The sequence below is a fragment of the Astatotilapia calliptera genome, chromosome 4 (genome assembly GCF_964374335.1).
Source record: "Astatotilapia calliptera chromosome 4, fAstCal68.1, whole genome shotgun sequence".
In the NCBI taxonomy this organism is placed as follows: domain Eukaryota; kingdom Metazoa; phylum Chordata; class Actinopteri; order Cichliformes; family Cichlidae; genus Astatotilapia; species Astatotilapia calliptera.
In genome coordinates, this window is record NC_137425.1 from 25,029,735 (window position 1) to 25,101,823 (window position 72,089).

At 40.6% G+C, this 72,089-nt stretch overlaps 1 protein-coding gene across 1 annotated transcript; it reads right to left on the reverse strand.

Moving 5' to 3' along the window:
* Positions 1-434: 434 nt before the first annotated feature.
* On the reverse strand, positions 435-31,127 carry arhgdig (Rho GDP dissociation inhibitor (GDI) gamma). Its single transcript, XM_026165641.2, has 6 exons — positions 30,771-31,127; positions 15,216-15,389; positions 14,473-14,556; positions 6,379-6,455; positions 1,746-1,809; positions 435-1,060 (listed from the first exon to the last, which is right to left on the reverse strand). The coding sequence occupies exons 1-6, from the start codon at positions 30,841-30,843 to the stop codon at positions 864-866; spliced, it is 669 nt and encodes a 222-aa protein (XP_026021426.1). The 5' UTR covers positions 30,844-31,127; the 3' UTR covers positions 435-863.
* Between the last annotated feature and the right edge of the window lie 40,962 nt (positions 31,128-72,089).

The window sequence follows — 72,089 nt, forward strand, 5'->3', positions numbered from 1 at the left end:
GAAATCTCTCCTGCTGGTTCTGCGGGAGGTTTCTTCCTGTTAAAAGTGAGTTTCTTCTTCCCCACTGTGGCCAAGTGCTTGCTCATAGGGGTTGTTTAATTGGTGTGATTTTCTTTCTAATATTGTAGTGTCTTTACCTTACACTATAAAGCACTTAGAGGCGACTGTTGTTGTGATGTTGCTATAAAAGAAAACCTGTTCTAATGTTTGCTGCAAGCTGTTCAGGACATCTTGTCCCAGTTAACTCTATAATGATAAAATAAAAAAGAATAAATCCACCTTACTTACTGGACACAACAGCAGTCTCTGGAGTTTGTTTCCCTTCAGCTATAAAAATGATTTTGCCATGTTTATATTTTATTGGATTTGTGCCTTGAACGGATTAAACACCCTTTCATTACTTGCCTACACACGCCATGAGGAAGGAACTGAAAGCAAGCGGAAAGGGAGATTTCAGCATGTGGTTAACTCTGAACAATAGCAGAGAAAGAGGGCATTCTTTTTTCTAAAAGTCTCAGTCACTCGTGGTTTTCTGGAGGCCTGCGTGTAGTGCACTAAACAGAAAAGGAGGGAAAAGGTGGAAGAGGAGAGTTAGAAAACTTCTTGTTTTGGCCACTGCAAGGTAGCTCTCATGAAATGTGGCGGAAGATGACAGAGACAAGAGGGGATGAAGAATAGACGTGAAAGAAGGAAAGAGAGCAGAATTATTACTCTCTCTCTAACACACACACAGACTCTCTCTCTCTCTCTCTCTCTCTCTCTCTCTCACACACACACACACACACACACACACACACACTCTCTCTCTCTCTCTCTCTCTCTCTCTCTCTCTCTCACACACACACACACACACTCCCAATCGATTAATTCCAGTCCTTGCTGATATTGAGGTTCCACTCCCAGGATAAGTAGACGTTCTTGTCATCATCAGTGAAGCAGGACTTGATCTGATACTGGCCACGGGACATCACGCCTTTAGTTGCCTCATCGATCGGGCAAAGAAACTCCTGCTCCCCTGCGCGTGGGCCGTAACTTCCTACCATGTACACCGCCTTGTTCACTGTGAAGAGACGCAAACAGAGCATGTAGCTCTCTAACAACCTTTTCTCTGATTCTAACAATCTATCTGTGCATTCAGTGCAAACATTTCAAAGGTGCCATTTTCACCCTTCTGTACTTTTATTTTTGTACAATATGTATGTGACATACAATATTTTGTTCATAAAAAATAGAAACACAAGTCCATTTCACTGACTGATGTTCAGTGTCTTTGTTGATGGATGTTTAGTTGCATTCAAACACAATATATGGACAATATGCAGAAGCTGCTCAGCCATGAAGCTCCCTGCACAAAGTTTTTGTGCTGATGTTAATGCCCGGGGAGGTTTGGATCTCTGCAGTCGCTGAGTCATCAGCGTGTTGGTTACCCCCATCGTTAACTCTACATAGTCTGACACTTTGTGGCTGAGTTGCTATGGTTACTTAATGGTTCCACTTTGCAATAATACCACTTTAGATGATCGTCACATATTTAGGAGGGATAGAATTTAATGAACTGACTTGGTGCACCATGCTTGAATTAAGTGAGCCCTTTAGAATTACCCATTTTTCAGAAATGTTTGTAAAGGCAGACTGCATGGCTAGATGCTTGATTTTACACACCTGTGGCAATAGGATCCACCTCTTAACTTGGATTCAAAGGTTAAGACGTGTGTTCCAGCACTTTTTTTCATGACTGAACTTACTTCTCACTCCTTTTCTGTAGGTCACTTGACGGTACTTCAGGCCAGAAACGATTTCTCTGTTCACCTGCAGACACACATCGTTTCAAACATGTTCATTAATTTGTGATTTCCTCTTTCCAGGCTGCCCCCACCCCCAAAAAAGAAATCAGTTCACACTGACTCAGTGAGCAAAAGGTAAGTGAGAGTGTCTAATTCACATAATGCATAATGCAGCATAAACCGATGTAAAAAAGAAATCTCCACACAACCTTAAGGATATCTTTGCTACATTAATGGAAACACATTTTTATGTGTTTTTTTATGTATTTTACAAAAGGAAAATGAAGTAATTAAAGAAAAAATACCAGACACGTAAACAAAATGTACATATCTGAGATTTGTAATCTTATGTGGACTAATTTAGTCCAGATCTTCTAACATGGGACACAAACAGAGATACTACAATTGCTCATCACTCACTATGCAAAGTGCCTTAAAACACAATTACCTTTTATTCAGATGAGACCACAGCTGGAAAAAACAGCTTCGTGTAATATGTAGCAGCATCCTTCCTCAGTCAATACATCCATCATTACAGTGCTTCTGCTACTGGATATTTACTGCTATCCAGCATCCTTTTGGCAAATTAAATAATTTTTTTCATAAGTAGCCCATAAGTAGTTTTTTTTAAGCAGATTTGTGTTGATTAGCTTGTATTTTATCCATTTCACAAAATGGGTTATAAGTTTCACTTTATTCGTTACATTTTAATGAGGTGAGAAAAAAATACTAGTCTCAAGGAAAAAAGAGAGAAATTCTGGGATTGTCATTATTTCTACACATACCCTTACACACACATAAGGTCTGTGGGACCTTAAACATTCAATCAATGAAGTAAACCATCGTTAAATGTAACAGCAAACTGCAGTGATAATCTTTGCCCAGCAGGTGTCCTCGCAGCACAGCTGAGCTGCTCATTCCCTGAGCTGTTTGGCTATTCTACCCACCTCTACCTTTTCCTTCAGGGCAAGGTCTCTTGGGTCCTTCCTCAAGCCCAGTACTTCCACACATTCACACTTAGACATACACTGACCTATTTTCTAGGCTTACTTACTCTTTGCTTTTCAATAAAGATCCAGGTGATAGGGTGACTCGCTTCTGGTGATTCATTCAAATTACTTCTGTATCATAACAGCAATGTTTAGCTTTCATCTCCAGGTCAATAGTATTCCCCGCACTCTCAGACAATGAGACCTATGCAGGGTTATAGATGAGCTGGCTCCTGGTTGTCTTACAATCAGCTCCACCGAATTTTAAAAATGCGATAAACTACTATCCCTACTGACTCAAGGGAAGTTCAGCTAAACTACAATTGAGTTCTGACCTTTTCTTATTTCTGTGGCAAATAATTAATGAAGTTACCCTCTGGGGAATTCACTTGGTTTCAAAAACATTTTCATCACCTCAGGTGTTTATTGTGAATGTGACAGCTAAACGTTGAGGGGTTTATTTGTAACAGAGAAAAGAAGGAAGAGATTAGAGGTGTGAGGAAGTGTGGATGGCAGAGCATGAAGTGAAAAAGAAGAGAACAGGGAAGTGAGGCAAGAGAAAGGCAGGAAAGGATGATGATGCTGGGAAGAGGAGAGGAGAGTGTGGAGGCTGGGCGGGGTAGCATTTGAATGATTAAAGGAACATTATTAAAAGAGACAGAGGAAAGGAATTGAATTAAATCACTGCTATCATCAGGCTTATTAATATAACAAATAAACTAGGAGGAATTTGGGTTGTTACTGGTGTCATGATGAGCAAACATAACTAACTAGATATTTACTTTTTTCTTTACATTTACATATACACTGAACAAAAATATAAACGCAACACTTTTGTTTTTGCTCCCATTCCCCATGGGATGGACGTAGAGACCTAAAATTCATTCCAGATACACAATATAACCATCCCTCCCAAACAGTGGTCACAAATCAGTCCAAATGTGTGGTAGTGGGCACATCTGCTATATTGAGATAATCCATCCCACCTCACAGGTGTGCCACATCAGGATGCTGATCTGACATCATGAGTAGTGCACAGGTATACCTCAGACTGCCCACAACAAAAGGCCACCCTGGAATGTGCAGTTTTTTGCGCTATTGGGGGTCTGGGGACCCAGAACCGGTCAGTATCTGGTGTGACCACCATTTGCCTCATGCAGTGCAACACATCGTCGCATGGAGTCTATCAGATTGTCAATTGTGGCCTGTGGAATGTTGGTCCACTCCACTTCAATGGCTGTGCGAGGTTGTTGGATATTCGTGGGAACTGGTACACGCTGTCGTATACGCCGGTCAAGCACATCCCGAACATGCTCAATGGGTGACATGTCCGGTGAGTATGCTGGCCATGCAAGAACTGGGACATTCTCAGCTGCCATCTGCCCTGAACAATGTGAACCACGATTCATCCGTGAAGCGCACACCTCTCCAACGTGCCAGACGCCATCGAATGTGAGCATTTGCCCACACAAGTCTGTTACGGCGACGAGCTGGAGTCAGGTCAAGACCCCGATGAGGACGACGGGCATGCAGTTGAGCGTCCCTGAGACGGTTTCTGACAGTTTGTGCAGAAATTGTTTGGTTGTGCAAACCAATTGTTCCAGCAGCTGTCTGGGTGGCTGGTCTCAGACAATCTTGGAGGTGAACCTGCTGGATGTGGAGGTCCTGGGCTGGTGTGGTTACACGAGGTCTGCGGTTGTGAGGCCGGTTGGATGTGCTGCCATATTCTTTGAAACGCCTGTGGAGACGGCTTATGGTTGAGAAATGAACATTCAATGCACGGGCGACAGATCTGGTTGACATTCCTGCTGTCAGCATGCCAATTGCACGCTCCCTCATTGCTTGTGGCATCTGTGGCATTTTGCTGTGAGACAAAACTGCACATTCCAGGGTGGCCTTTTGTTGTGGGCAGTCTGAGGTACACCTGTGCACTACTCATGATGTCAGATCAGCATCCTGATGTGGCACACCTGTGAGGTGGGATGGATTATCTCAATATAGCAGATGTGCCCACTACCACACATTTGGACTGATTTGTGACCACTGTTTGGGAGGGATGGTTATATTGTGTATCTGGAATGAATTTTAGGTCTCTACGTCCATCCCATGGGGAATGGGAGCAAAAACAAAAGTGTTGCGTTTATATTTTTGTTCAGTGTAGAAAAAAAGTTCTGCATGCACTTGGCAATACGGAAACACATTCAAATAAAAATTTAATGTTCATTTGCAGCATTTATAGCAACGTTATCCTTTCAGGGGAATTTACAACATCAACACAATCATTAAAGTCACTTTCACACATACACCACAACTCCGAACTTAGCCTGCCGGCTATCTAGCACAAAACCTGTGTGAAGGCGCCAGTGGGAGAATATTTTGGTTATGTGTGCTGCCTCCACTAAACCACACAGAGGACTTCCAGTAGTACAAAAGCTACTGAAGTGGACAATTTCCCACAGTGTGAGAAGTGACAGCTGTGGAAAATTACCCTACCTGTTTCTGTCTCCTTATAATTTTACAGTACGAGATGTAGTCAGTTGTGCACGATATCCTTTGAACACAGTGTTCTCACTGTATCCTGTACTGTGGCTGACAGATACCTTGTCCCTTTGCAAAGACAAATTATAAATCAAAAAGACTTACAATATGTATTGATAGTCTTTGTGCATTAGAGTAAAACTGAGGAGAGGTCACTATGAGACTGATGCATGTCTTCAAATGTGGTTTATATGATGGAAACATATGAAAATGGAGCTGTTAGTGTCATATATGTCTGGGTAAACCATAATGGGCTTCCACAAAGAGGAACATTCAGCTAATGCAGTTAGAAGAGAAAATAGTTCAAGAGAGATAAAAGCCCAGAAAAAAAACATGAAACTGGAAGAGTTTGTTGAAGTGGAAAATCCCCCGAAAGCATTAAATGTGTAGCACAGTGCAGTGACAGAAAGGAAGCTAATGAAAGGGCTCCGGAGAAAAAGAAACTGACAAATCTTCCCTGAGAAATTATTGTGTGTATCCTTCCTTTGAGCCTCAGTGTGTCAGAGTGGATCACAACCTTGAGTGTGCTCCTCCAATGGCTCCACCTAAGTGACCTCTAATCCACTGCCAGCAAAGAATCAAGATGGACAGACTCTTCCAGTGAGCTGGCTGTATAAAAACGTCTTGGTGCAAACTGCCATATTCTGCAGTTCTGCCCTTGGCCTCTCAGTGTTCACGTAACAAAGACAGCTGATAACGTGAAAACTCCCACCGAGTCTTATTTCCACAGCATTAAAAGGGTTTCATCTCCAGCATGAAGCTTTACAAGCACTATAAAATTAAGCAGCACTGAAAAAGCCCATTAAAAAAAGATAATGGTCTGCTTTGATTTTGGTGGTTTGATTTTATAGCACGTGGTGGCTTACTCAGCACTGTGTCTCCCTTTCCACCTCTTAATCACTTCCAGTAGATACCTTCCCATCTGTTTGTTTCCACCCCTCTCTCTCACACACACACACACACACACACACACACACACACACACACACACACACACACACACAGTAACCCACACTAAGGCTCGCCATCCTTAATATATCCTGTGCGACTGTATCTTTCCAACTTACCTTGAAGTGTATCTTTAGTCTGTATTTCACTCCCTCCTGTAAGGAGAAGCTCTTCTCCTTCAGAGCGATCAGGTCTCCTGCACAATCAACAACAAAGAAACAATAAAACATCCCTAATGGACCACATGACATGTATGACATCACTCACTCCACATGTAAAATGACTAGAAGGGTCACCCTCTTATTGCTTCTTACATATCCAGAAATGTAGCTTACTGACTTACACAGCAACTGGAGAATTGCACCATAATATGACCACCATGATATAATTGTTTAAAGAGGGATGCCAGTGAATTCCCAGAATTGTCTTCTCATGTTTTCTGCTAAATCGGAATGAGTAAATTTAAAAAGAAAATGTGCTTAAAGTTATAGTGCATAACATTTTCCCCTTGAGATGTTAGTAGATTGCAGATTGTCCCTCCCAATTAAAGCACATAATCCTAGCTATGGTAGCTGATGTAGGACAAACATGTTTTTGGCAGCCAAAACCAAAAAGATGTGCCCCATCACGGACACAGCTGGTTAGAGTGCTTCGCTACTTTTTTTACATGCTATATTTCAACATATTTTAATAAATCATGGAATAAAAAACACATATATAATCCATTAATGATTTTGCAATATTTAACACTATAACCCCAGAGTCACCATAAAATCTCTGAGTGTATTTAGCAAAGCTAAGTTTTGCCACTATCTGTGAAAGGCTGTCAGTCCACCGTTTACCTCAGCTATCAGTGCTAGAAGCGTCTATGTCTGTTTATTTGGGAGGATGCTGTAAAAGTTTGTGAAAGAAGTCAAAGAGTCAGCGCAGCTCACTTCTGACAAATGACAATAATATTGAGGTGAGTTGTTGAGAACTTTTCTGTCAGCAGGTGCTGCTGTTTTTGCCATAGTTAGCCAAACCAAGCTAACTTTTAGTTATAAAGCACTTTAGAATAGTACTTAACATTATACATTATACAATACAAAAACAACTCTCAGTCAAACACTGTGGCCAATCAAAACAAGTGGATTTTAAGAAGTGACTTAAAACAATTAGCCTCTGTTAGCATATGTTAGCCTCTGTTAGCATCTGTTACCTGCTGCTAGCTGGTATTAATGAAACTTTCTTGGAAGTCGATATAACTTTGTTGGACTCTGATGCTTAGTGAATAAACTATTATAGGATGTGAGAATATAATCAAGGAGAAAGTGCGATTTTAAGGACGCTCTATCCAAATATTATCAGGCATATTGTTAGCTTACTGTATAACTGGCTGGTATTGTATAACCTGTCAGTTGTAGGTTGACTGGAGGATGACTAATTTATGTACTGTGTTTTTTAAATTATGAAATAACCTGAAAAAAATTGCTGACTGTACCTTTAAAGGAACTCTGACATACTGGTTATTTATTGTTACTGGGTAAAACCAGTATGGTTTCTTTGTATAGTAAAAGTGTCTCAGTTGTGTGGTGTGGTTGAATGAGTTCATACTGCAGTGGTGGCAAAGCATCCTGGCCCATTGAAAAAGCACAGAGCAATCAGAAATGCATCCACTGCCTAATCACTTTATATGTCAATTTAAACCAAACCATCAGTCCTGAGTGCTTCCTAATGGACAAAGAGAAACAAAAGAGGAAGCAAAGGAGGAGGAGATGAAGGAGAGATAGAAGAATGGGGCAAATAAAAAAAACAGATAGCAGTGATATGATGCGAGGAAGAAGTGAGGCAGTCAGAGAATCAAAGCAAGACATCTTAAAAATCCACGTAGATGTACATTTAAATTCGCAATAAATAAATAAATATAAACGCCTAACTGTTCCTACAGTATGTGGTTATGTCTTAATTTTGACAATCTGCACATCCCCTTGTGGTTTGGGAGCTTCTTGTTGCTGCGAGATAAAGTCATCAGATAAAAACCAAACATGCCATTTACCTCGGTAGCTTCTCCATCTCTATTTCTGTCTCATTTCTTTGGACTCATCTCCCTCTCTGAACTGCAGCCTGTAACCCTCCCTCTCATATAACCTCCTTTCTACCTTCCTGTGCACCTCCTTCCTCTCCCTACTCTCGTCTCAGGAGACAGAGAGAAGAGAAAAGAAGCTGGCCACCCTTGGGAGCGTCTGACTGAGAAAATAGGTCAATGTGGAAAGCTGTCTACCTGTTCTCCCCCCCTTCTCTCTTGCAAAAAAAACACAAGCAGGTATGAACACCAGCAAGTATGCATGCAAGGATACACACACACACACACACAAGCCTAAACCTTACACTTTGCACATATTGCACCAATGGCGATCACTGCTTGTTATTTTTTATGCCACAAAATCACAAATTTGTAATTTTCTTTGTCTAGTCAGTTTTAAGTAGTCATTCTGGTTGCTGACCTAATTCAAAGGTCAATTATAGAATTATATTCTGTAGCAGGGTTAATCATATCTATATCTTTTATTTAATAATAATAATACATGGATATTACAGCAGTGCTACATGAGCATCATACTATAGAGAAGCCTTCTACTTTTTTTATTCCACTCCATTAATCTAACAGCTACACGTGCTTGTGTCACATTCTTCAGACTAGTTATTCATTTAAAATTCATGCACACTTCATATTAAATATGATGCATTAGCGCACATTAAACTCACCAGCCGTATACAAAGCAGTCATTAGTAGTTAACAGCTGGGCGGATGTGTAGCGGCACAGCAGCGAGAAAAATGTCAAAACAGCTGCATAAGTTATGATTTTGACCCGATGCTGGTGCTGCATAAGAGTCAAAGGATCACACTGGGCTGACTTGAGAAACATCCACCCAGTGGTTGTTGATACATGTCAGTCAGGGCTATAATTGACTGATTACACCACTATCTGTTAACACTGCCTACACAATTATGCCTCTGTGTGTAGTCCAGGGTTCGTTTATCATTAGCAGCAAAGGTTATTCTGAATGGGTCAGTTCATCAAACACTTCCCACCTCATCATTCATTTTAGATGTTTTTTTCCAGTTATTTTAAAACTGCATTATCTAGAAAACCACTTTTTATGGTGAATTCCTGCTTCTCTGTGGAGGAGTGTAACCCAGGTTAATACAAAGTGATGGATTACGAAAATTAACATTTTATTTATGGCGGCCAAAGATTATAATAATATATATAATTTTTTTTTTTTTTAGTGTGTTTGTTTTAAAATAAATGGCCTAAATTTCATTCAGTGCCTGCTATTTACTGGGTGAAATTGGATTTGACATCAAGCAGTGCTATAAAAAATGTCTAAAAATGTTTTACCTTCATCCCTTAAAGCATTTTTATTAGCAAGCTAATGACAGTAGGGGCCTGAAATGTTGTTATTAAGAATTGCATTTTTGCCCTGGCACCTTTTCAAGCCAATGTGGCGAACATCTTCATCTTAAACGCAAAACATCTGCAGTTCAAGACCAGAAAGAGACACAATCTCAGCTTCACAGGTTCACAAGCTAGGACCCTCCTTGTGCTGGCCCCCAGCTTGGATAAATGGGGGGGTGGGGTTGTGTCATATAGGGTGTAAACGAGTCATCCCTTCAGAAATAAGGAGCCAGCTACTTAGCTAATAGATATGATAAGTATAAGATGTGACAATATGATAATTGTGGAGCACTCAAATCACAGAAAAACGAATCAGTAACACGTTGCAGAGCAAACATTCGGACATTAGACACCAGCTTGTGGTAAAAGTGCTCATCCTCTTTCACCTCTGTTTCATCCTCTGACGCTCAAACAGCTGAGGTAAAATATTCAGGCTAGCATCCAGTTCTTTTGAATAAATCATCATGTTTTCTGTTCACTCTCAGTCGACTTTATTATATGCATTACACATAAAGGATATACCCTTGAAGTATCACTGACATAAGACACACAGAATATAATAAATGTTGCAGAGGCTGCTTGGTGTCGAGTGTGTGTCTGAATAAATGCGCAGCAGCATGCACGCTCAGCAAAACAACCCCGGGAACATGAAAGTTTAACAAAGCCAGTGCTTGCATTTAGGACACCAAAGCACCAAATGTCAAAGTCACGGATATTGCTTTGTGCAGTGTGGCCACACAGAGTGCAATATGTGGTATACAATATATTAGAGCTTTAAGTTAGACTTTTCTACTTGGTTATAAGATATTTATTATTAAACATTATACTTTTCACAGGAAAAAAAAATCTCTATCTATATACCTGATAGTCTTGCTGCTATTTCCACTGAGACAAAAAAAACCCTTAAAAAGCTATTTTTGTGCAGAAACAATTGCATTTCTTGTGTTTCAGTGCATTAACACCCAGGCTCACTCAACTAATTAGAAATGACGAAAAAAAAAAATACAAAGAAGTGTCATTCAATTAAAACTGAAATGGATGGCAACAGTAAAGAGATGTTGATGACTGGCAGGATAAGTAGAAGATGGTTTATTCAAAATAAGAAACATTAAATAAGTGCATGTGAGCAAGAACGTGGTTTTCAATTCACGTTCTTTGATTTATATTATTCCTTTCATTTAGTTGTGATTAAACAAAATCAATGTTCAATACACAGGCCAGTTTTACCTAAAGCCCTTCCCCTTCCTGATTTTTTACTTTTTTGCATTTTTGTCACATATACATGTTTCATTTCGTCACACAAAGATAACCAGCATCAATGCAAAATGCAGTTTTTAAATAATGGATTCATTTATTGAAGGAAAAAGTTATCCAAACCTACATGGCCCTGTGTGATAAAGCGATTGCCCCCTAAACCTAATAACTGGTTTTGCCACCCCTAACAGGGAGAACTGTAATCAAGTGTTTCTGATAGAAGCCAATGAGTCTTTCAAATCACTGTGGAGGAATTTTGGCCCACTCTTCTTTGCAGAATTGTTTTAATTAAGACACATTGGAGGGTTTTTGAACATGAAGGTCATGCCAAAGCATCTCAGTCAGATTAGAATCCTAACGCTGACTGGGATGCTCAAAGATCTTCATTTTGTTTTGGGTTTTTTTTTAGCCTTAGGACATGAACAGAAGGCCAGACATTCTCCTACAGGATTTTGAAAAAGATGAAAAAGAGTTTTCACATGACTGTATATGATCCTGTTAGAATAGAATAATATATTACATAATGTAACTGGACCACAGAGCAAAGTCTGCTTTCCACCCACCTTGTTGTTGTGACAGAGACTGGGTACTTTGATATACGAGATAAATTTCACACCCTCTGGGTGAATGAAGGGACGGCTATGATTTCAGATGTTAAGGTTAGGATGTGGACCCAAGTAACCTTGCCAAAAGTGAAAGGTCCCTGATGGGATGACCAGTCAAGCGTGCAGTCAGGCTGAGTGTCTGCTTTCTCTTCTCCCCACACACTGTCAGGTCAGTAAACTCTACTATTGTGCAATATCACCCTACATTTTTTCCAACCCTCTCCATTTCTGTAACATCAATACACACACACACACACATATACACACACAGACACACACACGCGCGCGCGTGCGTATACAAACACAGCCTAGAGTGCAAAATGGGATCTCTAATGCATCCACTGAAGTGGTTTTAGCTATCTGACTGCAACATGATACCAGCATGGCTTATAGTGTTATTATACTGCAGCTACTCTGTAGAGTCATGCTTTCGCCAATCTCTCTTCTTCTTTTTAGTTCAAAACATGAACATGAATATCTCAAAGATTAAATACTGATATATCCACTGGTCCTCCTTACTATCAAAATGAATCAGAATCAGTCATTTGGTACATTAAAAAATGTTGAAGTGTTGGATAGTTCAAAGATTTTTTTCAATCCAGCAGTGTGCACTCAAATGCCATATTTGAACTCATTTCTGGTATATAGTTACATTTCACAATAACAAAAGCATGTGGAAAAATGAAATTTTACCATGAAATTCTTAGTCACAAAGATAAAGAAAAGGTTATATAATGCTAAAATTCCACAGCAATCATCCAACGTTTGTCCAAAGTTTACACAGATGGAGATAAAATGACCCGGGTTTTACATTATGAACGGAAATTTTTTTTTTTTATAGTACAGTTTGTCATATTTACTCAATCCAGCGTGGAAGTTGAATGAAAATGTCTTTTTTTCTATTGTTGTAACTTTGATCTTGAAAAATATTCCAAGTGGTTTATTTTACAGTGCTGTGAAACTGAAATAAGCATGATTCCGAATTATTGTCATTGAGTGACTTTTTTTTATTAGTGCTGGACTATATTATATTAATATATTATTAACTAGCCAGTTATCAGACATTTTTTGATGCATTTGTCCCAAATTACAGATCCTGATTCATTTTGATGGCAAGAAAGATCAGTGAAGATGGTTTTGAGGTATTCATTCAATTCAATTCAATTTTGTTTATACAGCGCCAAATCAAAACAAGAGTCGCCTCAAGGCGCTTTATATTGTAAGGTAGACCCTACAATAATACAGAGAAAAACCCAACAATCACATGACCCCCTATGAGCAAGCGCTTTGGCGACAGTGGGAAAGAAAAACTCCCTTTTAACAGGAAGAAACCTCCGGATGAACCAGGATCAGGGAGTGACGGCCATCTGCTGCGACCGGTTGGGGTGAGAGAAAGAAGACAGGATAAAAGACTGCAACATGTTCAAACATTTCCACAGCAAAAAAAACCAACAAAATTGAAAGGGGGTCTTTGGACCATTTTTCAAAACAAATATAACTTTAAAAGTATTTGATATATAAAGCTAAAAATTTCACAGCATTCATTATATATGTTCAATCTTTGCATTATAAACATTTTTATGCAAATCTGCAAACGTTCTCGAAATCGACAGATTTGGGATGGAATGAATAAAGCAAGGCCTCCATTATCAGTTATTAAGGTTTTTTTTGTCCGCTTGCTATGATGATGAGCATAAATGTTATTGTAACAAAAGCTTTCAGAGCAGTGCTTGAATTAAATAATTTTTTAGGAACCTTTACTCCCCGAGTCTTCACTTGTATTGAAATGGTTCTCCAGATATTTCCAGAGGTTTGAATTCCACTTCTATGGAGAAGTACAGGAATTATGACCTGGTAAACACAGTATCCTGCATTTTCCATAATTTGCGTTATTACCACTCATTAAAGCCTGTTTCCCTGACAAACTCATACATATTCCACACCTGCAGGTTGTCATAAAGGTTTCCACAGCCCACGCTGAAATAAACTCATGACTCACTATGACATCACCTTAGCCCCACACTTCATTCAGCTCCTGCAAGGCCACAGTAGACATTAAACAGCTTTAGTCATTGGATAGCTGAGTCTATCTGAACATCTTGTACATAATCAATGCCGTGTCCTTTAAAAATCTTTGCCACTTTGTAATGCAGTGTTTCTTTTAATGGGCAGCTTAGCCCAAGATTACTCCAATGGTTTTCATTTTGAAAACTTTAGATGTGGAAACATAGCATGCTCTTCAAGCTCCATACAGTCCAGCAGAGCCTTTTACTCTGAAACAAGTGCTCCTAGATGCTTTTCATCGCTCTGCATTTGTATTAGTGGGAACTGCACAGTACAAAATCAGCATTGCCTAGCAACCAGGTGACCTTTCTTATTAGCTGTGTGTGAATGTGCATGTATGAGTGACTGTGATTGTAACAGGCAGGGAAATCCTCACATCAGGGTGGGAAAGCAAACCGGCATGCACTTAAATACAGCGCATGCATATCAGACTTGTGAATACACACACACACACACACACACACACACACACACACACACACACACACACACACACAGATGTCTCTTATAGGAAGTGACATACACTTACAATTACCATTCAACACATGCACACACTGTAATTAAATATGAGAAAGATCACTCTCTGTCCTTAGTTTGCCACAGGGAGAAAAAAAAAAAGAGTATGTCCACTAAGCAAACATCTAGCTGTCTCCCCTCTCTCGAGCACTGGCACACCCACTGCAGTCTTACTGCACAAAAAATGCAGCACAGTGGGATGGGATGCCTTGCTTCAGGGCAAAGCACTAAACTGTTTAAGTGAACAGCAACACCATATCGTATCCACAGCTGGACAAGGTTAGAGAGAAAAAGTAGTTTAGTGAAGAAGTGACAAAACAGAGGCACTGGGTACCTGTCAGGTCCATAGTAATTGGTTCAGGTGCGTCATCGCACAGCAGGGTCAATCTGGTCACCTTGACATTAGGACCAGAGGCGTCTGAAGAGGAGAAACAGTCCATTATTGCAGAATTCAAGTACCTGCTTGGCTTTTGTTTGTTCAGTTTTCATCTTTTCTTTTTGTCCTGATTGACTGAGCTCCACATCATGAACAGTAGCAGGGAAAATGAACAAGCTGGCCACATTAGATATCACTTATTTGATCTGTAATCAGAGGCTGGCCATTGCACTAATGCTGGAGTATCAAAAGGCATCTTAAAATACAGTATCTAACATTTAGAAGCACTAGAAAAACATGTTGTCCCAAGCTTGTATTTAGAGATAGTTTCGGTATTCAGCATACAGCTTCTCTTCGAAGATAAAGTCATCTCCCCTCTCTTTGCTGCTTTTCCATTGTCTCATTATAGCCTTTCTTACAGAATTCAATGCTACTAAGCTGTAGATGAGGTGGTGCTGAGTTACAGCAGTGAGGGAGTCAGAGCTGTACTGATATCAGCTGCCATAACACTGGCTGCTGGGTTAGAGATGCTGAGACAAGCAGGTCCGTAGGAAGTGTGTGTGTGTGTATGTGCAGGTTTGTGCATCACAAATTGTTGTTGTAAGTGGATAGTATTAAAGTATAAAGCTGCAGTAAGACTGGGCACCAGCGTGATTCATGAATCTTCCTCTTCCACGGCCAAAGAATAAACACACACCAACCTGCCATCATTGCTTCTGGCCCCAGCAGGGTCTGCTTGTACTTCACCAGACTTTCATCATCCTTGTCCAGCTCCTGAATCTCCTGCAGGGACTTTTGAGCTGGAGGGTTGTAGTTGAGATTTCGCTCATCATCTTCCTCCTCGATGGGCAAGTCATTCTTTTCAGCAATCAGACCTTTGAGAAAGAAGAAAGAATATCATATTACAGATGCACATTTTCTTGCTGTTTGCAGGCTGGGTGGGACCAGTGTTTATATCATGTACATTTCCACCCCCACTTACTCACTGTCATCATCATGTTTTGTTTTGTTTTCATATTTAAACCATTAACACTAAAAAAGGCTGTTTTTAAAAAGTGAATATTGTTACACTTCACACCTTTGGACTATTAATGTTTAGATGTGTTTACTTGCAGTTGCACTACATTAGCAGGATTAAAAATTCAAATTCAAATTTTATTAGTCACGTACACAGTCATACACAGTACAATATGCAGTGAAATGCTTGGACAACTGCTCGTGACCTAAAGAAAACAAAAAAGGAAAAGGCTATGAATAAGATAGGAAATAAATATGAAAAATTAAAAAGGGAAATAAATATGAAAAATTAAAAAGAGTAAATTTTACTAGGAAGGAATAAAATATAAATTAAAGTTAAAAAGGAAATAACTGTACAACACAAATTAGAATGAAGGGTAAATTTAACTGGGAAAGAATAAGATAAAATATATAAATTAAAGTTGAAAATAAAATAACTGTACAACAAAATACACAATATAGAACTATATAAGAATGTATGAAGAAATATAAATAAATATATACACAATAACAGCAGCTGTACAAGTATTAACTGGAAATGAAGAATATAATGTCCAGTGTTGTGCAATCCACATTATGTCTTCTGCAGTGCAAATATGCTTAAAGTGATTTAAGTGATGAAGTGAAAACAATGTCCAGAATGTCCAGTGTGTGTGTAAGAACTGTATGTGTGGGTCAGTACTGTGTGGTGGTGTGATTGAGAGACCGTATTAGCACAAACTAGCTGCTATATATTTTCTAGCTGAGTATTTCATCCATTTATTTTGGAAGCTTGTTTCTGCTACTAAAAAAAACAAACATTGCCATGTCAAAATTTTAACTTATTAGATTTTAACCTCCTAGGACCTGGCGTCCACATATGTGACATTTTAGGTTGTCTAAATTTTGTCTAAATTTGGCCTGATATCCACTTACGAGGACATTATACTGCCACTGTTCTAACAGAATTTAAAATCAGTGGCCTCTTATTTGGATCTCATTTTTCTCAGAAACAAAAATGAGGTAAAAAAAAAAAAAAAAAAAAAAAATCAGGTAATTCTTTGTTTTTACATTCATCAGGTCCAAATCACCCCAAATAGCAAAGGGAAATTAAAAATGCATGTCATAAAAGAGTTCGGGTCTTAGGAGGTTAAAATTATTTTGTTAATTTCAAGTCATTTTCCCAGAAAGTTTACATTAGTAAGTTGAAATTTTTACTTGTGGATGGGGAAAAATGTTTTTCCTTCTTTCAGTTGCAGAAACAAGCTTACATATAGCCTTTTATTTGTCTCATATTGTAGAGCATACTGTTCACATGCTATCCACATACTGAATAGCAACAAACAAACAGAGCAATGGTAGCGGTAGCAAGCTAAACACAATCTCAGTTGTGATTACAATTTTCAAAACTTGACACAGATGAGCACTTCTGAAACATTTGTAGTGTAAAACGCAATGCTGTCCATGGCAACACATCTAATCTGAAGAAACGCCTGGTCAAGTACAAAATAAATAAAAGCTAAAGGGTGTATTGTATTTGGTAACCTGGTAGCCAAATGTTAGCTAATGTTAGCATGCCTCCTTCCAACTTTTAAGAAGTTGAACCCACAGCACATGATGATGAAGAAATGTTTATTCATGCACTGACATGTTGTCCAGGGAGTCTAATAAGCTGTTATCAGAAATATGTGTGGTTAACATTTTTACATTAGCGGCACTGAAATTTCTTATTAGCATGCTAGTTACGCTAAACATGTTAACCATATGTGAGATAGTATGCCTAAAACCTAAGTATACAGTAAGCAATAGTTGTCTAAGATTACTATTTAATACTGTTGTACGCAAACACTGTGACAATGGCATCAACATCACTGACATTATCAGACAATATGGAATTACTTTGTAAGCAAAAATTTGCACTCTATCATTCTAAAACAAGTATAGTACCAATAAACAAGTAATTAGTACTAAATTCCAAGTACTGGTACAGGTATCAAATGTGAAACGTACTCAGCCCTTAATTACCGACCTACAAAATACCTTAGGTTTGACAAGCACCTGTATACTATCAAGAAGCCAGTTATAACTGTCTGCCTGACAGTCATCTAATTGCAAGTAAGGAGAACAACCCTGTCAGCAACTTTCCTCTGCAGTAAATATTTCTGTTATATTTCTCAGGCAACACAGGCAGGATTGCTTCATGTCAGCTATATGATGCCTTTTACTCCACATAAGTCTGCTGGCTGCATCCATCCGGAGTTTGATTTCATCAGGGATTTTGATTCAATACTGAAATTTACAGACATTCGATAATGTGTTCTGCAAGCCAAAATTTCATTTCAGCATCTCCATCTCATGTGCACCTCCAGAGAGCGATGCTTGCAGGCCGGAATAGTTATATAAATGAAAGGATGTGACCAGATAATGCCACATACATGAAAGCTTGTCAGCACTGGCTCATATTTACAGGGATGTACAAAACGTCTAAAACAGGTTGTAGAATTTTGTACATTAGATATCAATTAATTAATTTTTTTTAAGTTTAGTTTATTTTTACATAGGGACACATGTGTTATATGAACCAGGCAACACCCCACAACAAAACTAGATTGCCTGTCGCTAGTTAGGTATTTATAACAACGTTTCAGTTTAATTTTAAAATTTTTAAATTATCCCAATCAGGCTCTAGGTTTGAAGGCAAAAAATTCCACATACAAATACTCCGAACACAGAATATTGTTTGACAAACAAGAGGCAACTTGCCTTTACAACTACTATATCATGCTACTAGTTACTAAGCCCAGAACTTTCACAGGAACCACAAAGTCCCTGAGCTCATTTATGTATAAACATTTATGTATAAACTTTAGATTAGTGAATGTGATAAAATGATCAGAACTTAAAAGTTTCTAAAGCACTTTACACCCTTTTTCTCTCTTGTTAATGCAGGTGAATCATCAGAATGGGCCCTGATGAACTGATTTCATGTAGCTCCCGGGCAAAGCAGTGTGCAGGTTGTGAAACTTTTCTGGGCTGAGAAGGGCAAGAAAAGCCCCGATGGCATTACGGGCCTGTTGTCAGTCACTGATGACTACAAGCCTGTAGTTCTTAAATCTCCTATATCAGTGCATACAAATCTGAATGTGTTCCAGCTTGCCTGTAGGTCAGGCAGGATTTTCATGATGTATTGGGCACTCTACTAAATATGATTCTGGCACATTTAGAGGGTGCAAAAACCTTTGCACCCTTTTTTAATTTAATTCTTCTTCAGCTTATATTTCTATTTGAGACCTGTGAGGATTCATATCATTGATCCTGACTTGATATGTGGTTATAGCATGTGATGGTTGATGGCATTTTATCCAATCTTCTCTAATCTTCTTTCCTCCACTGGACCACCACAGGAACATGTTCTTTTGATGATTTTGTTTGTGCTCTATACTAATGAGTGTGAAAGCCAGGTACCATATTCTTAAGTAGGGAGTGCAATTGTCCTTCTTGGACTTATCAAAAACTATGGAGATGATCGTGGATTTTAGGAAGAAGCCTATAACCACCTCCCCTGTGGTGATAAAGGATACATGTGTGGAGTCTGAACTGATTATAAGCTGGACTTTGAGCTTCAGGTGGATGCTGTAGCCTGCTAGTGCATATACTTTTATCACAAGCTTTTCTTTTTCATGTCAACAGCACTTTTATGAGACATTCTTTGGTCGCGGGTCACTGAACCTAAAAAACAAAAACAGACTTCAAGCTACGTACAATGTGCAGCAAACTTGCAGATGTGACCCTGAAAGACCTTCCTTGCCTGTGCAAGGTTAGGACACTGACTGCCTGATGAGCGCACTGGATTTATTTATGTTCTGCTACTAATTGTGACTAAAGGGTTTCCCAGCGATTGAGTGTGTTGCTCACTAACAACTACTTTTGATCATAAGGTGATTGCACAGGTTGCCTGATAGAGGCAACCTTGCAAACAGTTCCAGTTTGATTTGGACTGACTGCAGTCACTCTCAGAGATTGTTGAAGGTTTCCACATAATTGCTGCCTAAGTTATAAATGCAGACAGATTGCCAACCTATTGCCATCAGTCTGAATGAGTCTTTGTCAATGAGCACATCTTGGGGGAATTGGCTCAGTTTTCTTCCAGCTGGTTATAATCTGGTTATGTTCCTGTAGAGCAGGAAGGTTGCTGAGTACAAATGTAATAGCTAAATGTGAATTTCTGTCCATGTAGAGAGCAATCGATGGGTGATTTTCAATGATTTATTTCAGTAAATTGCTCTATAATCAGAAACACGCTGCATTTAATGGCGAACTTGAGCCCATTCAATGACAGACTGATAGCAAACTGACTTCATCTTATGGCAAAATTAATGACAGGTTTTAGAGACAGTGTTGGTGTATTTGATCTCATTTTGCAGCAAATAAATAACTGAACTGGCATCATTTTTATTGGATACTCAGATATTGGCAACTGGCATAATTTGGAGTTGAAGAAAATGGTTTAAATTACAATCGCAGTCATATCGCATAGTCAGTGAAGTATTCTGATAATATTGATCATATTGCTGGGTGCCTGTTTAGTCCACCTCTACAAGCCCCTCCTTATCAAAGGATTTAAGTTGCCTCTGTGTGGCTGCAGATAACATATGGCAAAGTGCAAATATATACAAATATACTCAAAAACCTATACATCCCAGCTGACATTTGTCTTTTGAATGAATCCCTGTATTCTTAATGTTGCATTGCCTTTTTATTGCATTTTGTTTGATGGTTATGTGATTTCTGCTGATTGTACAAAAAAATTAATTTCCCCTTTAGATTGATACAGATATCCTTGATCCTTTGTAACCACTTTACAAAGAATAATGTAGCTTTGAAGACAATAAAACATTTTCTCATTAATGGACAAACGTTTTATTCATGCTGCTTATATTTCATCACAGCCCATCAGTCATATTGGACATGCTGGAATAAAATCTCTCTCTCTCTTGTTTTAAAAAATTACATTTTATGATTGAAGTTAGCAGCACATTCTTTCTAACTTCCACCCCCCACACACACAAACATACTGAGACAGAAGAAAGATAATTTCTTACATAGAGACATAACACGGTTAGAGACACAGATGCACAATGCATACCTCTAGACCCCAATTATATGTAGAAGAGAAAACGCACACAAACTGTGCCACGCACATCTATTTAGTGCCCAGTAACAGCCCCGTGTAATAACCTCTGGTTCTGTTTTTACTGTTCATAATGAGATGACACAGTGTACATCACCCCAGAGCTGTGTGTAGAGGTAATTGGATGATATGGGGGAGTACACAAACGCACTTGCTTACACACAAAACACAGAGATGCACGCAAACTGAGCGGTACCTGTGCACTGTCCTTTCAATGCGTGTCTGTTACTTACAGTAGCACCCCACCCAGTCAGGGCCAAACACGGCTGCCTTCACCTATTACCATGGCAACACTTTCAACTCTGCTTTCAGTGACATCATCCTTAAAGTGCATCTTTTTTATATGACCATATATACAGCAAGAGAGCCATCGTGAATCAGCTTTAATACTGCACATATGTTTGTAAAACGAGATGTTTAATGGTTATATTCTTTTCCTGAACCCATGTTAAGTTATTGCTAGACAGCTAATTCCCTATCATCACTTACCACACTAATGTTAATAGTTATGGAGCACTAAAAGCAATGATCTTGACTTGACACATGATTTCTTCATTTGTAGTTAGTCATCGTTGTTTAATTAAGCGAGTAAGTAATAAGCCATCCATTTGCTGTACCCACTTATCCTTTTAACAGTGTCACAGGGGGCTGGAGGCAATCCCAGTTGACACTGAATGAGTGGACAGACAGCCAGTCAGTCACAGGCCTGACACACACACACACACACACACACACACACACACACACACAGACAAAGAACCGGTCATGTTTATATTGACAGGAAAATTAAACTGCAAAGACAACCCACGCAGGGACGAGAACAACATAAAGTTTACACACACAGGCCGCTGTTGGCCTATTGGCTTGTAATGAGGCTAGAAACAGCTGCCACAAAGCACCACAGGTGACTTTAGGCACATCAAAACATTTTATCTAAATGTGCCACTAAAAATTCAGTCATTACACTTTTCATCGTAAGAAAGTTTACTCACAAGGTCAAACTCAAGAGTAACTGCCATGCTTTTAAATAACTGGCAACATCAATTAGTACAATTTCTTACTTCCCAAAACCGCCAAGAGCTTTTCCTGGATTTTAACATTAAATATGCATATACTGTGAAGCATTATAGACTAGGACAGCAACAGTCGCCAACACTAACACAGAAGTGGAGTTCTCAAAACTACAGTTCCTTAAATGTCTATTTCAGGCTGAAGTCAAACTCCCATGTTAAGATGCCCAACCTTGGAATAAAAAACAAGCACAGAGCCTAGTCCAATACCAGATTTGGATGAAATTACCTTGGTTCTTTTTATATAACACTGCCTTTTAAAATGTGCTAAGGCCTGAAGATATGCATTATTAGGGACATGGCCTCTTTGACCTACTTGTGGAGCCGGTACCTGTGTCACCTCTAATTTAAAGCTAATTTGACTCACTGAACTAGAACTCGTGTCTGTGTTTGTGCCTACAGGAGTATTTTAATACAATTATGTATGGGACAGTGGCCCGGCTGCCCCTCTGTTGGTCTTCCTTGGTCTCTTGTGTTCTGGGGGCCTCTGGATATCTGGGGCCTGGATCTCCTCCATACCTGCTTCATACCCTGGAGGACGGGGCTATGGCTCCCCACACTCCCTAGCAGATCGTTACATGGAGAAACCTTTGGAATGCAAGCATGCTGATCCACACAGGTATGCACACAGGTGTACACACGGGTATTCACAGACGCGGACTACACCTTTCTTGGCTGCTGCCTCAAAGCACATTGTGCGCTGTCTATCTTGCGTGCTGCACAATATCGTTTATTATTTAGTATCTACTGTTATCTACTGCTAGCTAGTTTATTGTGATGGTGCCGTTTTTTTATTATGTTGCTCTTTGTTGTTTGCTTTCTCTTCTGTTTTTTTTCTCCATACAGGTGATCCAGGTGTTTTGTTTGTTTGTTTGTTTGTTTGTTTTCTTTCTTCCCCCCCTTCTCACCGTCTCTTCTCCCCTTTGGTTTTCTTTCTCTCCCTCTCTTTCTTTCATTCTTTCTCCCTGTCCTATCCCCCAGTCATGTCTGTCCCGTTTGTAGCAACTGAAAATAAAATAAATTCCTAATTATAATAAAGGTCAATCAAATGGACCAATATGGCAAGGCCATGATGATCCACTTGGTAAAATAAATCCGCTTGGCATCTTTCTTGGCCTTAAGACAACAATTCTGATGGCTAAAGATCCAAACGGGACACACAAAAAAATAAAAATAAAAATAATAATAATAATACAATTATGTAACAAATAATGAACCTTAGCTTGGTTAATTAACAGACCCTTCAATCTTTTAATGATCTAGTGTGATCTAGTTACTTATTAGCATATAACAGTGGTATGACTTTTACAGATTAAAAATTATGGTTATGTGTTTTTCTTCATTTAAATTTTTACTAGTGACTGATTTTATTTTCAGCAGAACCCGGACCAGCTTATCTAGCACTACTGTCTCTCAATAGTCTCCCACCAAAGATAACAGATTTATTCACAATGCATGTGCTCAACCGGACAAAGCTGTCCTCCCTTTAATAGAAAACTGACATATTTCTTTGTCTCCAAGTCAAGCAGAGTTAAACCTGTTTCCAGAGACAATAGCTGCATGTGCCACAAGATGGCAATAGTTTAAAGGATGAATGCAAAAAGGAAGATTTATGGCACAAACCTTTGAGATGCAAGGAGAGCGACTGCTTTCACTTTAGTACGCTTTAATGATTTCTATTTTTAAATTCACTAGGCAAGTATGTCTTGCCTTGCTTGCCCTGGCCAAACACAGCTGGCATACGGTTTGTACCATAGATGCAACTGGCTAACTAGCTGAGGTAAGTTAACTTAGCTGTCCATATTTAATCTAAATATAGTCATTTCTGACCCCCAAACAATGATTTTCATCATCATTCAGTGAGACTAAGCAAACTTTCTAGTTGAAGAGTGTTTTATTTTAATACAATACCTAAGTAAATCATTTTACATTGTTGGTAAAAATCTCTCTTACTTGCATAGTTACATTTAAAATCATGTGGCATGTAATATATGGATGGTTCATGTCTTCATGAATGATTCAGCCACCTGTATTTACATATGAAACCCTGCAGTACAAGCAGTACGTGAGTGTGTACGTGCTCGTACATTAACACACACTGCAGGGCAAACGTGTTTCTGAGCTGCTATTTAAACCAGTTTCCTCTCTGACATCTGAGAGCTCCTCTTTGATCTCCAGACTGCTGACCTGTCACACTAACTGAATCAATTACCATTTATTTTAAAAAGCAGGATATAGTCCACAGTGAAACAGCCTGAGTGTTTTAACATGGATTCCTTTTGAAGTTGTAGCATTTGATGGAAACTTGTCAAGCTTAGCAAAATATCTCCTCTGTTTGAACAGGTTACATTTTGACATAGGTTATATTAAATCTGTCCCAGTTAATCTGGTTCCTTATGGTGACATTGCTGCAAAATACATAGATGCAAAGTTTTCTAAAGATAAAAATCTTACAGAAAGAAAAGCTCTGTTTTTGTCCAAAAGTGATTCAGAAGCTTCATTAAATCTAAACATGCAGAGCTATAAACTTCCCATATTGTGTGAATCAGAGTGTGTCCATGTGGTCCTCCAACTGTCTCAGCCCCCATCTGTGAAGTGATATTTACTGGTGGATTTTCTTTGATGCTCATAAAACTGCATCATTAACCCACTTGCTTTCCAAACTATCGTCAGCTTCACTGAACATACTCGCTGCTAAACGCTACAAGTTAGAACCAGCCCTTTAAAATAAATATTAAAATCACAGATTTTGGTGTATCGAATGTATGTTTTCAGTTTGTTTTTGTCTTGTTTTTTAGAAAAAGGATGAAGAGAGTGCTTCAAAGAAACAAAAGATACTCATCACCCCTAAAATGAACTTTATTGCTATTCCACAGAGTAGGTATTTATTATTCATGCGAATTTCTAGGTGCCTCTAGCTACAGTCTGAGAAACAGAAATTGATACTTAAGTCACTCTGTCATTATTTATTTTCTTCGTTTTTATTTAAATAAATGCAAATTTCAGTTTTTAAAATGCAAAAACCCAGTAGTCAAATCTCAAAGTTTAATAGTGTTTAAAGGAAGAATTAAAGCCTTGCATATGTAAGTAGAATCACAAGACACATCTGCCGGCATTTACAGCTAAACCAACATGTTTAGTGAAAGTCAACACAGCAATCTGTTTGGCGGAGGAGAGGGGGCTTCAGGGGAAGGAGGATACAGAGAGGACTGAACACATGAGAGCTGAAATGTATACTAATGGAGGCATGAGTCACAAACATGAGTGCACGCATTAAAGTTGTTCTTTCATTGGTTCCTTGGTGATGCATGTCTACCAAATCTACAGTATAGTTGATATACTTCGGATAATTTTTTAAAGGTTTAGCAGAAATTAATAGCAATAAAAACAATTAGAAACATTACTTCTCAGCTGATTTAACATGACAGCGTCAGGTTTCTCTGTGAGTGACTTTGTGTTTCTGACATCTGGTTTCAAGATGCCAAACTCTGGGCTTCCAAACTAATAATGGGTGATGTGGCAACCTCCATTTATGTCAAACATATGGCCAGAGGGCCAGAACTGGCCTGCTGAAGACCCCAATCACACTGGACTGCTTTGGAAAACGTGAAGAAGAGCAAATATTTTTGACTTTTAATTCCATTTTCATAAGGTTTACAACTTTTCCTATCAATAAAAACCTCCTTGAAGGCCATTTATACTAAACCAAAGTAACTAAATAGTAAATAAACAATAACATGAGAAGAGTTCCTGTTTTTCACTATGTAGAATAATGTAGTAGAAATGTGTAATTTTTATAGTGAGTCCTCAGTAGAATTTTTTTAAACCACACATCTGTTACTTACAGTGCTAACAGATTTCATCCATTTACTACACCAGCATTTCTTTATCATGTAGAAAAACTGAAACTTACTGTGGAAACGTTTTTTTCTTATAAAAAGATATGTGAGCGATTAAATGCGTAGTAAAACATCTTTACACTGACAGAAGGGGGAGTTTCACTGGTCTGACCCACTTAAGATCTAAGTGGGTTGAATACGGCCTGCGATATAAAATATTTCCAGTTTTTCGTTTTAGCTTAGCTATTCTTAAAAAGCTGCAGGCTGGAGTGGATTGTGGACAAATGAGCTGTTCATCTACACAATGGAGGCTCTGGGATGAAAATCCAGGTTAAAAAAATAAATCTTCTTTTGATATTTATTTAAAATAACATATCGCAAATGGAGCATTGTCTTGTAAATGGAAAAGGAACCTTATTGTGAGTAATCAAAGTTTCACGTCCACGACGTTCCTGCGTCTGTTTGCATAATTGCTTCCTGTCTGCCCCCTCATCTCTTAACCCAGATAACTGTTCACTGTGTCAGAAACACACTTATTCTTCTTTGTGTGTTCGATGTACGTCTGTGACAGAGCGTGTGTGCCCTCAGTGTTGATGTGCTGGGGGGGTCTATAGTCCTTTGAGACACTCTGTCACTGCTCTGTTCTAATACTATAACGAGACCTCTGGGATGCACACGCAGACTTATATACAAAAAGACACACATAGCTGAAAATAAAAAGGAAGCTTACAGGCCTCTGCACAGCCAGTAACAGCTATAATATGACTGAAAAAGGCTGTAAAAGCATATCGGGAGACTGTGCAGGCAGGGTTTGTTTCCATCTGTGGAGCTGCTGGCAGAGTGTGGTCTCTCCTGCCACAAATGACTGCACTTGATCCGTCACCTCTACGATTTCAGAGGGGTGATGCAGACATCCTATCAACACTGGAGACACTCGTAACACTTAATCATGCTAACCAGCAAAGCACTGTAATCTCTGTCCCCGTTTTGCCCTGCTGATGAAAAGCTGAGATGACAAATAAATGAGACCAGCTGCTGGTCATATTGGCACATTCATGAGTGACAGTCCGTCTTTGAAATAACATAATGATACTGCAGACATCATTCAGTATGATTTTCACCTGCAGTTTGCAAAGTGCTCAACTTCCTTTAACCTCTGAAAATTCTCTTTTACTCATGACAAAAACTATAAAGTGTGCTATTGTTATTAGAAGAACACCATGCATGCTAAATTGTTTACATCTGTTTTCCTAAACTAAATCAAAATTGACTGCAATCATAATGTGGGGTTTCTTCATATCATCGCCATCTGCAGCCATCAAAAGTTTTTCAGTAAACCCGCTTATTCTGTCAAAACCCAGATCTCAAGCAGGACAGCATCAGTAATAAATCTCTATTATGAGACAAAATTGGCTGATTGCTGGATCAAGAAAATTCCTCCTTATATGTGAGCCAAGTCAAAAGAGGCTGAAAGGTTGAAAATGTCATTTTCACCATACCTTCTAAATGAACCCAAACATAAATGTGGAAATCAACTAATGCAATTTGTTCTGACATTAGGCAGTATATCCCCCTAGTGGCTGTGATCCAATTCTCATTCAATTTAGTAAGTAAATAAAAAGTAACAAGAAAGAGCAGCGCTGGCTTTTGCCAGAAAGTAAAGTCAATGTGTCATCCTCCAGTTCCAAGACGCTTGTGGTCATAACACCATGGTGCTGTTCAGCAAAAAAAACCCTGACTCACTGCATATAAATTTAACAAAAATGAAATTTAACAAACCTCTAATAAATAAAGTCGAAATTCAGGTGCCCCTTTTTGTCATACTGATGCTCTCCCTCTGTTGTCTCCCCCTGCTGACCATCAGAAGGACTGCAGAAGGACTGCTGAGCTCCGTATTCTTGAAAATTCACAAACTAAGGTTTGCCATATATTTACTGTTGCGATAATTAAATGTAGTTCAATTACGATTATTATTTCAGTTCAGTTCAGTTTTATTTATTTAGCATCACTTCACAGCGACACTTGCCTCAAGGCATTTTATATTGTAAGGTGAAGATCCTGCAATATAAGAGAGAAATCCCAACGTTCAGATGGCCAACTATGAGCATGCACTTGGCGACAATGGGAAGGAAAAACTCCCTTTTAACAGGAAGAAGCCTCTGTGAACCAGCTCAGGGAGGCCATGTGCTGCGACCGGTTTGGGATGAAGAGAATGAGAAAGAAAGAGAAGAGAAAAGAAAAGGGAGAAGACAAATGTTAACATAGTGTTAATTATGGCAAATGTTAAATATGTAGTTGTGGTATATGGACACATATGGACTACAGAAGAACTGTTCCGTCCATCATAGCAGGTCGAGTAGCCGCCTGAAGCTATAGCAACATAACTAATGGTAGATTCAGGGTCACCTGATCCAGCTCTAACTACACGCTCTATCAAAAAGGAAAGTTTGAATCCTAATCTTAAAAGCAGAGAGGGCGTCTGTCTTCCCAATCCAACTTGTATTACTGCTAACACAGCAATGGCATCTTTACCTTGCAAGCTAATGTATCATTATGCTTGATTATCCACTGGCTTTCGCAAATTTAGTCATATGAGCAGACTGGGGAAATGAACCTGCACCCTTTAATCATCATCCTCTTTTGTTAATGTTTGGCACACACGCACACACAGACACCCAGGCGCAGTAATATGTCCACAGCTGCTCTGTCAGCCTTGATGAGACAGCAGGTTGTCTAATTGACTGACTTGATTGCCCTCATATGTGTCTGTTCACCCATAAAAACCTCATTTATCACTAATAGGACAAAAAAAAGGAGGCGGGATGATGAACGTAAACAGATACCAGGGATAGCTCAGTAGGTAGAGTGGTTGCCCCATGATCGAAGGTCGGGGTACGACTCCACTGAACAGCTACCCTGAGGTACCCTGAGCACACTGCTCGCCGGGCGCTGCATTGGTGGCTGCCCACTGCTTCACTGTGTGAATGGGTTAAATGCAGAGGAGTAATTTCCCTACGGGGACTAACACATACACATTATTATTATTAGATACAGTGGTTTTCTTAGATCTCTTATCTGGCACCTGACAGCATGTGTGCATGCAGACCTGAGTGGTGGAAGTGAGCAAGAGACGGCAAGACAGGGGAAGGATTAGGGAGGGAAACGCGGAAGTTATGTTGTTGAATCTAAAGAGAGAATAAAGAATATTTGGATGAAAAAGAGGGGCAGACGTGAAGGAAGAAGGAGGCAGGTATGGAGCATCAGCTCTATTCAGATGGAAAAAAAGGAAAAAAGTGACAGTATAAACGAGAAAAGAGGGGGAAGCAAGCATGGGAATCACGTGGGTTATAAAATGCAGAGGGACTAGAAAAGAAAAGAGATTTCCATGAGGCATTTTCAAGGCCTGCTGCTCGCTGTGTGAGACAGTGTTTGCTGATTGACAGCTCAGGAAAAGCGTTCAGCCACTTGGGCCTCACCCACTCATCCAGTGTCTCTCTCTGTATCTGCCACACATACACACAACACTCTTTGTAAAATATCGTGAGCTGCTCCCTTTTCTTTCCAGGTAACAGCTGCTGACAGAACACGTCAATCTCAAGGTATCCCTCTGCTTTCTTTGTTTTCTGGTGATGTTTATTTTTTTTTCCAATACAATAAATCCCCATCTTCCTTCTGCCCAGTTTCTTCCTCACCTGCTCTAACCATTTCCACCTTCCCTCTTTGCTCTCTTATGTTTCTTCGCTCTCTTTCCACCACAAACTCCACTGATATGCTTCCCATTCATCCTAGCTTTATCATTTTGCTCCTTCGTCTTGCCGTTTATCTTCACCTCCCACGTTCCTATCAAATTCTCCTACACGTCCTCAAAATTCTGTCCTGGCCAAATGACGATATTTGATGTGTCATATCCACAGGGAAAAAAATGTACAGAGGATGCAGGGTGCAGATTTTTTTTGCATTTATCTTCAACAAGAAACGATGCAAAGATTACCACAGTCAGATTTTGATTGTAAGGAACTAGTAAGTGTAGCATGTTTAAGGATATTGGACATGATATGATGAATGCATCTAAATGAAGGCATGGAAGCATGAGCGAGTAATTTTACTTTGAAAATCCTAATTAAAGGTAGATTAACAGAGAAAAACTGTCTTCAGTTCGAGAAATGAAAAGCAGATGAACTTTAGGCCGCCCGAAACTGAAGCACTGAGCATTCAGTCTGCAGGAGAAACAAGCTGAGAGCTGAGAGCTGTAACACTGCTGCACACCTGGAGCGGCACGATCACGTCAAACTGCTGTTTGAAATTCATACAGTTAATAGAATAGATTATCTGTGCCTTTCTTGGCTCTGAAGCACATTACTTCTCCACTTAAGAGACCTCACTCTCACCGCTCCTGTGGCTCTGTCCTTAAATCATGCTCGTTTTTCTTTTCTAAACCTTATAAAACACACACTTATACACACACCTGTGTGAAGGGAAACCCCAGCGCTTTACCACCATCTGGTACTGCACCAGGGTTCAACAATACTGCAGTGTAACAGACACGCTCGCACAGTTTTATCTTGCATTTATTATAGTTTTGCAAATGCAGAAGATGCTGTTAAAAGTAATGCAGAACGTTGGTGGTGTAATATGACTCCTGCATACTCTGTGTAACCTTCTAAATGCACACACACCCACACACTGACGCACACACCTTTTTCCCTCACCATTCCCATTAATGAACAGACACATTTTTACAAAAAATGTCAAAAGCTGGCAGCATGCATGCAGATGCACATAAAGACATGCGCATGCATACACAAGCCACACACATGCACACAAAGAGACACGCGCAGGATACTGTAAGATGTGATCAATAGCTATTGATCTGCCACCTTTGGCTTGTCTTGGCAGCGCTTCATGTCAGACATAAAAATGTCCACACCCGGAAGAATGGAGACAAATTGCACACAGACTCACAGATACACACACACATACACATATGAACATCTCTTAAACACACACACAGAAATTAGATTTTATCTCTAAATCATGAAAATTCAGCACAAATCGATAACTGATTAGCAGCAACATTAACTTCAGTCACTGAAGTTACATTAATTCACACACACAAAGACACACACACACACGCTCGCGTGCACTTCTTCATCGCCTCACCTCTGTAGCACATAGTTAGCCAGAGCAGCTCCAGCACCTGACCGCCAAACTCACACACATCCAATCCCAGCATGGTGCCTCTCTGCGGGGCTTTACTCTGTGAGACGGCAGGCTGAAGTAGAACCAGAGAACCTCCACAGGTAGCAACAAAGTGGCAGAGCAGGGATTGATTAAAAAAAAAAGAATCCACAGAAGTGTTTGAATAGAAAGAAAAGAGGTCAGGCAAGCATCTCTTCCTCTGAGGAAATAACAAGAAATACGTATTTACAGGTGTAGAGGGTTAAAGAGAAAGAGGACCGGCGTGAGAGAAACAGCAGAGGGAAGCAAGGAGGTATCCTTGGGTGTGGGTGTGGATGTGATAGGATGTGTGTGAGCTAGGAAGAGAGAGAGAGTGAGAGGGTGGAGGGAGGTCGAGGGAAGGGAAGCAGCAGACGTGAGAAGCAGCCGGCTTTCTGCGCTGCTTCTAGTCTTACATACACTAGAGTTTAGTGACAAAAGGAAAAAAGGAGATCTGAAGGCTGAGGATGCTGTCAGCTGTTTCTGGATGCAGTAAGGGTGCTGGAAGAACAGCGGTAGGCAGACGCTGGCTCAGCCGGCAGAGCTGTCTGCAGTTTAGTGTGTGTGTGAGTGTGAGTGTGTGCGGTGCTCAGACGCTGGCTATCGATTCGCAGACAAGCATGGAACCCCTCCCCTCCTGCATCCCTCCCTCCCCTCCTCATGCCATCAGCCCAGCGACTGCAATGAGCTCATCCTTTTACCCCCCCCCCCCCCCACACACACACACACACACACACACACACACACACACTCTCCCCCTCCCTCCTCCGCTCTTCCTTGCATCCCCTCCTTCCTTTCTTCCACACCTCACTCCTCGCGCCCCCTCCAACTCTCTCATGCTTTCAATTCCCCTCTTCGTTTTTCATTACTTTTACGAATTCTCACGTGGCGTCCGCTCTCTCCTCCTTCACCTTTGTATCACAGTGTCAAGCCGACTCTCTCTCTGTTTCCCTATTTATCTCACTTCCCCTTTCCTTCAGCTTCATCTTGTTCTTTATCTCCCTCTGGCTTTAAGTGACCACGCCCTGTCAGCGGCATGCTTCAATCACGACGGTCACTGTCATTCTTTGTCTTTCAGTCTTTTTTATATATCACTGTTTTGGCTCCCTATCTTTTCTTCAGATACCTCTGATGCCACGAGGGAGGTTGTGGTGCTGGAGAATACAAAAGGATTTGCTTCCCCCACTTGATAATCAGACACACTCCTTTTCACTCATGTCTACGCACACATGCCTTCTTATTTTGTCATTCAGGGGTTGTCCAGCTGTCACCTAACATACTACTGAAGGCAACTTCTCTATTTCCCTGCTTCTCACCCTCTCAGAGTCTGCTAGCAGTTTGCATGATGTTGTTTGAAGTCATCAGGAATGACAGTAATAATAAAAAAGGAAGTTTATTAGCTTGGCGCTTATCAAAACCCAGCATTACAAAGTGTTTTGCATGTGGTCATGCATGAATACAGAGGCTGGCATCTGGAATAAAACTGAGTAAAATCAAACATGGTACATCAAACATGCATTTTGCCACCATGACTTCAGCAACTGATTTCTGGACTTGGCATTTTGAAGCATCATTGCTTTGCTGTTTTTGGCCACCTTAGCACTAGCTATCAGCGGTTGCTTGCTAGTGCTAAGCTAGTGATAACAGAGCAAAAGGGCACTGGACTTCACTCAGCAAAAATTTCAGGAAAAGTTTTTGGATGAGCTGAAGGCCAATTACAATGATTAGGAAGAGGCCAACAACACCAACATGATTTAGTAACTCGAATTAGTGAATGTGAGGTCTTTGCAGAAAGCAGCTAGCTACAACTCTTGAAATACCTGCCGATCAAAGTGACCACACCCCTAAATATGAGCCTTAACAAAATAGAAAAGTTAAAAAAAAAAAAAAAAAAAGAATAAATAAATTACAAACTCTCATACAGTCGTCACAACAGCACACAGTGATAATCTAATTGCTTATTTTGCGAGTGTAGACTGTATAACCGGTGGACATAGTCATTGTTACGTCACCTAAAGTGCCATTTTGAAGCCTCAAGATGAGCGTTTTCGCTGTTCCACCATCTTGAGAGGAGAGTTGGGTCTGATTGTGGCACTGAATGCTTGACTATCGATTCATGATTGACTGGTTTGCTAATGAGAAAGCACTTTGAGACTGCAGTTTGCCCTCCAATTTGAAACATAGTATGGCCAAAATTTACAAAATAGATGTAACTTTTTAATTCACTGACCCAAAATGAATGACTGAGCCCATAAACTCATCAGGAAAGTCTTTAGAGGGCTCAAGTTAGAAAGCTGTTTTCACATAGACTTCTATAGGACTGGAAGCCTTTTTGCAAACACAGCTATCGCCATCTGGTGGTCTTTAGATAGAATGCAGGTTTAAGACACTTCTGTATTGGTTTCATTTTTCAGACCTGAAGCTACAAGCACGTCTAATGCTTCCTGTATCTGGGAGCCAATACTCATGTGGCCATTAGAGGAACTGCAGTTAATTTTTCAGCTTGAGAGAAGTTGTTGATTGAAACAAACCAAGTAAACAGCAACAGGAATAACTCAATAGTTAAGAATAAAATCTAAGTTAAGAATAAAATTTTTAAAAAGAAATTTGCAAACACATTCTTATAAAATACGTCTTCAACAATAACTTGAAAGGGTTTATTGATGCAGAAAGCTGGACTTTCTCTTGCAAGTTGTTTCCTTCCTGACAATCTCAGGCTGCGGACTGGTTGGTAAGGGGACAACAGCTTATATTCTGGGGTGAGGGCATGATATAATAATAAAAACACTGTTTAGACAGAAGCTGTGGAATTCAAATTTAGACAATTCTCCAAATATATTTAACTGTATTGCACAATTCCAGTCTGTATGCCAGCCCTTACATGTTTTTCCCATTAGAGCCAGTCTTTAAAGTCAAGCAACAATCAGTGGGGAAAAAAATCAAAAACACCCACAACACAATAAATTCACATTAAAAAAAATGTCTATTTTATATATGATTTTAGAACAAAACGAGACGCATGCACCCAAACAGGCTATGTTTGACAAACGTAAGTCCCTGGATCGGTGACTAAGTTCACATTTCACTGAAGCTGTTCCTTCCATGAAAAATATCCCATCAAACTTCATCTTAAGGTTTGTCGTGTCTGTGCAAATCTGTCATTTTCAAACGGTTAACAGCAGTAAAATCTGATTTAATGCCACTGCCTCGCCCGAACAGTCACCCCCGTCAGTGTCTGAGGTGAGCCTCTGTCCTAAAGAAGCTGTTCCATAAACTCATTATATTCATATCACTTTATGGAAAAATAAATCAGCAGCAGTAGTGGGGCGAGTGGTATCTATAAAATGTGTGCTCGAACACGCCAGCCATGAATGAGGTCATAAAGAGTGTGTCGGTGGAAGGGCCCCCCAGGGTTTAGCGTAACCGTATTTCACCTCAAACAGGAAAAATCTGACAGAAAACTCAGCGGGTAGCTGACAAGAAGCTGCACTGTTTTTATCTTCGTAACATAATGACATAACTCAGCTCTCAAGTGAACCAGTCCACTGTCTTCTCATACATCGGTTCACCCGATAAACAGTGACACGCATTAATATATGCAGAATGGATTAGATAGTTTGACGGATTGAGAATTATCCTGTTTCCTTCTTTGCTTGACAGATGAGATGGCTCATAACACCTTCATGGCATAAATATATATTTTAATATGAATCTGCTGTCTTTATGTAAAGACAAGTTAGATTAAGGTTTGAAGGTTAGTCAACAATCTTAAAAATATGATCAAATAAATAAAATGATTAACGGAGAAAACAAAGAGCCAAGAATCATCAGAATCCACCTAAAACCTTCAGTATATGAGCAGAGCCCTCAGATAGCCATATGAAAAACGTTTTTCATAGTTTTCCTCCTAATAAGAAGTGTGTGGTGGGTGATCTTGTCTCCTAATTCGTCCTGGAGATGTGTTAATACTGCAGTATTTATGTTTCTACTTCCCTGTGCCATTCTAGAAATCCAACATAGCACTGACACAGCCTCCAACTGTGACTGGCCAATTCTTACCCATTTCAAGCTACTTCTTCCTCTGCCATCATTTCTTAAATCAGAGGTTCCCAAAGTGTGGGGCCCGCCCTCTGGGGGGGGGCGCAGAGCTATTACAGGGAGGGCGTGGTATGAAAAGAAAAAAATCAAACAGGGAACTCTTGGACACTGCTGGCATAATGGACAGGTTTTTGACAGGGCTCCCACACAAACGCAAAGCAGGAGATGAAGCATCGCCAAATATGTTTCCAAAACAACTTCCTTCCAAGTCAAAGACTAGAAAATATGGTGAAGCATATCTTCCCTTTGGCTTCACCTGCACAAGTGCCAAGTGCGACATAATTAGATTTCCCTGCATCTGGAGCACTCGCTAATATCAGGCTGATCCTGCCATAATTTCTTCCCCCTGTCCAAATCATGTTTTTAAACTCATTTTGCACAGAGCCACTGTAGAAATTCATCTCATGTAAACAATGTGGCGCACAGCGTGACGTGAAAAAAGGCACATACCTTTGATGTTGCGTGACGAAGTCTGTATTCCGCGTCCACACATAAACGCACAAACTGAGTTTTCAGTGATTTGAAACGCTGTTTACGTGTGGACGAAAGGCCCAAACACATAGAAACAGCTGCGTTTTCAAAAATATCCGTGTAGGTGTGGATGTAGCGTAAAAGAGTTAGTCGTTTATTTTATTGCTACCTGTAAATTATTGCAGTTTACTTTTATTTGTTTAATTGTTTACTAAATGTTTGAGGTGTGAAATAAACCACAATGGAGTCCAAAAACAAAAAATTTGTGTGTGTGGTTGAAGGATGTGATCTCACAAAGCTAAGCAGGGTTGGACTTGGTTAGTACTTGGATGGGAGACTGTCTGGGAATACCAGGTGTTGAAGGATGTGTCTGTGCGGGGGGGGGTGAAGATTTTTTCTTGCAAAACAAACAAAGAACTAAATAATTTCATGTTAACATTACTTGGCAACAGGGAAAGTGAGGCAAGTTGCACTGGTGCATTTGTGACAGCTTCACTTGAAATGCCTTCACCGCATAATACATGCCATGTCCATGAACTGACAGATTTCCTTGCTGAGCTCAAAAACTCGATTGAGAACTTTTCCCCAACTCAGCCAACGGACCTCTGTATGATAAGGAATGTCGGCAAACTCTGAATCTATTTCCCACATAAAAGACTGAAATTGACGGTGATTTAAACCTTTAGTTTAGATAAAATGTACGGTTTGCGTTACGGTGAACATTACATGCTCCATTTTTAGGACTTTACCACACAGCGTTTCCTGGTGTGTGATGCAGTAATATGCTGATAACTGACTGGTACATTTCTCCTCCTGCATCTTTACTAGATCCTACATCCTGCTCAACACCAGCGCTCAATCTTTCAACACTTTGAAATACGTTTTAAAAAATGTATTTTCCTGTCGTCCTGACAATAAAACTTGCTTTCACAACAGCTTCACTTTGTGATTTTGCTCTGCTGAAATGTCAGATTCTTCTTTAGCTCTCCTACCTTCTGTAGTTTCTGCATTTCGGTTTTTCAGCTTGTGTTTTGTCTTGTGCCGTTTTAAATTAAATTCCTTAATTACAGCCACATTAGCTCCACAAATAAGATACAGGTTTACCAGCAATGTCTGTAAACATAAATTCAGCCTCCCGCTGCCGGTGCTGAAAGGCTCTGTTTTCAGAATCAACTTTTTTCTTCGCCATTGTGAGGGGCTAGGTAACAGAAGTTTGCTAATTGATGCGGGAATGTTCCCAGTTAGCCTAGCATTTGGCAAGGAGGCCGCAGCGCTGCATTATGGGATCTGTAGTTTGTGTTTTATTAGCGCCTTATATCGCCAGGCCATGCATAACAATAATAATAAATATATATAAAATGATCTTGCGGGCTGGATATAAATGTACGCCGGCCCGGATGTGGCCCGCGGGGCTTGACTTTGACACATGTGAGTTACCTGGACTCACAAGATCACATTAGATGTCAAACAGCAGGAAAATCGCTGGAGTTTTAAGAGGCAGACAACTACACCCACACCACATTTATGCTATCGCTATTTATTGTGGTTTAACCTGTCAAGGACAAAAACGTACAGAAAATTCTGCATCAAGCCTTGTAGTCATAGCTTTCCCAGTTTTGGTAAGCCTGGATTGACAGCGTGGTGGCGTGATGGTTGGTGCTGTTGCCTCCCAGCAAGAAGAGCCAGGGTTCAAATCCACAATCTGTCTGGTTTGCAGTGTGTAACTACAAAAAGTTGCATTTCCTGCATGAATGCAGTGTAGTGGAATCTGAAAAAAGCAGAAGACGGACAACTACCTGCTGAAAACTCTGTGTTGAAGTCTGCTGAAAACTGCTTTATTTGAAAGCCTACACTGAAGAGTGTCAAGAACTCAGGGAGAGAAGATGTGCAGCAAGAGGCACAGATAGGATTCGAACCTGCGCCTCCTGGTCTCAAGATACAGCAGGCATTAGCAGAAGGCGCAGAACAGTTTAAAGTTTGAATGGTGAAAATCAGCTGAAAAGTGAGGGAGGAGTTAACCAGCAAAGGTCTGAGCAACTACAATAAGGTAGAATAAACTTTGAAGAGAAACAGGATCACTATAGTGTGAATGCCTAATGGCATTCACACAATTAGAGTTAGGTTAATTGGTGATTCTAAATTACCCATGAATGTAAGCGCAAATGATTGTTTGCCTCCATGAAATCGTCAACCCCCATATTGGTTCATTAAGCAAGACTAGCAGTAATTGCCTTGACTAACAAAGTATACTTCGTTGATACAACGTAATCTGATTACATTAAACCACCAAATGCCAAATGTGTTGGTTTGACATGGTCAAAAATGGGTTATTGTACTTGGTTAAATCACGTGGAAATAGGTGCCATGATTAAAATCACTTGTTTTACACTTTGATCGAGCATTTCCTGTAAATGTAAGTTTGGTGATTCCTTTTTCTTTTCCTCTTTCTAACATGTGTAAAATTTGTCAGAAGCTGTTGTGTCTTAAGTTTTAATTTCCTGTTTGGACAACCCAGATCTACATAAATGTTTCTTCCTGCAGCAAACAGTCCTAGTTATCCCTCTTGCTGTTTATGAAATCACAATCAAATGTAATTTAAAAGAAATGAGAAAATGCAATTATCACACAGTGTAACACACCTCAAATTGAATTCACGAACTGATATCACATGGATTCGCAAGCGTAATCTGCTTTGATTTGGCAAGTTATTCCATTACGCTGCGGCTACATGAGCTGAAATAATTGCTTTCTGCCTCTCTCTATCTCTCTCTCACACAGAGAGAAACACTATGTACGTTATACTCTTGGGGTGCCTGAATGAGCAGGGTCTAAATGGTTTTCCGACAGTATATTGGTGAGGGGGCATTTATCTCTTTCTTTTTAGCGTGGAAAGAATAACCTGTCTCATTTGAGGCTCATTCGTCCATAAGCAGCAGCAGATTTAGTCAGACTGAGAGTGAATAACACCAGTGTTAATTCTCTGAATAATAATTTCAGGAGGGAAAAGAATGTGACAGGAAAGAATCTATGAATCAGCACAAAGGTGTTTTTTTTTTTTTTTATGATTAATATTTTATTGTACTTTTTAGAACACTACAGTCCACTGCGGAGACAGATTACATCGCATAAAAAAAACATCAGCATAGCAGCAGAACAGTAGAGAATACCAAACCAAAATGAGGGGGGGGCAAACAAAGCAAGAGATAAACAAAAGCATGGAAAGAAAAACAAAAACAACAACAAACAAAAAAGGAAAAAAGAAACAAAAGAAACAAAAACAGCCTGCCTTTGACTATGTGGGTCTTACTGCAAGCCACACTCTGACATCCCTGAGAGTGCTTCTTCAGAATTCCAATGACTATCCCACTCTAGGGTCTAGTCTGTTCGTTTTATTCTGGACAGATATGGATCCCACTTCAGATGGAAACTCTCCACTTTATTCAGGAGCCTGTATGAGAGTTGTTCTAGTGCAGCGAGTCTCCCTAGTTGAATATGCCATACAGAGACAGGTGGGGTGGAGGGGGCCTTCCACTGGGAGATAATGAGTTTACGCCCCAGCATCAATGCAGTCTGTACCCACTCAGCAGCCTTAGGTGGAGCATAGTTAAGGAGTGATGGGTCTCCCAACACAAATAGTCTTGGTGAAAAAGGAATATCCCATCGTATGGTTGATTTGATAAAGTCATGTATCTCAGTCCAAAAAATTTGGGTTTTAGGACAGCTCCAAATCATATGGGTCAATGTGCCTACCCCAGTCTGACATCTCCAGCATTCAGGGGACTGAATGAGGTTCGCCCTATACAGTCTGTGTGGCGACCAGTAAATTCGGTGTAGTAATTTGAATTGGATTAGTCTCGTTCTAAGTTCCCTGGACACCTTTTTACTATTCTGCAACATTGCAGTCCATTCCTGATCTGTAAAAGCCACACCAAGGTCAGATTCCCAAGCTAACCGGAGGGCAGGTAGTCCTTTACTCGTGCCCGTAACAAGCATTGAGTAATATTTAGAGACTTCACGACCCCCCCCAAAGATTTTTTTGATGTAGCTGAGATATTCAATATTTGGAGGTGGTGTGGAGGAGGAACCAAAGGTTTTGAGCAATAAGTGCCGGAGCTGCAAGTACCTCCAAAACTGACTTTGTGGCAACTGAAACTGTGCTTTAAGGTCGTTGAAGGACTTGAGAATCCTCCCCTGATACAGGTCTCCGAGAACAAGTATCCCTCTCTGGACCCACAGTCTCCAGAAAAACGGCGATTTATTAATGCAGAGTTTGGGATTGAGCCATATGGAAGCCTCAGTGTGAAGGTGGGAGTTAAAATTTAGTAGCAAGGCCACCTTCTTCCAGACCGTCTGCAGGAAAGAAAGAATGGGGTGGGTTTGTATATCTGGTGGGAGCTTGGTGGTTAAAATGTGCATCGGAGGGAGTGGTGAGCACAAAGTACTCTCCAGACTAAGCCATGGGGGGGCTCGTTCTGGAGGGAGAGCCCAGTGAACCATGTGTCTCAGACTGAAAGCATAATGGTAAAATAGTAGATTTGGGACCCCCAGGCCACCCGACTCCACTGGTTGCTGTAGCTTTTTAAGCTTTATTCTAGGGCGTCTGTTATTCCATATGAATTGGTTGCATAATCTGTCAAATTGATGGAAATATTTTGATGGGATTTTTAGCGGGAGTGTTTGTAGGAGGTAATTAAATTTTGGAGCACAATTCATTTTGATGATGTTAACTTTACCCCAAAGGGTGAGGAACAAAGGGGACCATCTAATTATGTCGGTTCTGAACTTGTCCAATAGAGGTTCAAAATTAGCCTGGACTATGTTGTGTAACAAACGGGGGAATGTAATGCCTAAGTATTTAAAACCAGTCTGAGGCCAGCTGAAATCCCCTGGCTGGAACAGGGTTTTGGGGCAGAAGGCTGTCAGAGGGAGCGCTTCAGACTTTGACCAATTTACTCTATATCCTGATATATTAGAGAACTGGTTAATAATTCTCAAGAGAGCAGGTAGAGATCGTTCTGGCTGTGATATTAGGACCAGGGCGTCATCAGCATAGAGCATCAATTTGTGGTTATTATTGTGGACCTGGATACCTGGAAAATCAGGGTCTCTACGTATTGTCGCTGCCAGAGGCTCTAAAGCTAAAGCAAAAAGCAGAGGACTCAGTGGGCAGCCCTGTCTTGTACCCCTGTGGAGGTCGAAGGACTGTGATATAATACGGTTCGTTAGTATTGATGCTCTCGGATTGTTGTAGAGAAGTTTGACCCACCTTATGAATTTTGGGCCAAAGCCAAATGCTTCCATTACACAAAATAGAAAACGCCACTCCACCCTGTCGAATGCTTTCTCTGCATCTAGGGAGAGGGCTATAGCTGGAGAAAAGTCCCCCGTAGGGGATTTATTCTGGGTTGCCCACATAATATCAATTAGGCGTCTAATATTATCGGCAGAGCAGCGAGTCCGAATAAAGCCAACTTGGTCGGGGTGTATTAAGTAAGTCATGACCTTATCTAATCTGGTTGCTAGTAACTTTGCTAAAATTTTGCAATCACAATTGATCAAGCTTATTGGCCTGTAACTCTTACAGTCAAGCGGGTCTTTGTTTTTCTTTAAGACAAGGGAAATAAGTGCCTCTGACAGTGTTGGTGGCAGGCTGCCCTTATCCAGGGCTTCCTCAAACATTTGCAGGAGTAAAGGGGAGAGCACCTCTGCAAAGTTCCTGTAAAACTCTGCTGTAAACCCATCCAACCCAGGGGCCTTGTCAATTGGGAGATTTTTGATTACCCTTAAGATCTCTTCCTTTGAAATTGGGGCGTCCAGGGAGTCCACCTGTGTCCTAGAGAGAGTTGGGAGGTTGAGGGGGGAGAGAAAACTGTTAATTTCCTGAGAGTTTGCTTGTATTTCTGAGGAGTAGAGTTGCATATAGAAATCTCTGAAGGCTTCATTCACTTCAGAGGGTTTTGACACCATAGTGCCATCCTGTGCTCTAATTGCTGCTATGATAGTCTGAGCTTCTTTTTGTTTAATATATCTTGCAAGCAGTTTGCCAGGTTTATCTCCATCTTCGAAGAATTTCTGCCTAGCCCGAAATAGAGAAAACTCCATTTTCTGAGTCAAAATTGAGTTAAACTCATATTTAAGTCTAGTCAGGTGGGTCAGATTTGCCGAGCTCATGTCTGCCTTAAAAGCGGCTTCAGCTATGGCAATCTTCCTCTCCAGGTCTATCTGCTTGGACAGAGCAGTTCTTTTCCTATATGAGGCATGCTGGATGATGAACCCTCTAATAAAAGCTTTCAAAGCTTCCCATGCTACACCCGCACTGGGAGCTGTAGAGAGGTTGATTTCTATATAAGAATTGATCTGCTCTCTCAAGGAGTGGAAAAAGTTGGGATCATGTAAAAGGCTTGAGTTTAGCCTCCATCTGGGAGACTTGGGGGGGGTACCAAATGAGCTCAGATGTAGGAGCACCGGGGCGTGGTCAGAAACGTGTATACTACCAATAGAGCAGGACATTGCTGAGGGCATGATAGAATTTGACACAAGAAAATAATCTATTCTTGACAGAGTGTTGTGGGGGGCAGAGTAAAAGGTGTAATCTCTTGCGGATGGGTTGAATACTCTCCATACGTCCACCAAGCCCAAGGTCCTACACATTTTTATAGCGACCGAAGCTGATCTAGAGTGTCGCTGTGAGGGAGTGCTTCGATCCAGTATATCATCCATGACTAAATTGAAGTCCCCTGCTATCAGGATTGGGTAGTCGCCCATATCACTAATTTTGCATTCCAAGTTTCCAAAGAAGGTGGGGTCGTCGATGTTTGGTGCATAGACATTGCTTAAAATCATCCTATGGCCTTGAATCTCAGCCAAGAGTAGCAATGTCCGCCCATCTTCATCCTTAACCATCCGGGAGCATTTAAACTGTAACTGCTTATGAATTAAAATTGCGACACCCCTACTCTGACTGCTGCCACACGAAAAAAATACCTGACCCACCCAATCCCGGCAAAGTTTATCTGACTCTTGGGGAGACAAGTGAGTCTCTTGAAGAAAGACAATGTCAACTTTTTTTGATTTGATAAATGTCATGATCTTCTTTTTTTTGATTGGATGGTTAAGGCCTTTTACATTCCAGGTCATCAAAGTAAGGGCCCAGCACAAAGGTGTTTTTAAAGAAGTAACCAGAGATGGGCAGTAACGCGTTACTGTAATCTGATTACTTTTTTCAGGTAACGAGTAAAGTAAGGGATTACTATTGCAAAAACGGTAATTAGATTACTGTTACTTTCCCGTAGGAACGCTGTGTTACTGCGTTACTAAAACTGTGATTTTTTTTGCGAGAATGTTTCATGACAGTGACATAAGCGAGTGCGACGTTCGTGACAACAGCTGTGTGCAGATCAACAGTGGATCATATATCGAGTGCAGGAGAGAGTATGAGCGTTCAGCGTTTAAAGCGTGGAAGTACTGACCTTACTTTGAGTTTGATTCCATAAAAAGTGACAAAAACATTAGTGTCCGTTGTGCGTGGGAAGAAAACTTCTATTTACAGCGAAAAAAAACCCTAAACTTCTAAGCAAGCACCGAGTGCGCTACCATGTAATGGGAAACTCATAGAGAAACTCGTGGATTCTTCCACTGACCACTGCGCCACACCTGCACCAGGGTAAACCTCCGCCTACCCTACTCCTGCTTTACCGGTGAAAATAGAGCAACAGGACTGCTAGTCTTTGATGTTATTTATTTTCTGCTGTGTTTTACTTGCATCTATTTGAAAGAGTGAGTGTAAACACACAAAAAAATAATAATTATGTGCTGGAATGTGCAGAAAATAAGTTTAAATGTTAAACAAATTTCTTCCAGTCAGAGAATTTTGCATATAATTAAATTTTTGCTTGATGCATAAAGTTAAAAGGTTAAAACTAATAAAACAAGTTTTTTTTTTCCATTGGATTACATTTTGTATGATGGATTATGCAGGAAAAGTAGAATTGGGCTGAAAGATCTATCGCTTTATCACCTATTCAGGTTGTAAATTGTGTTTTTAAAAAGTAACTAAGTAACTAAGTAAGTAAGTAACTAAGTAATTAATTATCTTTGAAAATAAGTAATCAGTAAAGTAACGGGATTTCTTTTTTAGGGAAGTAATCGGTAATTAGTTACTGATTACTTTTTTCAAGTAACTTGACCAACACTGGTAGTAACTGAGTAAGTATGAAAGTAATCAGGGCTGATAATCCAGCTTGTCAGAGGAATGACTCAGAGGTTTTTTTGGTCAGGTGATGAGAATAGCAACCTCTCAAAGGAAGAAGAGGGTCGTATGAGCTGTAATGATGCACAAATCTACACATTAATAGGGTATATAATGATGAACTCCAGACTTCTAATTTTTGATTCTAATTTTTGCCTCATAACTTTTGCACTGTCCACTTCCTGCTGTGACAAAACAAATTTCCCACGTGTGGGACTAATAAAGGTTATCTTATCTTATCTTATCTTATCTTGCCCTTACTTTAGAATACTATTCTTGATTACTTTTAGTGCCCTAATTGTTGATACAAGACCCAACCCACACTTCCAGATTGTTTTCTTTGTTTTCTTTGTTCTCACTTGTTGTGACCATATTAACAAACTGTAGGTATGGTGTAGGTGAAAGTCACAGTGACTTAATAGATTCACCTCACAGGTTCAAAAAAGGCCTCGTGGGAGATTTAACCGTCATATACACCAGATCTGGGCAGACCAGTAGAGCAGTAGACCTGTAAAGCACATCCAGCCCACCCAATGGGCTAGTTGGTGTTTACCCTTTTTAGCTTGACTGTGAAAGCACTTAAACGAGTGTTGTAAGATTTGGATCCAATACAGCGTAGTGTGTTACCAGTGGTGTTTCTGGTTAACAAGCTCCTCCTGTGTAATTTTGTAAAATTCCTCCACCTTTCTCATGATAATTTAACCCCTTGAGTCAAGATCTTGCATGATGCTCTGGACACAAGGCCGATTGATGGTCGTTTTATATTTCTTCCATTTATGAATAATCACACCGACCTTCTCACCAAGCGTCCTCTCATCCATCCATCCATCCATCCATCCATCCATCCATCCATCCATCTTCTTCCGCTTTATCCGGGGCCGGGTTGCGGGGGCAGCAGCCTAAGCAGAGAAGCCCAGACCTCCCTCTCCGCAGCCACCTCCTCTAGCTTATCAGGGGGAAACACCAAGGCATTCCCAGGTCAGCCGAGACATATAATCTCTCCAGCGTGCCCTGGGTCTGCTCTGGGGCCTCCTCCTAAAACAAAACCAGTTCATGAAATTTTACATAAATTATTCAATATAAAAAAACTAACTCACACTCAGATAAACCAAAATAATACAAATGTAATAAAGACTGAGATCACTTGGCTGTAAACAACAGTACTATAGTACACTGCTGTTACAGGCAAGTGTTGTCATGTGACTGTAATCCACAGCGTCTCAGACGTAAAGACAGAGGTGGAGAAATCAACAGGCTGACGATGTCACTGATGTTTACATCTGCCTGTGTGCTACAACTCTGCACCCAGAGGCTGTGCACCATTCACTCATTTACACACAGAACTCTGAATAAAGCTTCAAATTCATGTGTCACAGTGATAAAGGACCTCAATAGAGTAACATATTGTCCAGTCACACGCCTCTTATACTTCCCCAAGATCCTAAACTGCATACTGGATCTATTAAAAAAAAAACATGGCTTCGTAGTTGTAGAGTCTGGATGCTGAAGTGGGAAGCATGCAGTCCAGATGTTTCACCAACATGTTTGTCATGAAGTCTAATTCAGTTGTGGTATTTTATTTTTATTCACATTTTACACACACTGGGGTCATGGATCAAAAACAGGGTTCGACACCATTTCTCCTGATCTGTGTTTAACAGCAGAGCATCACAGACACTGATTTACTGAACTGTTTACGCTGTTCAGTATCAACACTTCTCAAATGATGCTCAGGCCTGCAGAGCTGCAGCACACGTCGCAGATATAAATGACATCATCACTCACCTGTGACGTCACCTGATCGGTCCTTAAAAACACGTTCTAAAAGGCAACAACAACACGTTTTCACTCTGCATCATCAGCTTATCTCCTGCTGTTTGCTTTGTAGTTACATTTGTACAATCTAACAGTGAGAACCACCTCAGCATTAAAGGAATAGTTCTCCATTTTTGTGTTTCTAAAACTTTTCACAGGTCACATCATAAATGCAGAACTCTGTTATTACATTATTGGAGTGCGTAAAGCAGCAATATTAGTCGTGTTTTCAGGATGTTTTCAAAATTGAAAAACTCACCAGCGATGACTTTAATGTTGAAACGTTGTTGCTTTGGGTGAAGATGTGGAATAATACAGGAGTATTCTCCACTGTCGACCAGCTTGGTGTTTCTGATGACTATGGAGGCGTTACCAAGCTTCAACTCTTCTGAGAAATGTGAGACCCGACCTTTGAACTGCTCGTCTTGTCCCGGACGTCCGTTATTGTATTCGTCGCGAGCAGAGTACAGGAACACCTCCTTCTGACCATCTTTCTTCCAGTCAAAGACCTCATGTTGAAGGCTCATCTTGGTGCTGAGGGAGCAGGGTAAGATGGCATCTCTTCCTTCTGGGACCACCACTGTGACAACTCCCTGCCCTGAAGGATGAAGCATATTTTAATCCTTGTGTTTAAGTAAGTTAATAGTCCTAAAACATATGTAGGTAACCTCCATTACTCTAAAAACACAGTTTATAAATATGAAAAAGATTTATTCACTGATCTCATGTCATACTTTGTGAAATGACCACGAGACTCGTTTAGTTTTGACAGGTCAGTGTGTCACAATCATCACACATTTTACACTTTTTAATATTGCGTGTTTTACTTCTGTTTACACAAGTCACTCATTAGACCTACAACTTGGACCAATGTCTAAAAAGTAAAAACGCAGATCCAAGGTAATAACAGTTTTTGAATATAAAACAGTTCAAAATAATGATTCAATTTGTTGTCACAAAATCCAAAAAATAAAATAAAATAATTTAAACATTTTCACAAAATCGAATAAAAACTTAAAATCTACTCTCGAAGAGCAGTGTGAGGTAGTCAAACTCGAACATCAAGGAAGGTGGTAGGGGAGCAGACTCAGCTGACATTTTGGGTTTCCAGAGGTGAGCAATTTATTTACAGCGGACCCCATCCTACATGAAACTTAATAAAACTTCCCCCCAAAGTAACTCAGTAAACAAAACTCAAAAGTACATGGGTTTGGTAACATAGATTACCTCTCCTCTCTCTTCTGAATCTGCAGAGACTGGCTATATATAGGGCCGGCAATTTCCCTTCAATTAGTCCGGCCAGCGCCACTCATTTGGGCTGAGTGATCTAAAACTCTACATAGTTGATTAAAAATGACAAAAACCTCCTCACACTTCTGATTAGCACATTTACCCAACTAAATGGCTGTATTAAGGAAAAAAACAAGATTCAACAAATCCCTTCGGACCTGGAAACAAACAAAAGGAAGCATTTCTATAGTAAAAGAAACCCCTCCTCTTGGTTCAACCTGCTAATATCATGTGTGACATCATCAGCACTTTAAAATGAGGAAATGCTAGGCGAGCCTTTCCCCACACCTGACCTACATGAAGACTGAAAAGAAAGAACAAAGTATGAACAAATGACTTAATCTGTAACATAATAAAATATAAGAAACATGTAACTGAGTAGTAATAATAGTGAGTGCAGCAATGTTACTTTGACAAAATCGTCGAATCAAATAAATCCAGAGACAGAATAATGTTCATAATGTTCAAAAAAAAGGTCAACACATCTGGGGCAAATGTAGAGCATTACAGCTGCTTCGGTCCTTAAAAAGATGCTTTTTGTGTTTTTCAGTTTGATGTAATTTCACTTCTTTCTTTTTTATAAGTCAACTGGTTACCCAGCATGCCTCAGTGGTATAAATATGTAATATGACATTTGTGTCTGTGGTTCTCCCTCACTCAGGACACAGCAGACTTGAGTGCAGCGGGTTGGTTGCTTGTTTGTTTGTTTGTTTGTTTGTTTGTTTGTTTGTTTGTTTGTTTGTTTGTTTGTTTGTTTGTTTGTTTGTTTGTTTCCGCTGGCCAAGGGATGCATTTAATCCTTCCTCTAACAGAAAGGATTTTTCTATAGTGGAAATACACAGGACTGATACAGTAAACTCTTTAATTCACTGTTAAATTCTCCAGTTGTATATACTTCTGTTATAACTACTACCAATACTACAACAACTAATAATGATAATACTAATAAGAAGAAGAAGAATCATTAATAAGAACCACTAATAAGAGCCACTGTCCTCTCTTTTCTCCCTAAAACACTAAAGAGATCTAAGAAATTTGGGAAACCATATAATCAAACATATTTAAAGTTGTGGCTGAGTAGCTGTTATAGTTTGTTCTTACATATGCTGCTTCTTCTGACTTACAGTTTTCGTTGTGGTTGAAAAGAAATGTTAAACTGTGAGTGAATTTAAGTAGTACAGACTTTACTTCGTTTTGGTCCACAGAAATCATACCACCCGTAGGTGCAAAAAAGAACTACGGTGGAAGATCATAAACTTCCTCTTTCTGGCAATGTAGGTCGGTAATAGCTGAAAGAAGTCTCACTTTAACAGTCGTATCTAATAATCTGAGTAATCCAGATCCCCCATATTATTATTATCTTTTATATTCTGGATTTATAAAGTTTAAATTTCACATTCGTAACATTTAGATTTACAGCACTGTATATACATTTAGCTGAAAGTGCAATTTATGATTTTTATTTTAAATTTCTCCGATCAGTAAATTTGAATGCAGTTAGGCTACTGAGGATTAGTCTCTTACCATTTTCATGTCCTTTCGTAGAGGCAGTTACAAGGAAAAGGCAGAAATAACTCCGGAGTTTTCATATTTTTGACGCAACTGTACAGTAATGACTGAGGTGAGTTTTATATACCAGTAATTGTTGCCCCTTTGCTGTCCCTTTGCTGTCAAAGAGCGCATGTGTAAGTGAGGATCAAGATGTTTATATCCAGTCTGAATTTTACTTTCTGCATCCGTCAATCCGCTCGGGTCAGATAGGCGCTAATTTAGTCATTAAACTGTGACTCTCAAACCAGAGAGCATAAAAAGTTTCATCTTGTTGCCAGCATGTTTGTTCTCTATCAGTATAGAGAGAGCACGACAATTCTGCTACCGAGAAAAAAATGTTTGGAAGAGCGACACATCTCGACACATGTCGTCACATCTCACTGTGAGTATGACTATGCGTGTCCACCCACTGTTCTGCGCTGCAGTCAATGACTGTAGAAAACAAGGAAAGAGGCTGTCCTGTATGTATTTATGTATGTATGTATGGAGAGCCAGGAGTGACAAAATGAAGGTACTTGGTGGTTGCTTTCTTAGCAGCCTCTTCATGGTTTCCATTTGCCTGTAGGATCCCCAGGTACTTCTAACTGTCCTCGATGTCTGCAGTGTTGCCTTCTGGTAGTTCGATCCCCTCAGTTCTGACTATCTTCCCTCTCCAACTACATATACACACATATACACACACATATACACACACACACATATATATATATATATATATATATATTAGGGGTGCAACGATATTCGTATCGATATTGAACCGTTCGATACAGTGCTTTCGGTTCGGTACGCATATGTATCGAACAATACAACATTTGTAATTTATTTTATCAACTTTCCTTCTGACGATGCTGTCTGTGTTGAGCGCTCAGTGAATCTGCGTTCGACTACTCCGCCTAGGCTGCACTGTCGACCCTAGGCGGAGCAGTCGAACGCAGATTCACTGAGCGCTCAACACAGACAGCATAGTCAGAAGGAAGAGCGCAGGGCAAGCTAGCAAGACAGAAGTTAAGCTCTCCTTGCAACATGGACGTTCCCCACTTTCATTCAGATCTGGCGTTTGGAATTATTTTGGTTTTCATGTGACGTATGACCCTGAAGGTAAGCGAGTCATGGACTAAAGTAAAACAGTATGTTGGATGTGCCATGCAATGCTCAATTACATGGGTGGGAACTAGTGTGTTAGCGCAGTTAGCTCGTTAACGTGTTGGCCGTCTAGCCCCATGCACGGGGCGATCGGCGGTAGCTCGTTAACGGAGATTTGCCGTGTTGTGGCGTTAAGGTCATTTCAACGAGATTAACCTGAAAGCACTAGTGGGAACACAACGAATATGACTGCACATTTACATCATCTTAGTGCAAAGACAAAAACAACAAGCATGCTACTAACTTTAGCCGAGTCATTTAGACAGCTGTTAGCACATGATTCTCCTTATGCTGCTGAGAATATAGCCCAGAAGAAGCGGATAGTATAGCTTTTATTTTGGAAAGAGGCATTTCTCTGTAATAAACTCTCTTTTCCAAAGATGAGTGATTCCTCAATCAGACACAGGGCTCGCAAAATCGCTAGCCCGACGTCCTGGGGGTAGCGATTTTTTTCAGACGGGCTACCCTGCCTGTCGGGCTATTGTAGGAAGGAAAAATATATGTCAATGCTTTTGCATTCTTTCAGAAATGTAGCTGGGTAATTATGTCATTGGCATCGGTGAGCCACTGTCAATATGTGACATATTGAAATCGCGTTTGAATTTGCGCTTGTTTTTTTGCTTTCACTTTGCAATCGTGCGAACTGTGTATAGAGAGCGACAGCACTGATCTGTGAGTGATGATAATTTGTGCACCAATTCCTCTGACATCGTCTTATTAATCGTTAGCTTACTATGCAAACATGACAAGTGAAATCTCCCGCAGCTTAAACATGTGAGAGGTTGATCGTGCAGAGAATCGCTGAGCTTATGTGAGTGCGTGTGTAAAAGCAGCAGGATTTATATTTGACTACGATGACCTGGATGACTGAGAACCTTCACAGACAGATTTCTGCTGAGCCAAATAAGACAGGTCAGGGTGAAGAAGTGACAGCCAAAGAAAAGCTTACCACAAAACGGAGAAGTTATGACAAATCAGACTATAAGGCAAAAAGAAAGTGCAGCTTTATGGTTTCATGGACAAAATAATTTCTGTGGCTGCAATATGACGAGCTATATAACCAGGGCTGCACATAAGTGGTCCGCAGGTGCACATTCGCTGTCAAAATAAAAAACACGCACAAGGGTTAGGGTTAAATTTAAAAACTGTACTTTTGAGTTAAAATATATATTTATAATTTTAATAAATGACAAATTAAAAAGGCATGAACATTTTTTTTGTATCGAAAAAATATCGAACCGTGACACCAAAGTATCGAACCGAACCGAACCGTGAATTTTGTGTATCGTTGCACCCCTTATATATATATATATATATATATATATATATATATATATATATATATATATATATGTATGTGTGTGCTCACAGTACATCATTGACTTTTCAAGTTTGTAAATAAAGTATTGTTATCACGTTTCTCAGTGCCTCCGTCTCAGTCTGCATTTGAGTCCGTTTTCCTACTTCTGCCTTTCAGCCGTGACAAAAACAAATTTCTACTTGTTGATTTAAATCCTTCCTGCCTCAAACATGAACATTTTATATCTTCACACAGACTTACAATCTTGTCATCACAAATCTGGCAAAGAACAATCGAACACGCACTGTAGATCCAAAAATAAAGGAAGTTACATCCAACTTTCATAGTTTTTAATATCCATTTTGTTAAATATAAACACATGAAAAAAGGTAACAATAAAAGATTAACCAAGATGACAATTCGACTCACCAATTCGACTCACAGTGTTTTAAATACACAGATATGGCAACAATGAAGTATAAAACGACACACCACTTTGATTGCTAAAATCTGTACAGTTTTCAATTAGCATCAGCACAAAGTACAAGCATACAAAATGCTTTACAACTGTCATTGTATCAGTTAAATAAAACAGGTACACTTGGATTACCACGTCAGGTGGCGACCGTGGGTCAGGGGGTTGGGAAGCGCATCTGTAACCGGAAGGTCACCGGTTCGATCCCCGTACTCTCTGTCCTGGTCGTTGTGTCCTTGGGCAAGACACTTCACCTACCGCCTACTGGTGTTGGCCAGAGGGGCCGATGGCGTGATATGGCAGCCTCGCTTCTGTCAGTCTGCCCCAGGGCAGCTGTGGCTTCAACTGTAGCTGCCTCCACCAGTGTGTGAATGAATAGTGGCATTGTAAAGCGCTATATAAATCCAATCCATTATTATTATTATTATTTAGTCCACACCGATCTTACCCTTCCAAAGCGACAAGTCCTCCTCTCCAACTTCTGCAGAAATCCTTACCTTGGGAAACTGGCTGCAACAGTTTTTATCTCTTCAAATGTCCTGAAGATATCCAGTAAAACAGTGTATCAGCAGTTACAGTAGCTGGCCACTTTTTATAAGACCACTCTGCCAAACATAAACTGTGTGAGTACAGTCTGGCAGTGCAAGTTATACCAACCTATAAACAAAATATGGTACATTGTTATTAAAATTTTTACTTACACTACCAGTTAAAAGTTTGGACACACCTTCTCATTTTATTTTCATGACTATTTATATTGTAGATTCTCACCCAAGGCATCTGTCATGATCCTGAGTCCATGACTCAGTGATTTTGTGTTTGGTGTATTTATTGTTATTATTTTCATTATTATTTGTGGGCTATCTTGGGATGATTTGTGTTTTGGGATTTTAGATACTGAGTTTCTGGGTTTGTGCTCCCTCTGTTGGTCCCTGGTGTTAGTGTTCCCCTGTCTCGTCAGTTTAATCAGGTCCAGCTGTGTCTCCCACCTGTGTGTGATTTCCCAGTGTCCCTCTGTGTATTTATAGTGTGTGTTTCCCTCAGTTCCTCGTCATGTCCTCTGTGTTCATCCTCTGTGTTACCCTGCGTACTCTGCATTACTCTGCATTACTCTGTGAATCCCCTGCGTGCTCTCCCTGCTGTCCTCCCTTCATGTTCAGGTTTGCTACTCTTTGGTTTAGTTTCTCCCAGTTTAGTTCATCCGTAGTTCTTAATGATGGTCAAATGAAGCTTTCTGAAGCACTGAAGCTTGTGTTGAAAAATGGTTCATTACTCGAAGCTTTTCAACACAGTCCTCTCTGGTGACATCTGGTGGCCTAAAATATGAAGAGCAGCTTGAATCCACAAAATAAAACCAACTGCTTCATTAAGATTGCCCACTCTACAGAGTGGAATTCTGTCTGATATTGGGCCACCGTTGTGTTGCTTTGAACGTGTATTTTTTGGTGGTTAAAAAATGTGTTTTATTTGTTTAATAAATAGTTTTGACCAGTAAACTCTCCTTGTTATGCACCATGGTGTGGTCTTTCTTTGCTTGTGACTTCTTGATATTGGTAAATACAATAATTGAAAAATACCACGTTACATATAATATATACATATAATAATGTACAACACATTATGGAGTATGCTTCAGCTGTGAGGTCCTGCCTCCATGCACTTATGCAATTAATCGCTAGAATCAGAATCAGAATCGTCTTTATTGGCCAAGTATACGTGCAGACACATACAAGGAATTTGGTTCCGGTAGATGGTGGCTCTCAAGCACAGCAATGTAAATATCACACACACACACACACACACACACACACACACACACACACACACACACACATATAAATATAAATAACTAATCTAAACTTATATACATAAAATACAGAAATTAAATGAGGTGGAATGAATACTACAGAATGTACATAAGGTGCGGTTGCAGTCTGGCAGTGGACGGGTGTATTTATAAATAATATTATATTAGGGAAATTTCCCCAGACATATTTTTGACCTGGGGGTAGAATAGAAAGGAAAAATAGAAAGGAAAATGCTTATGAACTTCCATCCATCCATCCATCCATCGTCATCCGCTTTGTCCGGGGTCGGGTCGCGGGGGCAGCAGCCTAAGCAAAGAGGCCCAGACCTCCCTCTCCCCAGCCACCTCCTCCAGCTTGTCCGGGGGAATACCAAGGCGTTCCCAGGCCAGCCGAGAGATGTAATCTCTCCAGCGTGTCCTGGGTCTGCCCCGGGGCCTCCTCCCGGTGGGACATGCCTGGAACACCTCACCCAGGAGGCGCCCAGGGGGCATCCTTGTCAGATGCCCGAACCACCTCAGCTGGCTCCTTTCGATGTGGAGCAGCAGCTGCTCTACTCTGAGCCCCTCCCGGATGGCCGAACCTCTCACCCTATCTCTAAGGGAGAGGCCAGCCACCCTTCGGAGGAAGCTCATTTCTGCCGCTTGTATCCGCGATCTCGTTCTTTCGGTCACTACCCACAGCTCGTGGCCATAGGTGAGGGTAGGGACGTAGATCGACCGGTAAATTGAGAGCTTCGCTTTTACACTCAGCTCCCTCTTCACCACGACGGACCGGTGCAACGTCCGCATTACTGCACCCCAATCCGTCTGTCGATCTCCGGCTACCTTCTCCCATCACTCGCGAACAAGACCCCGAGATACTTGAACTCCTCCACTTGGGGCAGGAACTCATCCCCGACCCGGAGTGGGCACTCCACCCTTTTCCGGCTGAGAACCATGGCCTCAGATTTGGAGGTGCTGATCCTCATTCCCGCTGCTTCACACTCGGCTGCGAACCGTTCCAGTGCGAGCTGGAGGCCTTCACCCGATGAAGCCAACAGAACCACATCATCTGCAAAAATCAGAGATGAGATTCTGAGGCCACCAAAGCGAAAGCCCTCCGCCACTTGGCTGCGCCTAGAAATCCTGTCCATAAAAATTATGAACAGAACCGGAGACAAAGGGCAGCCCTGGTGGAGCCCATCACCCACCGGGAACGAGTCCGACTTATTGCCGGCAATGCGAACCAAGCTCTTGCAACGGTTGTATAGGGATCGAATGGCCCGTAGCAATGGGCCAGACACCCCATATTCCCGCAACACCTCCCACAGGACACCCCGAGGGACACGGTCGAATGCCTTCTCCAAGTCCACAAAACACATGTAGACTGGTTGGGCAAACTCCCATGCACCCTCAAGTATCCTGGAGAGGATAAAGAGCTGGTCCAGTGTTCCGCGACCAGGACGAAAACCGCATTGTTCCTCCTGTATCCGAGGTTCGACTAACGGACGAACTCTCCTTTCCAGCACCCTGGCATAGACTTTCCCAGGGAGGCTGAGGAGTGTGATCCCCCTGTAGTTGGAACACACCCTCCGGTCCCCTTTCTTAAAGATGGGGACCACCACCCCGGTCTGCCAGTCCACAGGTACTGCCCCTGATCTCCACGCAACATTGCAGAGGCGTGTCAACCAGGACAGCCCTACAACGTCCAGAGCCTTCAGGAACTCGGGGCGGACCTCATCAACACCAGGGGCTCTGCCACCAAGGAGTTGTTTAACTGCCTCAGTGACCTCGCCCCCGGAAATTGGCGGGTCATTCCCCTCATCCCCAGACTCTGCTTCCTCCTCGGAAGACGTGTCAGTGGGATTAAGGAGGTCCTTGAAGTATTCCTTCCACCGCCTGACAATTTTCTCAGTCGACGTCAGCAGCGCTCCGCCAGCACTATACACAGTGCAGGTAGAGCACCGCTTTCCCCTCCTGAGACGTCTGACGGTTTGCCAGAATCTCTTCGAGGCAGTCCAAAAGTCTTTTTCCATGGCCTCTCCGAACTCCTCCCACACCCGAGTTTTTGCTTCAGCCACTCCCCGAGCCGCATTCCGCTTGGCCTGTCGATACCTGTCGGCTGCCTCCGGAGTCCCACAGGCTAACCAAGCCCGATAGGACTCCTTCTTCAGCCTGGTGGCTCCCTTCACCTCTGGTGTCCACCATTTGGTTCGGGGATTACCACCACGGCAGGCACCCACCACCTTGCGGCCGCAGCTCAATGCAGCACCTTCGGCAATGGAGACGCTGAACATGGTCCATTCGGACTCAATGTCCCCGGTCTCCCTCGGAATGCTGTTGAAGCTCTGCCGGAGGTGTGCGTTGAAGATCTCGCGGACTGGGGCCTCTGCTAGACGTTCCCAGCACACCCTCACTACGCGTTTAGGTGCACCAGGTCTGTCCAGCTTATGAACTTGCAAATTAAAAACATGATGCATTTAAGGTAACCCTTTTCCATTTTTATTTAAAAAGAAAATTTGTTCTAGTGTGCGATGGCTGAACCTGTTCCTTTTTGTGGAGATAATTTCTCCTGCCTTAAGGAAAATCCCTTCACATGGAACAGAAGAGGCTGGAGTGCAGAGAAACTGGTAGAGATGCAGTTATACAGTCTACCTGGGCCCCACAAACGATCAGATAAAGAGAATAAATAAATTCAATTGCTGCACATTTGGCAGACTAACATTTTCAGATTAATTAAACAATAATATATATATTTTTACAACATTACATGTAAAGAGTCAAGTGGAAGTTTTTCTAAAGTTATTTAATGATATTTATATTATGGAAGCAGATTTTTGACATTTTACCTTTTTCCCGTTTTCAGATATAATAAACACGCACAAAACAAAAGCAAACGGCCAGAACACAAAGCTGGAAAACCCACCCAATTGACAAAAATCAACTCAAAATTCTCCCACACAACAGAACCTCCTTTATTCCTCGCTAGCTCCAAATCTCTCAGTGGAATGATCAGTGGTTTCCTGTCACCATCAAAACACTCCACAAATCCTGGGAATGATTCGCTTCCTTATAAACCATTGAATCAGATACAGAAGCAGTTAGGCTCTAAATGAAGCTTCGGACGTCACTGATCACGTGACTCTGGCCAAACGAATCAAGCTTCGACACAGTGCTTCTGAAGCAGTGTGTTGGTTTTTTTGACACACGCACCGGAGCTTCAGCTTCAAGCGGGCAATCACTAATAGTTCTGTTTTGCCATCCCCACTTTATGTTTGATATTCTTAATAAATCACCCTCACATCTGAATAAGTGCTGCATTTGAGTCCTCCTTCCACACATCACACGGCTGCTGCCCCAGTTGTGACAGTATCAAAATTATGAATGAACACATATGGAATTACCGTATTTCCCGGACTACAAAGCGCACCTAAATATTAGCCGCACAAGCTAAAATCAGGGGAAAATCCTGTTTTGTACATACATTAGCCGCACCTGACCAAAAGCCGCAGGTGTTTCAATGTTGACTTATCATATGTAAGAGAATATGCACAAAGGGAATTGTCAGGAAAGAGATGGCTGTTTGGAGACATCACTTTTATTAATATTTTGAAAAACAAGTTATGGGTACATATTTGCACATGTAGTACATAACAATAACCTACAGCACACCAGAACAATAGATTCGGCCTACCTTTTAGGCTCAGGTGCAGTGACACAGCTTTAACAAGAAGAAAAGTCAGTCATTCACCACCATCTTTCTCTTCTTCCTACGCACTAAAACCACCAAAGTCCTCTTCTCCAGTGTCGGATACAAACAGGCTCATGATGGCTTCGTCATCCACTCTTCTTCTCTCCTTCGTTGTCACTTTCAAAACCAAAGAAATCCTCATTGTCAGTGTCAGAGTCGAACACCCTCAGAAGGGCCGTGGCGGTGTCCTCCTCTCCATCATGCAGCAGTCCAGCCCTTCAAAATCCGTTGGTGATCGTGGATGTTTTCACACTTTTCCACGCTGTCAGAATCCACCGGTGGAGTTGGGCATAACTTGCTTTTTGGGCATAACTTGCAAGTTTATCGCCGCTCATCATCCACGACTCCCGCTGAACGCGTAGCGCTACTTTGAAGTTTGTTTTTCGCGCTACTTCGTACGGCACTACGTTGCCTGGCGGACGGACATGTGACTAACATACCACTCTTGAACCCCGATCCTTCCGCCAGGCAACGTAGTGCCGTCCAACAGCGGAACACACAAAACAAATCGTCTTACGATATGACAAAAATCACGGACAATCCATAGAAAAGCCGCACCTGACTAAAAGCCGCAGGGTTCAAAGCTTGTGCAAAAAGTAGCGGCTTATAGCCCGACATTTACGGTATATAGTGTGAAATAACTCTAAACATGTTTTATATTTTAAGTTAATTAAAATAGCTCCCGTTCGCTTCGATTACTCCTTTGCACATTCTCTCAATGAGCTTCATGTTGTCACCTGAAATGGTTTTCCAATAGTCATAAAGGGGATCCAGAGATGCTGAGCACTAGTTGGCCCTTCACTCTGCAGTCCATCTCTTCTAGACAGGTGGTTCTTCTTCAGTGTCCTCAAGAAAAAGAGGTGCTGATGACTCAACCGGAGGAAGACAAGAAAAACAGGACAGGAGAGAAAGAAGAGAGGTTAGATTTAAAGGTAAGTGGAATTTGATAAACTGTCAATTTAAAGCTTACATGTAAGTCCTCATGTTCTTAAGCCAGACATTGGATTTGTACATGTGACAATATTTTTTGGAATATATTTTGAAACGGGCTGTAAAACAAACTGATGTAGAATAAATGTGCTATTTAAAGACTGCATGAAAATCCTCTGCACATTAGTGCAGGATAAACAGATTAGTTTGCTCAAGTTAGTTGTTCAATTCAATTCAATTTTATTTATACAGCGCCCACTCACAACAACGGCTGCCTCAAGTCGCTTTATATTATAAGGTGGACCCTACAATAAGACATATACAGAAAAACATATAGACAGTGGGAAGGAAAAACTCAGCGATCTGCTGCGACCGGTTGGGGTGAGAGAAGGAAGACAGGACAAAGGACATGCTGTGAAAGAGAGCCAGAGATTAATAACAAGTGCGGTCTCGATCAAAAGTTTAAGACCACTTGAAAAATGGTAAAATAATAATAATAATAATAATAATAATAATAATAAATCATATTTTGCATGGTTGGAACTTAACAAGGTTGCAAGTAGAGCTTCAGCATGCAACTAGAAGAATTGGGAGTGAGACTGGCCTTTTTTATTTTTTGGGGGGTTTTTTTGTTTAGTTTTTTTGTTTTTTGTTTTTTTTTTTGGCTGGCCTTTCTTTGAGGGCTACACTGAATGAGAACACGTCAGCCTCTATGTTCCACTTTACTCCCAGCACACTTTGCATTTGAATTACAGAGTAGTTCAGGTTTACATCTTTGGTCTTGCTGGTTCGTTCTGTTTCTGGGATAATGCTCACGACCTCCTTGTTGTTGCATGCAAATTTGTGCAAGCGCAGTTTCCCTTTTGCACAGACCTCTTGTGCTTCACAGACCAGCTGCTTGGGTTCCCTGACTGAATCAATGCTGATTAGCCCGTCATCCACATAAAAGTTTTTGTGAATGAATCTGGCTGCCAGTGGGTAGTCCTTTTCTTGTTCCCTGGCGAGATACTTCATGCCATAGTTAGCACATCCCGGTGATGATGCCGCTCTAAAAATGCGCACTCGCATGCGATACTCCTTAGGCTCAGTATCTGTATTCCCGTCCTTCCACCACAGAAACCTTAAGAAGTTTCGATCCTCTGGGTTGACATGGAAGCGATGAAACATTTTTTCCACATCACACATAATTGCTATTTGATGCTCTCAAAATCTGCACAAAAGCCCTGCCAGAGCATTAATCAAGTCTGGGCCTGTGAGTAGGTGGTCATTTAAAGAGATGCCTTCGTGTTTAGCAGAGCAGTCGAAAACAACTCGAATTTTCTCTGGCTTCCTGGGATGATAAACGCCATGGTGCGGAATGTACCATGTGTTACTACCTGATGTGCCATCTGCTTCCTCTGCATCACCATCTTTAAAGACACTGTTCATGAACTTGATGTAGTCTTCCTTGTACTTTGGGTTCTTATCCATTTTTCCTTTTAAACGTTTCAAGCGAAACATTGCAAGCTGCTTGTTATTTGGAAGCTGTGGGCGTTCTCTAAAAGGCAGAGGCATTTCTAAATGGCCTTCCTCAATTGTAGTGAATGTTCTCATTCAGCATCTCTAGAAACTGAATGTCCTCTTGAGATACACTCCCTTCTTTATGGTTTGTGTCCAGAAAGTCATTTTCAAGTGCTTTAATCACAGAAGCAGGTGTGACAGATGGCAGCTCCTTTACTGTGACACGATGACAGATCCCTGCTGCTTCCATCGAACTTTTCCATGGCTTAATGGCTCCCACGATACTCCACCCTAAGTCTCTTTTTATTGCATAGGGATCATAATCATTTCCTGGTATGACTTCCCTTGGTTTTAGAGCTCTTTGCTCAGTCGTAACCAATGAGAAGAGCTATAGGACAGTCCAAGAGATCTGGCATTTCATTTGCAATGCTGAGCAGATGGGGCCACTTTTTTGTTGTCTCTCGAGTTGGAATAGTGTGTTTCTCCAATGGAATGTACTCTTGAGTGTAAGTTGGTGGCAAGTCAATGTACTTTTCTGAGTTGTACCCTCTTACCCTCAGTCCATCCACTTTTTGACTAGGTACAATCGAACACCTGTCAGTCATTGTTGTCAGCTTTAGCTTCACTGGTTCCCTGCTTGCCTGTATCTTTTCACAAATATCTTGGTCAATAAATGTGTTGCTGCTTTGGGTGTCTAGCAGAGCATAAACCAATGTCTCTTGATTCTTCGCTGATGAAGAAAGCCACACTGGAACGATCATTGAAGTGCAATCATTGTTGCCCACTCTCACACTGCACGATACGGTGGCTGCATTCTCCTCTTCTGATGGTGGTTCAGGTTCATCTCCCAGTGGAGGATCTTCATGGAGAGGAGAATGGTGGCTTCGTCTGCAGACATTACATGTTGCTCTCTGTCAACAGTTTTTGGAAATGTGGCCGACTCGCAGACAAGCAAAGCACATATTGTTGTCCCTAATAAACTGTTTCTTTTCTTCAAGCGGCATTGCTGTAAACTTTGCACATTCATAGATAAAATGATTTTTCTTGCAGCAGATACATTCAAGTTGCTGTTTCTTCTGAGTTGAGGAAGGGTTGGGTTTTGATTTTCTGTTGCTCTGAACTGTAGTTGTGTTCTTCACATCTTTAGACCCATTTGCTGATGTCACCAGGACACTGGCCTTCAGACGTTTTTGTTCTTTCTCAGGTTTTTCAAATGTGTTTTTGACTATGGCTGTGCTGGCTATTTCTTCCAGCTCTAGACACAGTTGAGCCATAAATTGATTCTGCACCTTCTCTTTGGAGTAACTGAAGGAGTGATTCTTTTACAGCTCCTGCATCAAACTTATAGGTTTGTAGGTTTGTCAACATCTGCGTAACGCCTTTTCAGAAGTATCATCATCTCAGCAGAAACTGAAGTACAGCTATCCATCTTTCTTCTCATATCTTGAGATGGTGTAGTCAGTGCACGTAAAGCCACATAATCTTGCTGTAGGTCTAACTCACATTTTTCTACTGACTTGATCATTTCAGCTAATTTTGCTTTAGAACATTCTTCTTTAAGTTTGGACCTAGTGAGCTGAATTTCTGCCTTAAAGTTTACATATGTTGACATAAACTTTCTTTCTTTGCTTGTTATCTCTGTCTGTTTAAACTCACGCATTTTTTCTGTTAGTTGCCTTTGACGGTCTGTCCGTCTCACCTCTGCGTCAGGTTTAGATGATGGCTGAGGCAGCCCTACTTTGTGTATTTCAAGGTCTCCATGAATTTCTCCTATGCGTGCTTCAACTTCTTCTCTTTCTGCATCTTCAAGTTCAGTTTCTAATTTCTTTTCTAACTGTGCCTTTTCATCTTCTAAGGCTATAAGTATTTGCTCGAGGATATGAGTTTCTTGTGCACTCTGCTCCATTACAATGTTTTGAACCAACAACTTAGAACAATAAAAGGAAACTTACCCAGAGTACACTACCTTAAATATCAAACAGCACAGTAATAAACTTTCAATAAATGAACAAATGTACAATATCTACACCATACAATTTTCTTTTTGGCCTTTTCTTAGATCTCTTTATGCAGTTCAAACGTTTCGCTGATGTAAGAACTCACAGTCTACTCTTCCACGTGGGCTGCCGTCTTGGAAGAATGGCGTGCAGGGCTCTGGCTGCTCGCTCCATAACAGGCCACATTTTTTACTGTAACTGCTCCTGAAGGTTTTTCATGTTCGAAGTAGAATAAAGGGCCATGCTCCAGCTGATGTTCAGTCAGTATTTTAATCTTCTTTTCACCAGCAAACACCGTGAAAAACTATGGTGAAATGATCAATGAAAAACACGGATATTACATCAGCAGAACAAAAATTACAACTCAAATAAAACATACACACAAAGTAAATGCACCAACATACAGTGTGCGCCTTTCTACTGAACATTCATGAGCAATTGTAGTCCATATCTTCTATATTTCCACCTTTTACACAAGCCAGCATTCTCTTTCTGGCTCGAGCCTTCAGTCTCTGGTGTAATGTGGGCTTAATTGAGCATCACCCCAAAGCATGCGCACCACAAAGCGCCACACTCAGGCCCACCAGTAGGTGGCGACAACACAACATGAATCCAGATTAAACACCAAATTTTGAACATTGCAATCACATAATAACTACATTTCAATGCGACGGCTACAGTGGAATTGACATTTAAAAGAAAATGTTCATTATTTCAGTCTCACATCAATTTCTATCTCCTTTACAGCCACCGTATGAAGACATACCTGGAGAAAAGTGGCCTTGAAGGTCAGTCAGTGACTTCTTTTACAGAGACTGCCTCTCTGGCTGATCAGTTCAAAGATGACTTGGTCCCAGATACAGGCTCAAATATTGAGAACAACCTGAGCAAGGTGAGCTCAAACACTTCATGAAGTAGCATGACAAGAAGATTAGGAATCAGAAGACTACTCAGTTTTGTTTGTATGTATCGTAAAGAAAGAACTGTTAAAATAACTGTATCAAAGATCTCATAGTCAAGCACACTCAGGGTGTGGCTGTTCAACACATTTATAGGTTTGTAGTTGATGATGCACATGTGCAGTTATAATAGATCTATGACGGCAAATAAAAACACTATCTTTAAAAAGCCCTACTTGTGCCTGACCTTCCTTTATTTTGCCTCTGTGATATAAAAGCTGAAGCCCCACATAAACAGACCGTACATACCCAACCTGGCTCATCCTGTGTCTGAGATCGGAGCCATAGCTACTGTACAAAATTCTTTACACAATAACACATCACCAAGATCATTCATGTGATATTCCCCAAACACCTGTGGAAAAAAGATTCTCCATACAGGGAGTGCAGAATTATTAGGCAAATGAGTATTTTGTCCACTTCATCCTCTTCATGCATGTTGTCTTACTCCAAGCTGTATAGGCTCGAAAGCCTACTACCAATTAAGCATATTAGGTGATGTGCATCTCTGTAATGAGAAGGGGTGTGGTCTAATGACATCAACACCCTATATCAGGTGTGCATAATTATTAGGCAACGTCCTTTCCTTTGGCAAAATGGGTCAAAAGAAGGACATGACAGGCTCAGAAAAGTCAAAAATAGTGAGATATCTTGCAGAGGGATGCAGCAGTCTCAAAATTGCAAAGCTTCTGAAGCGTGATCATCGAACAATCAAGCGTTTCATTCAAAATAGTCAACAGGGTCGCAAGAAGCGTGTGGAAAAACCAAGGCGCAAAATAACTGCCCATGAACTGAGAAAAGTCAAGCGTGCAGCTGCCAAGATGCCACTTGACACCAGTTTGGCCATATTTCAGAGCTGCAACATCACTGGAGTGCCCAAAAGCACAAGGTGTGCAATACTCAGAGACATGGCCAAGGTAAGAAAGGCTGAAAGTCGACCACCACTGAACAAGACACACAAGCTGAAACGTCAAGACTGGGCCAAGAAATATCTTGAGACTGATTTTTCTAAGGTTTTATGGACTTATGAAATGAGAGTGAGTCTTGATGGGCCAGATGGATGGGCCCGTGGCTGGATTGGTAAAGGGCAGAGAGCTCCAGTCCGACTCAGACGCCAGCAAGGTGGAGGTGGAGTACTGGTTTGGGCTGGTATCATCAAAGATGAGCTTGTGGGGCCTTTTCAGGTTGAGGATGGAGTCAAGCTCAACTCCCAGTCCTACTGCCAGTTTCTGGAAGACACCTTCTTCAAGCAGTGGTACAGGAAGAAGTCTGCATCCTTCAAGAAAAACATGATTTTCATGCAGGACAATGCTCCATCACACGCGTCCAAGTACTCCACAGCGTGGCTGGCAAGAAAGGGTATAAAAGAAGAAAAACTAATGACATGGCCACCTTGTTCACCTGTTCTGAACCCATTGAGAACCTGTGGTCCATCATCAAATGCGAGATTTACAAGGAGGGAAAACAGTACACCTCTCTGAACAGTGTCTGGGAGGCTGTGGTTGCTGCTGCACGCAATGTTGATGGTGAACAGATCAAAACACTGACAGAATCCATGGATGGCAGGCTTTTGAGTGTCCTTGCAAAGAAAGGTGGCTATACTGGTCGCTGATTTGTTTTTGTATGTCAGAAATGTATATAAGGTCTTTACAAGCTAACAGATAACAGATAAGCTAACGGATAACAGACGTCTCTGAAAACATCGGAGCACTTTTGCAAATATGTGATAACTTGATAAAGCTTATGTTGCGGCTACTCCAACCAATGGCCGCAGCAGGCTAAACATGAGGACCCTGATGACGCGCAACAATAAACGCATACCATACACTTCTGTATCATTTGCTTCTTTATTTCCACATGCAACCGTCCAATATTGGCACATAGGATTAACTACTAAACAAATGCACAGATTGCACAAACAAATAACTGCAACTTATCAATAACTGCACTAACTATTATGTCAAATTACAACCTGGTCTATGGCATCAATTAGTACTCAAATATACAAACACCATTAGGGCTGCCACGATTAGTCGACTAGTCACGATTATGTCGACTATTAAAATCGTCGACGACTAATTTAATAGTCGACGCATCGTTTGAAGCTTTGTAAGATCACAAAGGACGCAGGAATGAGTAGTAGGATTTAAGGGTGTAATAACGGACTGAAACAGAAGATGGCAGCACTGCATGTACAAGGATGCCAGCTGCCGTTAAACCCCGAAGAAGAAGAAGCTGTGTCCCAGAATTCATAGCGCAGCCCAGCGCAGTTGTCAACAATGGCGGCAGCTAGTTAGTTTTAACTTTACTCTTATTATTCTTTCTGGGTCACAAAATAAACGTTTAACATATTTTCAGGCGAGAATGTAGCTGTGTAAACCTCAAATATCTGCTCAGTTTATCAAGACACCACATATTTTCAAAAGCTCTCCGACGTTTTCGGAGACGTCTGTTACCCACTAGCTCGTTAGCTAGGCGGGGGCAAGGCTAACTAGAGCCGTGAGAACACCGGACTCCCGGCAAATCGTTTTCAAACCCACCACTGTCTTTCGCTACTCAGGTTAAACATGATATATAAGTCACTTAGATAACTTAAAATGTTATTGTTTGGCTTTCTTTAGTATTTTATTTGTTCCTTAGTAAATCGGTTTGGCTAACATTAAAGTTATAGTTTTTGCACAGCTAAAACTGTCAAGCAGACAGCTGATCATCAGAAGTTTGAGACGCTGGATAATATACTCCGGTGTCCTGTTATATTTTAGAAAGCAAGGAGTTTATTAAACTTCACCGAAACAATCTGCAAATTTCATTAAAAATTAATAAACTACCATCTTGTCTTTATTTTTAGTTAGCACAAACACTTCAAGCTGTAAGCTAATGATAGTTATATAAGACCAGATGCTGCTGGTGCAATAAGCTGTATGCTGTACGTCCAATGGATGATGATCTGATTAGTCGACTAATCGCAAAAATAATCGGTGACTAGTCGACTATCAAAATAATCGTTTGTGGCAGCCCTAAACACCATCAAGTTACAGTCAAATATATCAAATCATTCAAGTTGCGCTCAAGTTGCGATCACGTTGTGTTCAATTTGCATTTATATTGCGATAATATTACGAACATGTTGTGGTCAACAGAAAGTTTTGCCTCGTGCTCACCCTACCTTCTGCTCATCACATCAGGTGCTGTGAACTAGTGAGTGCAACCACATTTATCTTATACCACACCCATGAGACACGCCCCACACCCATGCACCAATACAGTGAGTCCATTTAAACCAACCCACTTAGTCAGACGGAAACAACTCATATGGCTCCTACATACCGGCCCCTAATTATTTTAGAGCAATAATTACATCATACTTACCATGGTAGGAGACATATTGATAAACATGATCTATCCTTTATCAAAACATTCAAAGATACAAATTCAAAATAAACAAATACACATTAATACAAATAGACATTTGGAAAAAGTCAATCTTCATGACTCTTCTGCTTCCTGTAGAAGACACACTTTAGTGATCGGCCTGTCCAAATAACCAGTCTTTGTTTTAACACGAACCCGACGTACAAGTCCTTTACTGTCAGAAATTGCTTCCACAATCCTTCCAGTCACCCAAGAGTTACGAGGCGCAGAATCATCGACAACAATAACCACATCCCCAGGAATGAAGTTCCGTCCGATTCTCTGCCACTTCTGACGCTCTTGAAACTGGGGCAGGTACTCCTTAACCCAGCGCTTCCAGAAGAGGTCAGACATGTACTGAACTTGCCTCCATCGACGTCGTCCATACACGTCCCCCTTCTGAAACACTCCTGGTGGTATCAATGGCTTGGTCTTAAGCAGCAACAGATGGTTAGGAGTCAAGGCCTCCAAATCATTAGGATCAGTAGAGGCTTTAGTTATTGGTCTACTGTTCACAATAGCCTCTGCCTCACAAAGAACTGTACAAAGGCCTTCTTCGTCCAAATCCTGCACTTTCAAGATGGAATTTAACACCTTCCTGACAGACCTTATGAGACGTTCCCAAACACCGCCATGATGGGAACCAGCAGGAGGATTAAAAATCCACTTTATGCCCTTTTGCAGCAGCATCTCATGAATCTGTGCCTGATTCCATCCTTCCACTGCCTCTCTCAACTCGCGTTCACCACCCACAAAGTTTGTACCATTATCCGATCGTATCTCCAATACCTGACCTCACCTTGATATAAATCGACGAAGCGCATTGATAAAAGAGTCTGTGCTCAAAGATGACAACACCTCTAAATGCACAGCTCTCACTGCCAGGCATGTAAAGATAATTCCATATCTCTTTACTTCACACCTTCCACGCTTAACTTGAAAGGGTCCGAAACAATCCACTCCAACCCGAGAAAATGGAGGTTCATCGGGTGAGATGCGATCTTGTGGAAGGTCTGCCATCATCTGACATCCTGATGCCGCATGAAGTCTGCGACACACTATGCATTTAGCCAAAATCCTCCTTATGGCAATGCTTGCACCTGGAACCCAATACCTTTGCCGCAATTCGGACAGCATGTGGTTACGTCCACCATGCCCTATTTTCTGATGTACATGTTGAAGTATTAGGTCAGAAATATGCAGATCCCTGGCTATAATTGCGGGATGCCTTGCATCTTCAGGCATAGCTGCTCTACTAAGCCTACCTCCCACTCTCAACACACCATTCTCAAGCTTAGGATTAAGCCGATAGAGCTCACTACTCACTACATATCAAACTGTAGCACGTCCTAGTGTTACAGTACTTGATGACGCTGCTATAATAATGCAGTAATAACAGAATGTGGCTAAACATTTACACTTCCTTTCAAAGATTTAAGTTCATTCTAGTTAATTCTCTGAATCGAGCACATCCTAATACAGTAGACAGCTCCAAAACAAAAGGGAGTACATTTTTGAGTCAGTCAGCCAGTTTTGAAAGAACAGTAAATCGAAATTGTAACTATGTAACAAGAAGTAGACAAATAGCCTTCTAACTAGTGGTGGTTTCTGCACATTTTTTGTATGCAACTCAATTAAAACTAAATAAATTATAAATATTGAATTATTCCGTTAATTTTAGCAGTAATAAGACTTACAGTAAAAGTAAACACCAATATATGTGATTTAAGTATAATAAAACTATTATAAGGTCACAAAAAAATAAATGAATAAATAAAATGATGTATAAATGGGTCAAATCTGTCACTGGATCACTGTACAGTGATATGCAAAGTTCTGGCAACATCAAATATCCTGTTTACCTATGTTCTATGTTTATTTATTTATTTATTTATTTATTTATTTATTTATTAGGAGGTTTTTTTGTTTTTCTGGAGTTTTTTTTGTTTGTTTTTTTTGTTTGTTTTGTTTTGTTTTAAAGATATCATGGCTCCTTAGATCTGTCTGGTCAATGTCTAATACCTAGAGCTGGGCGATAGAACGATAACGATATGTATCGCGATATAACTTTTACTCGATAGAGAAAATAAGCTATTGCGATAGACCTCGCCGCTCTTGTCCTCAAAAAAAAAAAAAAAAAAAAAAAAGGTCAGCCAATCCAAATTAAGTAGCGCAGAGCCGAACCAATCACAGCCGCAGCGTCACGTCGCGTGACTTGTTACGTACAGCACAAGTGCCAAGCCACACGTGTGTTTGTTTGGGAAGCAGCCAGCAGGTAATGGAGCCAGCGCATAATGGAGGAAATGAGTGTGCCGACTAGAAAAATCAACCGAGCGTGACCGAAGAGAAAACAGATGATGGTTCCAATGCCGGAGAGATTGTCGAACGGAAGAGCCAAAGAAGGTCCGTAGTGTGAAGGTATTTCGGCTATTTCAAGTCTGACAAAAAACAGAGTAGCGTGCACTGTAAATTGTGCCGAAAGCAAGTCTGGAAATACAATCTCTGACTGGAAGCCCTAATTCGTCATTCGCCTTTTGTCAGACTAAAGTAACTGTTAAAACTGTTTGAAAAGCTCAGCTATACAACAAGGAGAGATTGAGAATTTCCTTTTAGTTCTCAGTTTATTTGATATTGACAAAAGTTAGTCAGTTTTGTCTGTTCTTCTGTAAAACAAACTAAGATTTATTTTTAGAATTAATATTTTGTTTCTAAGTGGAATTGACAATTTAGTCTGTTTCGTTTGTTCTATTTTGAAACTTAAACGCTTTAGCGGCTGCCTTTTGTGTAGTTTGCAATATTTGCCTTTATTTATCTGAAAAAGTCTCATGTTCCTTAAGTACATCTACCCTGTTGAACTTATTATGGGAAATAAATATTTAAATAAAAACAAGCTGCTGATTATTTCACATTTTACTTGTGAGCAACGGCACATTTAAATCTTACAAATATAGTTAATTGGCTTATATCGTGATAGATATCGTTATCGCCTGAAATGAAAAAAACATATCGTGATATGAAAAAATCTCATATCGCCCAGCTCTACTAATACCTGCTGCTAATTTTAAGTAAACAGGTCACCGTCTTTATACTACACATTTCACTAATTTCTAAAAGTTAAACAATCTTTTAAATTTTTCTAATGCAAGGGTTTCATTAAGTTACCCCTGTTTGATGTTATGATGACCAGTGTTGGTCAAGTTACTTGAAAAAAAATAATTAGTAACTAATTACTGATTACTTCTCCAAAAAAACATAATCCCGTTACTTTACTGACTGCTTATCTTCAAAAGTAGTTAGTTACTCAGTTACTTTTTTAAAACATGATACACAACCTGAATAGGCAATAAAGCAATAGACCTTTCAGCCCAATTCTACTTTTTCTGCATAATCCATCATACAAAATGTAATCAAATAAAAAAGTCAAAACTATGTCACAAATGTCAGCAGTGCAATGATTTGATTTGTGGCCTCTCAGCAACTAAAATAAAATAATATTTAAAAAATCCCTGTTTCAGACCCCCAGATGAGCTGGGGTTTGTGTTCTCATTTTCTTTCCTCCCACAATCTGAAATAAACTCAGATGTATAAACCAAAAAAATAAACCAAAACAAAGTTCTTTTAGTGATGCAACAACAAAGCAGATACTGTATGCCATAAACAGTATAGAGTGAGAATGCATGTCAATGTTATTTAAAAAACACTATAAAAGGGTATGAATGTGTGTGTGAATGGGTGAATGAGGCATGTTTCATAAAGTGCTCTGAGTGTGCAAGTGGAGCAGAAAAGTGCTGTATAAAAAACAGACAATTTACATTTATGTATTATTATGTATTATATAATTGTCCCTTTTTGTTTTATTTAAAATCTTCTTTCAGATGTAACTGTTTTCTGTTTTGAAGACCGCAACAAAACGAATGTCAAAAACTGACCACAGGGCGATATATCAAACTAAAACATCTTAAATCCATTTCTGAGGCTGGGACAGACTCATGAGCATGAGCCAACAAAAATGTCACCACAGACTAAGGCACTGCAAACTAACAGAGCATAACAGAGATTTTTATACAGACACCTTTTGGAAAGAAGTTATTACTGCAACAGATCTCTCTAGCGATTGACTTTGGAGCTGTACATAGCTGGTTCCACGGTAAAAGGGTGACACCTATTGGTGAAAGTGGGTAGTGCAGCGGGTTCAGTACAGTGAGTAGAAAGAGAGAATTTGCTACTCTCCGGGCCATTTATAAAATAAGCACAATTTATGAAATCCAGTAGTTTTCAAATACAATGAGCTGCTGTGATATGCTGTGGCAAATAAAACCACTTTTGCTCTGTTTTGACGTATTTTCGTATGATCATTACGCACCACTTTGATGGAGTAATTATGTGGATGCCTAAATATTAAAAAAGCCGCCATAAGTGAGGTTGAACTGAGGGAAAAACTCACTAAAAACAATTGTTACAGTGATTTTTAACAGTAGGTACAAAAATGCGTGATTTAACATGACAGGTTGCGTGGTTGCTATGCGTCTCCAGGTTCTATTTGCATTGCATCTTTTGGTATAGTTCAGACAGATTTCACTCGGCGTGTTGTGCAAAGCTACAAGGGATTTCTGCAAATTTCTGCAAAAGTAAGACAACTTTCTGCTCAAGACTTCTTGCAGCCTTACAAGTGTCCAACTCCCATGTCACGGAGGAAAGCGACCCAGCAACCATCATCCATCATGGAAAAATGTGAGATTTTATGACCATTTTCAATAAGTTTTGAATATTTACTCGACGGCCAGAAAGAGTTCACTTTGCAACAGGGCAACATGAAAATATAGACGACATAAATGTGGATAAAAAGCATTAAAACTTAGGCCTGTGCATGTGGGAGTTATACTTGCATGTTAGACTGTTGCACTGTAGCTGTAAACGGGTAAACTGTGCATAAAGTCATTTAAACTAGTATGTTACCTATAATAACGTTTTCTTTTGTGTGTATTAAATGATCTTGTGGCAGACATGTCACCAAAGTTTGCAGCTGGGATAAAAATGTTCAGTTTTTGCTAATAAGTAGAGTATCTTACATCTCGAATTAACTCAAGTGCATAATGATCACCAGGCCTGTTTCTAGCTTTTTTTGGGGGGGTGGGCTGTGCATGTTCCTGATTGGGGGCCTTTATTTTGTATTTAAAACTAAAATCAGGGAATAAAACAAGTAAACACTGAGACTTTATTCACTGTAGAAAAGCTAATCCCCAAAATGTTTATTTACAAATATGCAAGCCATGTTCTGCAGCATCATCTGAATTCTCAAATGTACACACTGTCACATGTTTACAGGAGCCACATGTAACTGTGATCATCTTTAAAATCCTCAAAGCTTCTGCTTTTGGGCTTTTTAAACTAAAGTTTTAATCTCCTTCTTCATTGTGGCTTATGCTACAATTATTCACCTGACAAGACAGTCACCTCTGGGTAGAGGTCCCTCATTACACCACAGCCAATGATGATCTTGAACTCATTACCCCCCACACACAAGGCAGGGCTCTCCTATTATTGCAGCTTGCTTTTCTTTATATCCTACACGTAATTTTAAACCATATAAGTGCCACACGTGACCAAGCTTAGCCAGTTACAAAGGTATTTTGTGCATCTGCATTGTTCAAAAACGGCAATAAGCAGCAATGATTATAACAGAAATTAGAGTTTAATACAACATGGACTTTGGTGTTTGTTTAGCTTATGCAAATTATTATTTGACATGTCATTTCGGGGTATGCAGCAGTGAAGCTCTAACACGACGAGCCCATAAGTTGACACGTCTTTTATTACACTGACCTTGATGCATTGTCCTGGTTTTAGTTCTTATGATTTTATGTGAACATGTTGGATATTTTTTGTCGTTACAATCACTGTGGACAAGTTATTCAACCATGCAAGTGGTTTAAGTAGTTTATGGACATATGAAAGGGTTTGTTATTTTTTAAATGTTTCATGAACTACTAACTGATGTCTGCATTACTGTCATTTTTGTGTATACCTGCAGCTTACTGTGCCCGATCACCTCAAAGACCATAATTATTGTAAGAGAAACACTGCATGCCAGGCCCGTGATGCAAAGAAACCCAGAGCCAGCAGGAAACAACCGTGCTGCAGCAAGGACCAGGTTGGATGTGTAAAATTTCAGGAACAGAATCATTTTAGGGTTTTGGAGTTTGGACTTCATTGTGGTTCATCAAATTTAGATTTTTGTCTTGTTTGAAAAAAATGAGGTCGCTATTAACTACTGACATTCCCTTGTGTGCTTCTGACCCAGAGGCCCCGGCACCGTGACAGAACAGTCAGTCAGCCCCGGAAAAGGAAGCGAAGCCCAGCATCCAGTGCCTCCCTCTGCAATCTCACATGATGACCTGCCAGTGGCAAAAAAATTGCCCCCCAGACCCGAGCCATGCAGTACCAACCACCAGCCAACCAGCTCCAGTGACAGCCCTTTAAAAATCCACAACCTCTCAGTGGAAGATTATCAGCGAGTCTACCATGAGGTGGTAGATA

Bases quoted from the DNA above. Each gene is read 5' to 3' on its own strand.
- arhgdig (XM_026165641.2), bottom strand. From the start codon at position 30,843: ATGCTGGGATTGGATGTGTGTGAGTTTGGCGGTCAGGTGCTGGAGCTG. The intron at 15,390-30,770 runs GTGAGGCGATGA...TCTTTCTCAAAG, and splicing joins GCTAACTATGTGCTACAGAG to GTCTGATTGCTGAAAAGAAT. The intron at 1,810-6,378 runs GTAAGTTGGAAA...GTGTGTCTGCAG, and splicing joins GACTAAAGATACACTTCAAG to GTGAACAGAGAAATCGTTTC.